Genomic DNA, 72,089 nt, shown 5'->3' with positions numbered 1-72,089 from the left:
ATTATTACTGTGGGGCTCTGTTATACACTCAGACACATTACTGGGAGTATTATGGCTGTGGAGCTCTGTTATACACTCAGACACATTACTGGGAGTATTATTGCTGTGGAGCTCTGTTATACACTCAGACACATAACTGGGAGTATTATTGCTGTGGGGCTCTGTTATACACTCAGACACATTGCTGGGAGTATTATTGCTATGGAGCTCTGTTATACACTCAGACACATTACTGGGAGTATTATTGTTGTGGAGCTCTGTTATACATTCAGACACATTACTGGGAGTATTATTACTGTGGGGCTCTGTTATACACTCAGACACATTACTGGGAGTAGTATTGCTGTGGGGCTCTGTTATACACTCAGACACATTACTGGGAGTATTATTACTGTGGGGCTCTGTTATACACTCAGACACATTACTGGGAGTAGTATTGCTGTGGGGCTCTGTTATACACTCAGACCCATTACTGGGAGTATTATGGCTGTGGAGCTCTGTTATACTCTCAGACACATTACTGGGAGTATTATGGCTGTGGAGCTCTGTTATACACTCAGACGCATTACTGGGAGTAGTATGGCTGTGGAGCTCTGTTATACACTCAGACACATTACTGGGAGTATTATTGCTGTGGGGCTCTGTTATACACTCAGACACATTACTGGGAGTATTATTGCTGTGGAGCTCTGTTACACACTCAGACACATTACTGGGAGTAGTATTACTGTGGAGCTCTGTTATACACTCAGACCCATTACTGGGAGAATTATTGCTTTGGAGCTCTGTTATACACTCAGACACATTACTGGGAGTAGTATTACTGTGGAGCTCTGTTATACACTCAGACCCATTACTGGGAGAATTATTGCTTTGGAGCTCTGTTATACACTCAGACACATTACTTCGAGTAGTATTGCTGTGGGGCTCTGTTATACACTCAGACCCATTACTGGGAGTAGTATTGCTGTGGGGCTCTGTTATACACTCAGACACATTACTGGGAGTATTATTGCTGTGGAGCTCTGTTATACACTCAGACACATTACTGGGAGTATTATGGCTGTGGAGCTCTGTTATAAACTCAGACACACCAACATTATGGAGCTCCTAGAAAAGAGGGACAAAGAGGTATGGGCTCAATATAGGGGCTGTCTCTCCTAAACAGGGACACTTGGGAGGTTTGATTTACTCTAAAGGTCTGTCAACAAGTGTTAATTTTAGCGGCAAATTTCAATTTAGTTTTAGTCATAGTCTTTTGACTAAAAAGCTATTTCAGTTTTAGTCGTATTTTAGTCATCTGAATTGTTTTAGTTTTAGTCAACTAAATCTCCAGTACATTTTGGTTGACAGAAAATCTGATAGGTTTAGTTAAAGCCTCTGTCTCTTTTGCCCCTTCTCCAGCCCCTCTGTGTCTCTTTGTGTCCTCCTTTGTGTGACTATTATTCATTTAGTGAGTGGATATTAGCCCCTCTGAAAGACATATTACACTACACATGTTTTATATCTATATATATATATATATATATATATATATATACCCTTTGTTTAAAACATTGATAACTGTGGTAATAAAACTTATTCCACAATCCCAAAAGATCGAATAACACTAGGAGGAGCAAACAATACTTATATTTTATATGCAACTGTAACCCCAATTCTAAAGAAGCCCAATCTTGACCCTAACTCCCCATCCAACTATCGTCCTATCTCGCTACTGCCTTTTGCATCCAAGATCCTTGAAAGAATTGTGTATGCGAGATTGACAGACCTCGAATCAAACTCTCTGCTAGACCCGCTTCAGTCTGGTTTCCGCGCTAAGTACTCTGTGGAAACGACACTGACCAAAGTATCCAATGATCTACTCGCTGCAAAATCTCGTGGTCTCCTTGACCTGTCTGAGGCTTTTGACACTGTTGATCATCAACAGCTTCTTCTCATCCTCAGCAATATCGGTCTACAAGACATTGCTCTCTCCTGGTGCTCCTCCTACCTCTCCCAGCGCTCTTTCAGTGTTTCTTTCTCTGGCTCTGCTTCTTCTCCCCAACTCCTCTCTGTTGGTGTCCCTCAAGGTTCAGTCCTTGGTCCCCTACTGTTCTCCATCTATACTGCCTCCCTTGGTAAACTCATTAGCTCCTTTGGCTTCCAATATCATTTCTATGCAGATGACACGCAAATCTACCTGTCCTCTCCTGATCTCTCCCCATCCCTCTTGACTAATGTCTCCGACTGCCTCTCTGCTGTTTCTAACTGGATGGCTGCCCACTTCCTTAAACTAAACTTGACCAAAACTGAAATTCTGGTCTTTCCTCCCTCAAGTGTTGTTACTCCTGTGTCTGTCTCCCTCCAAGTCAATGGTGCTACCATCAGCTCCACCACGCAGGCTCGCTGCCTAGGTGTTCTCTTTGACTCCGACCTCTCCTTCAAGCCTCATGTTCACTCTATCACCAAATCCTGTCATTTCCATCTCAAAAACATTGCGCGCATCCGCCCCTACTTAACGCCAGATGCGACTAAGGTGTTGGTCCATTCCACTGTCCTTTCTCACCTTGACTACTGTAATCCGCTTCTCAGTGGTCTTACGTGCTCCCAACTTGCGCCTTTACAGTCCATAATGAATGCGGCGGCGAGGCTCATCTTCCTATCCGCCCGCACCTTCCATGCCTCACCCTTCTGTCAGTCCCTACATTGGCTTCCTATAAAATATAGAGCTCAATTTAAAATTCTGGTTCTTGCTTTCAAATCTCTACATAATGCTGCTCCCACCTATCTATCCTCCCTTATACACAAGTATGTCCTGCCTAGGCCCTTACGATCTGCTGAAGACTTCTGTCCGTACTCCCACCTCTGATGCTCGCCTTCAAGACTTCTCGAGGGCTGCACTGTTCCTGTGGAACTCGCTTCCCTCCTCCGTTAGATGCTCACCCAGTCTCCACTCCTTCAAAAAATCGTTAAAAACCCACTTCTTCATAAAAGCGTATCAATTAAACTCCCTAATAGCTAATAGCTCCCAACTGATTCCTCTTCTGTATCTGTCACTAGTCTAATACTATCCTTACCTTTTGTGTCATTTTACCCCACTCCCTCTAGCATGTAAGCTCATTGAGCAGGGCCCTCAACCCCTCTGTTCCTGTGTGTCCAACTTGTCTGGTTACAACTACATGTCTGTTCGTCCACCCATTGTAAAGCGCTGCGGAATTTGACGGCGCTCTATAAATAATATAATAATAATAATAATATTTTGCATGATGGTGTTAGAATTCTGAAATCTCATTTTCATTCCCACTAATAAAATATAAAACATCTGCAGTCTATTCAATGGCTGGGTTAATTCAGCAACACCAAGGCCCCTCAGCCTGTATCCCCCCACTATTACCTATATACCCCCACTATAACCTATGTACCCTATTACAGCCACTACCTCACTGTTATTACCCATATTCACTCACTGCAGCCTCCATATCACCAACTAGAGCCCCTATCCCGCCCACTACAGTTACTATCATCCCCACCCCAGCAACTATCCCCCACTACTGTCACTATTTCCACTATTGTCACTATTCACCACCCAGTGTAGTCACTATCCACCATCCACTGTAACCATTATGTCCCCACTATAGCTCATATCCCCCCACTACAGCCCCTATCCCACCTATTTCCCCGCTACTATAGCTACTATCTGACATTATAGCCCCACAAACATACAACACCACTAGCTATCCCCCTCTAGCAGCCTCCATTTACATATACACACACACACGATCCCGGGACTTACATAGTTACATAGCTGAAAAGAGACTTGCGCCCATCAAGTTCAGCCTTCCTCACATATGTATTTGCTGTTGATCCAAAAGAAGGCAAAAAACCTAGTCTGAAGCTCTTCCAATTTTGCAACAAACTAGGAAAAAAAATTCCTTCTTGACCCCAAAATAGCAGTCAGATGTCTCCTTGGATCAAGCAACTATCAACCCCACTAATTAGAAATTATATCCCTGTATGTTATGTTTTTGCAAGTATTTATCCAATTGCTGTTTAAACATCTGTATGGACTCTGATAAAACCACCTCTTCAGGCAGAGAATTCCATATCCTTATTGCTCTTACTGTAAAAAAAAACCTTTTATTTTGCCTTAGATGAAATCTCCTTTCTTCCAGCCTAAATGTGTGACCTCGTGTCCTATGTACAGCCCTGTTTATGAATAGATTTCCAGATAAAGGTTTGTACGGCCATCCAACCACCTAGTTACATACACCATTCAATCAGACCCCAAACAGGATAGGGGCTAGGGCTTCATTGAGGAGACTGGCCTTGGGCCAGCAATGAGGGTAAACCCCCCCTGGATGTCTTTTGCCTTTTTGCCTTCTAACCTTAAACTATTTACATTGCATAGGTCATGTAGATTTCTGGCAAGTATAAAAAGTTCATGACATAATAAGCCAGATGTTCAGGCCAGAAGGATTCATAATTATTCTAATTGGTTTTTTATGATTGTGTTTATCGTTTAACAGCCTTAGGCATTTGTACGCATTATTAATAACTCACAGACAATAGTTAATTTAACCACTCCGCCAATGAGACATTAATGACATATTAGTGTCACGTTAGTTCTAATAGCACTGCTTTAATCATTCTCAATTAAAATGGTTCTCAGACAACTACTATATTTCTCAAGAGAGCATTATTACTATTTGGGCAGAGGAATGGTCCTATTACTCAGATGGTACTTAGGTATCAAACTAATTAAATTAGCTCATTAACTGTGTTAACCTTTCCATAATAATTAATTTGTTAAATTAGCAATCAATTAAATATTTATTTGGCTATGTAGAGCTAAGTAAACGATGATCGCACAAGAAGGGTTATATGATTCTTCTTAAAGAAATGCATTGCCTGAAACTCCTTAGCCACATAAAAAAGTAAATTATTCACAAAACAAAAATCAACAAACATTTTTAAATTTAATTGAAAAAAATAGGCTTCATTAAATGTAATAAACTTTTTTTTTTTTTTTAAATGAACATGTAATGCCAGTTGTCCGTTGAAGGAACGCTCCATAAAAAAGTATTTAATAAAAATGTTGTAGATACACCATCAAACAAAATATGCATGTATTTAGTTTTGCACATTCAATACCTTTCCTATTTCAGACTGAGCTGTTTTCCAGCTCAATGAGAAGTCTTTGCAAGGCAGGGGCTCTGAGCAATTGCTGCCTCTTGGGTTTCACTCAGCTGAGCTAAACAACCAGGAAGTAACTGGAGCAGTTGTATGATTGACAGCCAGTGGGGAGGGGGTGTATTTATAAAAGGTCCAATTTCTATTGAAATTTAACATTAACACACTAGTTAATAAATTCCAAATTACTCCATCTGAGTCTGTTAACATGCACTTTAATAGTGGAATAGCCAGTAAAATTGCTGTTCAACAGTTTACTTGTCAAGCAAGAACAACTAAACTGAGTGACGTGAACTAAAGTGAGATTATGGTAAATAGCTGGGATCAAGGTAATCTAAAACAATAACATAATGTGTTTCAAACATTGTGTTACAGAATGTGGCCACCTTTACTTTTTAAACTACATGTAGACTTAATAGACTAGTTTTAATTTATGCTATTTTCTTTCTAAGAAGGATGCCGTGAATATTTGCTTGCTGGGGCATTGTGAAATTGCACCCCTTGCACACAACTAATTGCCCCTTCCGAGAAGATCCATGGGGTTTCTTCACTAAAAGAGAAATTGTGGACAATTAAAAGGAGAATTTGACATTTTAAAATTTTAATCTTCACAACATTTTAATTCTTCAAAATTATCAATTGACAGAAATACTATATATAGAAGGGTTATATGATTCTTCTTAAAGAAATACATTGCCTGAAATTCAGTGGTGTATTTTGCATCTGTGCTGCCCTAGGCATGATGGAACTCGGGCACCCCATAATTTAAAGTTGCCCCGTCCCTTCCAGTCAAGACCACACCTCTTCCTGTTAAAGACTAACACACACTTTGACTGACAGATACACACGGACACAGACACTCACTGACAGTCACACACTCTTAGATATACTGACAAACACACACTCACTGATTTGACACAATCTGACACACACACAATTATTCACTCACAGACACACGGACAGACACACACACACACTCACTGACATATACACTCACTGACAGACATGCACATACTCACTCACATACACACATAATCACTCAGACTCACAGACACACACACACACACATTCACTGACAGACACTCACTCACAGACACTGACAGACATACACACATTTACTGACAGACACATATGTTCACTCAAAGACACACGCTGACAGACATACACAGTCTCTCACAGACACACACTCACTCATTCACAGACATACACTCACTCACAGACACACTGACTCACAGACACACACACTGTCACAGTCTGACAGACACGCACACACTCACCTACAGACACACTGACAGCTATACATACACACATTCACTGACAGACACACACTCACTGACAGACACACACACACACTCACTTACAGACACACTGTCACAGACTGACAGAGACACACACACTCACTCACAGTGTAAACACACAGACACTGACAGACATACAAACACACTGACAGACATACACACTCCCTGACAGACAGACACACACACACTGACAGACATACACACTCACTGACAGACAGACAGACAGACACACACACACACACACACATTCACTGACAGACAGAAACACACACACACACTGTTATTTTTTTTATTTTTTTTATTTAAATCCATCCAGCCTCCCTACCTTTGGGAGAGCTGGGTGGATATTTTTCACATGTGGTCCAGTGGGGCTGCAGGGCTAGTTGATGGGCATGCAGACGTCCAGTTCTGTCCCAGGCAGTTGGGCGTGCAAAGCAGGCAGTGAGGGTACTGAGCTCTTCCTGCTCAGCTCCCTTGCTCGCCGAGTAATGCAAGGAGCCTGAGTGACGTCATATTCTGGCTCCCAGCATTACTCTGCGGCACGCAAGAGAGCTGGGCAGGAAGAGCTCAGCACCCTCACTGCCTGCTTTGTGTGCCCAACAGCCTGGGACAGAACTGGCCACCTGCCTCAGTGCTGGGTTTTGGCTTTGCCTCCTCTGATGTCACTTGACGAGAAGCTGCATTAGGCCTCCCCATAGGAAAGCATTGAATCAAGTCTTTCCAATGGGGAAATTCTGACCGTGGTTGTCCTGATGTAGAGATCCAGGAAGCAGTGGTGTTCACATGACCCATGGGGCCCCGGTACGAAAATTGATCCGTGGGCCCCCCCCTCACTTACTCTGTGCGGGTCGGGGCAGGGTTGCGACAGCAGTATGTACGCCAGTGCATGTAGATACACATACACTTAAAGGACCACTACAGACACGCAGATCACATCCGCTCAATTAAGTGGTCTGGGTGCCAGGTCCCTCTAGTGGACCTGGCACCCAGTGGAGTTTCCGCGATTCTCACTGTAAAAATCACAGTGAGAAGACGCTGGACGTCCATAGGAAAGCATTGAACAATGCTTTCCTATGGGTGGTTTGAATGCGGGCGCGGCTCTTGCCGTGCATGCGCATTCGGAGCTGCGAGGCGGATCGGGGTGGAGGGATCCCCAGCGCCAAGGGAGTCCGGAGCTGGAGAAAGGTAAGTGCTGAAGGGGTTTTAAACACACACTCTCACGAACAGACTCATACACACTAGCTAACAGACACACACATTTACTGACATTTACTCCCCTGAACGCTCTCTGCCCAGCTCCTTCGCGCACTGCAGTGATGTCGGAGCTGGAATATGACGTCATATTCCAGCTCCGGCATCACTGCGGTGCGCGAGGGAGCTGGGCAGAGAGCGCTCAGGGTAGAGTGCTCCCTTTTGTGCCCGCCAGCCAGCCAGCCCGGTGACACCAGGGCAAGCCTCGGGGGGCCCTGAGGTGGCCAGCTCATGGGCCCCCCAGGAGAAAAGGCTTGCCACACTGGTGTACATACCCGGTCGCAGGACGGCCGGGCCCCCTGGTGGGCTGGGCCCGGTCGCAGCCGCGACCCCTGCGACCACGGTATGTACGCCGCTGCACTGGAGGCAGACTTAGTGTTGCAATGTAAACATTTTAGATTCTCTGGAACTGCAATGCTTTACATTGCAACACTAAGTGCATTAGGCACAGTGCATCCAGAACACTTCAATGAGCTAAAGTGGTCTGGATGTCAATAGTGCCCTTTAAAGAATAAACCTAAATGTGTATACCACTAATTCCTAAATACTGCTAATATACCAGACATATAATGGAATTAACCTCACTATTGTCTAAATCAGGGGTAAGCAACCTTCAGCACTCCAGATGCTGTGGACTACATCTCCCACAATGCTTCTACAGACATACTGCTAGCAAAGCATCATGGGAGATGTAGTCCAAAATGTCTGGAGTACAGAAGGTTGCTTACCACTGGTCTAAATACTGCAGGACAGCAGAGCTGGATTATAGCCTTCATGAAACTAAACATTACCCTGGGTATAAATATTCCTGATGATCTCCTGTAGTAGTGGATCTGCAGTCAAAAAATGGTCTTGCCACTGCAAAAAAGGCAGCGTATATATATATATATAAAATACCAGTGTGGGGGGGCGGGGCCGGGCCGCCGAGCTGGTCGGTCGCAGGCCAGCAGAGCTCCTGCTACACCACTTAATTAATCGATTTAAAAACATGCCTATATACCGAAAAGCCGACCGACGGCTACGAAGCCTGAAGCAGGGGGACCGCTGGATCCAGGGAGAGGCTGGCTCTCCGAGCTACAGTCCCCTGGAGGGGAAATCCTCACGGACTTGCCTGAGGCCTACTCCGGTGGTGAGTGGGGCGGACGGCCGCTGCCCCACTGGCCTGCCACACAGCACCCAACCTGGAGCACAACGCTGGGCGGACTCGGCCTCGTTCCCCCCCCTATGGACCGGGGGGGTGATCCCGGTCCTCACCCCAAGGCCTTGATCGGGAAACCACGGCTGAAGCTGAGAGGTCTAACCGCTAGGCCCAAGATGGCGGGCGCCATGTGCGCAAGCGACGAAGTACAGACTAACACCTAACACTGGCGCCCGAGACTGACAAGGTGGCCCCAGCTCTCAGATGGGGCTGAGCCGAGAAGCGAGTCCACTTACCCCCGCAGTCACTTCACTCAACAAATGCAATGGCGGCATAGGAGGTAACTCGCAAACAGACGGAAAGTGCCTCTGACACGGAGACAAGCCGACCATCCGCCCCACTCCAAGCCTGTAACAGACTCACCCAGGGACCGAAAACCGGGCTCCCCTTCACGGCAGACGCCGACAATTTGATTATCGGAGAGACGAGCACACTCCCGCACAGCTACAGCCCTATGGGAACCAACGAACACTCCACAATGCAGCATGGGGGGACTGCGTCCTGATACCTGCCATGATGGACACTCACTTCTCGGCATGATCACAAGGCAGAGCGGATTTTTCAAGCTCATGGGACTCTCGCTGAGCGTGGGGTCTCTGGACCGCCAGGAAGACTGCCACCAGCAGAGGCAACAATGGTGGTCCCGGTCGGCGGGGGTGATATAAGCAATGAAGCGACTCACTTACTCATAATTATAATTTAATTTACTTACAAAGCGTTGACTGTTCTGCAAGATGTTTATACTGTACCAGCATTAGCTAACTTACTTATAGCTACTTATATATGTCTAAAGCTAAGTGTATGCTAACTTACTTATAACTACTTATATATGTTTAGAGCTAAGTGTATGTTAACTTACTTATAACTACTTATATGTGTCTAAAGCTAAGTGTTTAAGTCTGTTAAAAAAAATAAATTGTGCCTGTCATTCTTGTGCCCCACATGTCAAGCGTGGGAAAGGCCAAAGGACTGCTTTTGGGGCACCTCTCGCCACTCTGTACAATTTGCGTGCACAGCAAAAATAAAGAATTTAAAAAAAAAAAATACCAGTGTGGGGGTTTAAATCTAAACCAAAACAAGGATTACTCCCCTGTACATACATTTATTTAATGCATAATCTAAATAAACTAAAATACTCTCTTCTAACATTGCTCGGTTTATTTGCTTCTGCAGAAAAGTCAATCAAGAGAAATATCTTCTGTTTAGCGGTGAGTGAAAATAACTTGTAAATCCCACACTAACAGGGGTTTTGGGGAATGCATAGTCCAGAACAGTGGCTCCCAAATTAGTCCTCATGCCCTACCAACAGTCCAGGATGTATCTATTTCCCTGTTTTATTCCAATGGAGATACTGACAAAACATGGACTGCTGGTGGGCCTTGAGGACTGGTTTGTGAACCACTGGTCTAGAACATAACAGCAATCCTCTTACACATTAACAGTTCCATTCATATTTGGACAGCAATGAATGATAGGCAGAGTGCCAGTCCAATCACTAATCAGTGCCAGCTAAGTCAGTGCCAGCCAAGCATGAAATCAATATTCCTAAAGTGGAAATTCTGCAATTAGCAAAGGATGAGTAGTTGGTTAGACTGTGGATGCTTTGGGGAGCTATGAGTTTTGTCAAATGGCTTGAAAGGAATGACTTGTAAATGGAGGATTGCTCTTGCAGCTTAGCAGCACCATAACCACAACAACATACAGAGGATATGGTACTTAGACTACCCCTTTAACTGTATAGCTCACTAATATTTTGGCATGTGATCATGTAGTTTTTTTTAGGGTACTGTTGTGATTGGCTGAAAAAACAATAGTTACCAACCCCACTCTCTATGGAATTTAAAGGTGATTAAACTTACCTTTTCTCCCATGCCAGTTGCCAAGCCGGTCTTCATGATCTCAGCCAATCCAATGCTTTCCCACAGGAAAGTATTGTGAGGCTATTGAGCATATGTGGCAAAACACTGCACTGCACCAAACAGCATCTCCACATAGAGATGCCTTTAATCAGTGCATCTTTATAGGTAGCATTCAGCACTGCCCCAGTAAGCACCTCTAGTGGCTGCCTGAGTGACATCACCTAGAGGTGTCCCTAGGCCTTTTCTCTACAAAGGTAGCATTTACATTAAAAAGCCTGCAGGTACAGGCTATGGAAATCAGAACTACATTAAGCTGTAGTGGTTATGGTGACTATTGTGTCCCTTTAAATTTACTGGAGAACCTTTATTTAAAAAAAAAAAAATCACAAAATGCTACAAATAAAGTATGGCATATACGTACATTAGATATTTCGATTCATTATAATGGATTATACTGCTTCAAATGTTTTCCTGTGTCTTGTTGTTATAAATAGAGGGCTGCAATGGGATTTCTGTATACAATAGTGGCTAGTTCAATGCAACTCGAATCCTGCATATAATCACATATAATCACTTCCCATAATTCCATAATAGTTTAGGTTGAAAAAGGACTAAGTCCATCGGGTTCAACCCTGAAGCCCATTCTTTTATGCTGACGATCCAAAAGAAGGCAAAATAAATTGTAGCCATTTCCAATTAAGCAACAAAAAGGGGGGATCTTCTTTACTCCGTAATGGCACTCAAATTTCTCCTTGGATCAACAACCAGTTCACAAACATTAATATTTAATATTCTGTTTATGCAAAAAGCACCCAAGACTTTTTTAGATTTAGCTATAGAATCTGATCAGACGACCTCTTTAGGCAGAGAATTCCACATCTTTATTGTTCTTACTGTAAAGACCCTTTCCAATGCTGTAAGTGAAAATGCCTTTCTTCCAGTCTAAATGAATGACCTCTTGTCGGTTGTACATTCCTGCTGATTAACAGGTTAGCACATAGCAGTTCGGACTGACCCTCTATATATTTGTATAGTGCATCAGAGAGCTTGTCTGTAGTCATTTTGTGTTTGTCAGAGAGCTTGTTTGCTGTGTGCCAGTGAGTCTGTGTTACTTATTCATGTGGAACATGTCTGTATATACGTATATTTGCCACACTAATGCCAATATACTGATGTGTGGGCATGGAGGATTGCTCTCTGCAGGGCCAATCACAAAAGAAACCTACAGGGGATGGACTGAAGGGTGGGTGTTACAGCACTGTAACACCCATGGATTGTCTGGAGCGAGAGGCTGCATATAACATAATGTAAATAAAATGTTTAGGAGTTGACACAACAATCCAGTTAAGCCAAAGCACAATCAAGGCACAAACATAACTGGAAAAGTGTTAGAAACATTGACCCTAAATGGATCCTCAAATTATCTGGATCAGTTAAGCTTACTGAAATGCTTTTTATGTGAAGCATGTGTCCTCTTTTTTTTTTAAACAAAAAGTGCAGATTTCAATAGAAATTGGTGCTTTTATAAATTAACCATGCTACACCACCCGGCTATCAATCAAACAAACAGTCTTGTTACTTCCTGGTTGTTTAGTTCAGTGGAGCTAAACCCAGAATTGCCGAGGGCAAATTATGATTGGACAGCCACAGAAAGTCTGGGCGGAGTTAGCAAGGTAAGGCTTGAAAATGTGTCAAACAAGAGATCTACAGATTTTGCAGACTATTTTTAGATATAGCCCCAATTAAAAAAAAATGCATAATTAAATGCATATATGTCTTCATTGGGGGTATATTTGGAAAATAGTGCTTTTTTATTTTATTTTTTGGGGGGACAATGTAGTGTCTATTTAATTATCCTCATCAACATGAGGATATTTGATGGAAGTCTCTATGCTAATTGACTTGATCAAAGAATGTCTTTGAAAATCAGAAAAGCTATAAGGTAAAACACTTATAACAATGGCTGACACGGAGCCAAGATGGAGGCTCCCAATTCCAGGATATATTAATAGAGCAATATGGGTTTCTACACTTAATTTACGTTTTCAGATTTCACAATCACTTATTTGTGTATCCAATGTCCATGATCACGTCTGCTTTTAGCAGTGATCATGGTGGTTGGAATTTGTATGTGCAGAATACAGAGCAATCAGAACTTTATTGCCGTAACTAGTTAAACACTTGATTTAGGCAGCAAGGAACTCTGCCTAATGTTAATTCTGTGCAAAAATGACTTCTGTCATCAGATGTAATGAGCTTCCACCCCTGTGGGCAGCACAGGGAATATGTCTGCAAAGAGAAGCTTGAATGTCCCCTCCCTACCCGCCTCTCTGCATTTTCTGCATTCGGCCATTTTTTTTATTTTTTATATGTAAAGACTTCCCTTGTGTGCCCCCACTCCCTCCATACCCCCTGTCTCCCGCTCAGAGCATCCTCATGCACTCTTAGTCCGGGTAATTGGTTCAATCAAATGTTCTCTAGCAGGAGAATTTGGCTGGCCCTCGTAGTGACATGGGGCACAGCCAAGACACATAGCATGTCTATGAGCAATTTCACTTGTTATCACAAAATACATACTATAAATAAAATTAAACAGAGAACATACTTTAATAGCTGGTAAATACACAGTCATAGCTCTGATTAAAACAGATACCAAAATCAAAACAAATTAAAAGGTATTACAGGACCCATAATGATTTATCCACAGCATCACCATTATATAATTAATTAACCTGGCACACAGTTGAGGTGATACATTATTTGGTATAATTAATTCTAATTGATTAGATGCTCACAATGTTTATCTCATATTTTTTATTTCCTGTTTTGCTTTGCACCAGGAGAGAGCAATATCTCGTATTATGAGATATTACGAAGGATGAGAAGAAGCTGTTGATGATCAACAGTATCAAAAGCATCGGAATAGTTAAGGATAATTAGATTACTTAGTTATTCTTTACTTTCTTCCTGTGTCCCTTTCATGACCCAAACCCCTCTCTATACCATATACATGTCCCATTGGCTTCCTTTCTACTACACTATTATTTGGACTTTCTGTGAGTGGTATTGTCTCTGTTGAGTCTTCTCTTGTATCCTCTGTATATTATCTCAGGTGGCTAGCAGCATAAACATATTATGATAATCTTCTTGCCTACAGAGCGTCAGTCCCAATAACTATTTATCTACCACATCTTCCAAATGTCACAGTGACATCCACTTATAAAAAATGTCACCACGTATCCCGCTGCTCCTCCATTGTAAGTGCCACCACAGCACACAGGCACAAAACCTGCTCCGTGTATGGCTAATAGACTAATGCATTCAGTTTGATGTGTCAGAAGTTTGGGTTATTGACGATGGATCATCATATGCAAAATCATGGAAGAAGAAAAATGGACAGTGAATGAGCCATTTAATGTATTTCATTAATAGAGTTCCATCCGTGTGTCATGTCCTAACCTGCCGGCATATCCGCTACCCTAAGACTTCCGGGTAGACGGAGCTTGGCCACGCCCCCTTCTCTGACGCGGTCTCCCCACGCTACATAGGGAGACCGCGCCAGATTCAAAACGCTGGATTAATGAAAGCCTACCCGCGAACCTTGAAACCGGCAAGACAATATTCTTCTACCTCCTCTGTGTACCGGAACCGGACTGGAAAAACGTTGACCTACCTTCTCCTCACCTCGACCACGGATTGTACCAAGGACCTACTCTTACCTGCCAAGACCTTCATTCTCTCTGAGTGAGCAAGCCTGGACTTCCACCACTACAAAGCTAAGTAGTACTCTTCATCCAGAATTGGATTCTTACTGCTCTGCAATTCTGATTACGCTCTATTGCTATAATCTATCTAATGTCTCCTGCAACCTACTGAACTAATTCTGCTTTGGAAAGTCTCTCTCTGCCATGGACTAACTATTGCCTTCTCCTAATCTAATTGCAAATTCTGCTGCTGCTTGTTCTGTTTATCATCTACCAATTATTTAAAGATACAGTACCTGTACTAAATCAAATCATTATCCCCACTCATATTCATTAAATAAAAGAATCAGTTATCTGCAGTTGTGTTCCATATAGTTACCAAGTAAGCATTACACCGTGGTACCAAAAAAAAAAAAAATTATTGATGGAAAAGTTCATGTAGGTAGGCAGAGAGGGCTCTTGGAAGGGAGGGGACAATTTTTTAATGGCGATTAAATTGCATGAAGGGAGGCAGGGAGGCCTCACAGGAGGGCACAAACTGCGTGCTAACGACATATGCAATTTGAGCACAGAATTTACATTAGACATCCCTGACAGAGTTCTGGGCTGCCTACGTTACGTGTGCCAACAATGTAATTAGTCTCTGGCACAAAACTGATGATTGCTCTGTATGTGCTGCTCTTCAAGCTGAAACATTGCACATGTAGATTGCTACCCACCATAATAACTTCTAGAAGCAGAAGTGGTCATTGTAATTAGAGTATTCCTTTGTGAGAGGTGACCATTAATGTGAAAACAAGGAAGAGCATTAAAAAAAAAATGATATTTATAAAAATATATATTTAAAGGGACACTATAGGCACCCAGACCACCTTATCTAATTGAAGTAGTCTGGGTGCAGTGCCCATGTCCCCTTAACCCTGTAATATAAGGCATTTTTCAATGTTTCCAATGCAGGGTTAAGACAGCCTCTAGTGACTCTATTCGAGACAGCCACTTGAGGCGCTTCCTTGATTCACACAGGGTTTAACTACGAGAAATGACATTGGACATCCTCACACTTTGCATGATGATGTCCAGTGTCTTGAAATTCCAATAAGAAAGCATTAATTCCATGCTTTCCATGGGGAAGTTCTACCATTCCACCATTTTCATGATGTCGCTGGAGGAGGAGACAGATCCAATGCTGAGGGACCTTGGCACTGGAATCAGGTAAGAGGAAGTTCATGATCTGGGTGTGGGAAGGGGGGGGGGGCAGAGGGACGTTTTGTATTCCTAACACTATAGTGTTCCTTTAATATATATATATATATATATTATATAATTATCAATTTTTCGTACCTCTCCTCCGTTTTTTTTCTCTATTTGTTTTATCTACTCATTTAATCTGTGAACCAAATGACGTCAATATCAGTGTAAAATGTTTTCAGTGCACAGATTGGCCAATTTTCGCACCATTTTGGTTCATCCAGATTGTTCTTCCCCAAAACAACCACATGGACAAAATTTGACCGAAACGTCACATTGACAAACTCAAATCGCCCAAAAGCAATATTTTTATTTTTGTCAGATGAACCAAATGTTCCCATCATGTACAAGTCTAACAGCTGATAACACTTAAAAACTGGCAGTACCTTCACTGGCAAAATAGTAATCAACCTTGTGAAATGTCGTACAGCTGGCCATCGTAGGTCTTCCATATATACATTGTCTGCAGATAGAAACTATGGTCAAGGTCTAATAGCCTAAACTTTTTTCAAGTGCATTGAACCTATTTGGTGATGTATAACATTCCAGAGTTGCTTTTGTTACCCCTTTGGATACAATAGGGTATTTGAGAGCTCAGTTGAAATGTTCTAGTCTTTAATAATTTATATATTTCAGGATGACACATAACATTATTATCCATTGCAACAAGGACCAGAACAGATATACACTCCACACTAAACTTAAACAGTTTTATTTGTCATTAAAAAAAACTAATTTCCAAGAAGGGAATTAAAGTACACGACTCAAGCTAAACAACCACATGAAAATAACCGATGATATAAAGAAGTGGTTCGATGAGGGTTGATGGACGAGAGAAGTTCGGCAAAGTCAAAAGACAATCAGAATAAAACTGTAATGAATGGAAACATGGAAGACACAAGTTCTTTGAGCGAAGTAAAATCAAAATGGAAAGCGAATGAAAAAAATGTCATAAAATCTAGAAAATTCAATTTAAATATAAAACATTTACAAATACATGAAGACAATGGTGCATGGTAGGACAAACAAAGCATAACGCACACAAACATGGCATGAATGCACACAACAGCATGGCAAATTGTAAAAGTTAACAGGCAAGTTGAAGGCAGTGGAGGAGTTTAGCTTAATTAGCTTGTGGCATAAATGGTTCCCTGCTTTAGTCTTAGCCAGACATATTCTTCGAAGATTTTCAGCAGCACTCAAGAATGAATTAATTAGCACCGTTGCCGGCCTGGAATTGTAAAAAAAAAAAAGTAAATTATTATATTTTTAAAGTTGTACGTTTTACATGAGGACAAGATTGCCAATACAATCTGAGCTTTCTAAGTAATGAAATCTGGTTGAGAGTTTATTAAACATTTTAATAAGATTACTAAGTTTTGAAACTCACCAAGCAAACTGGCAGCTAGAAATGAGCTAAGTTGGAAGAGACAATCACATTCAGTCAAAAGGACATCGACAGGAAACACAACACAGACAGGATTTACCAAAAAGACAACTCTCTAGGGCCCAATGGGATCTCAGTCCTTCTCTGACGCAATCTGTGTGTTTACTATCACCTTACGAAAATAAGTCAATGTTTGGTTTATGGCGCAAATACAGGGCCGGACAAAATTCAGAGTAGGGTTTGAGGAGTCAATAACTTTTTTTGTATTAATGAACCAATTTCAATGATATTACATACAATGGATGCTTAACATATGGAGATTTGTTGGACCAGGTACAAAACATGACATCTTTTGAATAAGCTCCTTTAGCTGCCTCAAAACATCGATTACTTTCGATTGCGTTGTTCATAACATTAGTTAATATTTGGGGCTCCAGTACTCGAATTTCTGCACGGATATTTTCTTTGATCTGCTCGAATGCAGGTGTTTTGTGTACGCAAAACGTTGCATTCGTTTCTGAATCATAGTCACTGCATACATTGAAGTTGTGGCGGTAAACTCTTCGCACCAAAATAAAGAATATGCCTGCCATTATTTTTACTCGCAGTTCCTTTGTGAAATTACCTGTGATAAATCTCCCAAGACTCATTAACTACTAACAAATTAGTTATTTATCTGTCAAATCCTACTCTGTATTTTTGCCCACCCTGTATTTACTAACACATTGTTTTGGGAGTTTATTGAAGCCCGACAGTTTCAAATTAATTTAATAAAATATCTGTGACCGTCTTAGCTGTGAATTTTCCCACATAATTATATTTTAAACACTTGGCCTCTATAACTGGTTGATAAATTTTATAACAGTGCATTTTAATGGGTCTCTGGGGTCTATGTGCCCAATTATTTTTTATTATTTTTTTGTTGTTTATTAAAAATAGAAAATAATGAGATTGGCACATAGATTCTGTGTGTATTCCCATTAGGATACTGTTAGATGATTTAAAAAAAGGATAAAATATGATTACTAATATAAAAAGGTTTATACATCCTGCACAAGCAATTAGGGAAGGGGGTGAGATCACCATCATCACCAGCATTATATTGTGTAATTACTTCAGAGTTTGTGTCCCCCCCCTCCCCCCCCATCCATGTTAGTACAAAGGTTATTAAGACTGTTATAATTGTGACTGTATTTTATGTTCCTTTTTAGTATTACAGCTATCTTGATGGGTTATTGCACACACCATAACCACTACAGATTATTCTGCTTGGACAGAAGGTTAAGAGTGGTACAGTGCGGCTAAATCCCGATTTCCTATTCTTAATGAATAATGAGAAAGTGAAACATCTTTAGTGTATCTGGAGTGGGGCGGTGGGGTGCCAGGAATCCTCAGAATTTTACAAAACCGTGGACTGCACCCTTGCATCATAATCACAATAATAAATGGTATTGGTTAAAGGAACACTATAGTCACCTAAATTACTTTAGCTAAATAAAGCAGTTTTAGTGTATAGATCATTCCCCTGCAATTTCACTGCTCAATTCACGGTCATTTAGGAGTTAAATCACTTTGTTTCTGTTTATGCAGCCCTAGCCACACCTCCCCTGGCTATGATTGACAGAGCCTGCATGAAAGAAAAACTGGTTTCACTTTCAAACTGATGTAATTTACCTTAAATAATTGTATCTCAATCTCTAAATTGAACTTTAATCACATACAGGAGGCTCTTGCAGGGTCTAGCAAGCTATTAACATAGCAGGGGATAAGAAAATCTTAATTAAACAGAACTTGCAATAAAGAGCCTAAATAGGGCTCTCTTTACAGGAAGTGTTTATGGAAGGCTGTGCAAGTCACATGCAGGGAGGTGTGACTAGGGTTCATAAACAAAGGGATTTAACTCCTAAATGGCAGAGGATTGAGCAGTGAGGCTGCAGGGGCATGTTCTATACACCAAAACTGCTTCATTAAGCTAAAGTTGTTCAGGTGACTATAGTGTCCCTTTAACCCCTTAAGGACCAAACTCCTGGAATAAAAGGGAATCATGACATGTCACACATGTCATGTGTCCTTAAGGGGTTAAGGTACTCCGAGTGTCCCATTAAACAGTACATATTATTTGTTCATGCAGTCATCTTTCTTCTGTCTTTTTAATTTAGATCCAGGAAAGTAAATATACCATTTTTGGGACTTAAATTACCACTTTCCTTATATGGGACTCTGTATTTACAATGTAGAAGTATATCATTTATATAATTTATTTATATATGCTTTTGCCTTATTTTGAACTTATTTCTTTCATTTTATTCTTTTTTTCTGAGGGGATATGGTCTGGAATATGGCAGCATAAGACTGCAGCTATGCTCTCCTTTCACCCTAAATGAGCACTTAAAGATCTATTACAACAGAAGCATGGGCTGCAACAAGAAGGCTGATCCTCCCCAAACCCCAAGGAGCAAACTTCAGTCTCAAACTGGTCCGATGGATGACCATCTGCATACCTCAGTAGGTCACCACAACAAAGAACCGAGGCCCAAGATGGCGTCATCGCCCCCCTCGTTATTAGAGGACTTCGCTGAGGCATACTGAGAACAGCACAGATGTAAGAACCCTAAAGGCCACAAAAGTGGACCTAATAGACACTTTTGTTAGACAACATATATGGCATTATCCACAGTGAGATGGCATTGAAACATAGAAACATAGAATGTGATGGCAGATAAGAACCATTTGGCCCATCTAGTCTGCCCAATGTTCTAAATACTTTCATTAGTCCCTGGCCTTATCTTATAGTTAGGATAGCCTTATGCCTATCCCACACATGCTTAAACTCCTTTACTGTGGTCATAGGTCACTGCATTGGATAACCACATGCAGGATTGGGGGGCCATGGTGCATCAAGATACTCAGCAACATACAGATGCAGAGCTGGCAGCTTACAGACAGGAAGCAAAGCTATTGACAGTACGATGGCAGATGAAGGACCTACATAACCACAGGTGATGATGCTATATTAGAGTCAGAGGTATAACTGAATCCTCAAACAGTGAAGTGATAGGAGATATACTAATAGACAACAATCAGGACCAACTAGGCCAGGGGAGCAGCCCCTCTCACGAAAGGACCATCTGCTGACTGGGACTTGATTCACTTGCATAACTGAGATGGGATGGATATTCTGGACTTACGGACATCCCTGAGGTTGGCTCTAGGGGCTTTTGTTCTCAGGGCCCTGGCACCTCTGTCGAATGCGATGGTGCTGTGCCAGGCATCTTCCATACTGCTTTAACACAGAATCGAGGAGATTGGTTGGAGAGTCTGCGGATATTTTAATGAGATTGCTGCTTGAGGAGGGCTGCTGTCCCATGTTGGGTCTGATAGTTGGGTCTGATACTTAATTGCAGTGATACTCCACTGAGGGGAGAATTTTGTATATAAGTGTTATTGTGGGACCTATGGAGGTAAAGAGGGTGGGGTCATGGGGAAGGGGGAGATAGCTCAGAACCTGTGGTGAGCTAGAGATGTGTATCACATACAGTGAATAGATAAGGTTTTTTTTGTCGTTGTTTTTTTTGTGACTGCCTGGTTGGGGAAGCATTTGATACCGGGCCCATCTTCTTAATCATGGAGATACACGTGTTGTGGTTAACACTAATTGGAGGCTAGCCAATCAGACACACCCTGTGTGTATATAAGCTAAAACCTCCCTTGCCTCAGTGCCCTGTTGTGGTCTTTGGTTTACCATTGAGCGTTGCATTTGTTATTTGGATTTCCTGGTTACTGATATTTGGCTTTGTCTCTTGTTATTCCATCTCTCTGTTTCCCTTGATCTTGGCTCGTGTTTTGACTATCCCTTTTTGCATAACCCGACCATTCTAAGGATCGGTATTGCAATTCTCTCTTCTCTGTCCTGTATATGTGTTAGGTTTCCCTAGTGAACGTTACATTAGGGTTGCATGGAAGGAATTCTACCATGGAAAATGTAGCTGTTGACTCATGGTCCGTTTAAGTTGGGCTTGTCACACTGCATTTGTGGTCACAAGGGTACCTCTGTAATACCTGAGGGAGGAATTGACTAGTTACTAATCCTGTAATAGGAGGCTGTTAATTCTGTTAATGTTCTTCTTTACTCACCTACTTGGAACACACACAGGCTTCCAAGACTCTCTTGCTGTCATGATGGGGATGAGGGTACCCAACCACCAGTTAACCTTTTCTATATCTGATCTACCACTGCTTTGGACACACTTACTTGTACACAGCACACACTTGTTGATGTTGCCCAGCAGCAATAATAGAAATGTTATTCCAACCAGCTGTTCCATACATCCTTACCGTCAGCTGTACTGGACTGAATGTGCCAGAGAGAAGACATACCTTCACTACAAACATGCCAATATAGTGCTCCTCCAAGATACTAATTTCAAGGAAAAATTTGCTGCCACATTACGAGACAGAAGATATCATATTGAATACTTTGACAATATGGGCTATGAAAGTAAGAGTGGTTGTACTCCTTTTCAAACATGTGCTATTTAGGGAAACTGAAATTGTGAGGTATCCAGGGAGCAGATACCCATTTCTAAAAGGGTATATTGCAGAGTGCAAGTATACTCTGGCTCAGGGCCGGCGCTACCTGTAATGCGACCTAGGCAGCCGCCTAGGGCGCACCTTAGCAGGGGGCGCCGGATCCCTATGCCCGGAATCATCGGTGCGGCTCCTCATGCTGCCCCGCCTGAGCGCTTTAGCAAGCCCCAGGCGGCGCAGCACTGCTGTATGGAGGGCGGCCGAGTTTGATTGACCGGCAGGGTGGAAGCGCATAGCGCTCCCTCCTGCCGGTCTCTCAATGTAGCGTGGCCGGGCAGCGCAGAATGCGGGACAGGAACCTCTGTTTCCTGTATCCAGCCGCTGGCAGACTGACAGGAAGTGCTCACTGTAACGGATCGCCTGGCACCCCGACTGGGTACCTCCGTTGAAGGATGCTCCTAGCGTTTCCTGAGGACTCCAAGCCCTCTGGCAGACACCACAATCACCGAACCGAAGAAGCATATAAATCATCTCAAGCATATGAATGCTGTAGACAGTTGAATAGGAAACCATACGAATAGGTTTACACTCCTAGCAGTCAAACTGGAACAGCATACAATAAATCTTCCCCCAACAATGAGACGACACTTCACTTTTAAGGTTAAAACAGGAACTTCGTTTTAATTACACACACTCTGCTTTTATGCAATTCTCCCCTCCAAGGGAGACGCCCACATCCAATTAAACATTACCCAATCACACAATGGTTACCTCCCACAGATTCCCTCCCCTTAGCCTGAGAGGTAACCCAATTATAACATACAGTTTAAACATACATTTTTATACATTTTTATAACTTTAAAACTATACATCAAATATTAATAAAAAACACATATTAATAATCAGCATACTTTACTTACAAACATATCCAAAATTCAGCTAATTCCATCCAGGGGTTAAAGAGTTAGCTGGAAGTCCTTTACGACCGACCACAAGCACATTTCCCTGCCCAAAACAGTTCCACAGATTCAGGCTGTGTGGTCGGTCTATTTCTGCCCTGAAAAGTTACAAAGTCCCGTCCGAAGGCGCTGTTCAAAACGTCGAACTCACTTCGACTTTTGTCGAAGTGTCGAAGTGAAACCGGGGTTGTTTCCGTGGTGTTCTATTGTCTACCAGAGGTCTGTTTTACACCCAGAAATGACAAAGTCCCGTTCGAACGTTTGTTCGAATCTTCGAACGGGACTTATTCTCCAGCCGCAGTGTCGAAGGGTAGGGGAAGGTACAGCTCACCGCGTTCGACTGGATTAAAATGGCCGCCGCCACGTGTTCGACTGTAATGGCGGCCACTTCGACGACTTCGGCACTTCGACGACTTCGGCACTTCGACTGCATCCGAAGTGCCAGTTTAAAAGTTGTAATACTGCTCCACAGTATTTAAAGGGCCAGGAACATCATATAAACATCCATTGTGCCCAAATACCCTTCTTACAGGGTTAATACACCCCAGGGCCATAGTCACAGGGCAGGAGGCTAGCAACCAGGCTTCTCCAGTTCACAGTGGCGAGGTTGGTTCCGCCACACTCACTGAGTGAGCACTTCCCTTCAGTCCACCGGTGGCCGGGTACAGGAAACAGAAGTTCCTGTCCCACGTTCCGCACCACCCGGCTACACTACATAGGCAGGAAGGAGGGTAAGGACCATGAGGGGAGAGGGGAGGGGGGGTAAGGACTACTAGTGGCCGGGGGGAGTAAGGACCACTAGTGGAGGGGGGGAGTAAGGACCACTAGGGGAGGGGGTAAGAACCATTAGGGGAGGGGTAAGGACCATTAGGGGAGGAGTAAGGACCACTAGGAGAGGGGAGGGGGGTAAGAACCATTAGGGGAGGGGTAAGGACCATTGGGGAGGGGGGAGGAGTAAGGACCACTAGGGGAGGGGAGGGTGGTGTAAGCACCACTAGTGGACGGGGGGAGTAAGGTCCACTAGGGGAGGGGAGGGGGGGAGTAAGGACCACTAGTGGAGGGGGAGTAAGGAGCACTAGGGGAGGGGAGGGGGGTAAGGACCACTAGAGGAGGGGAGTAAGGACCACTAGGGGTGGGGAGGTGGGGAGTAAGGACCACTAGGGGAGGGTAGGGGGGAGTAAGGGCCACTGGGGGGGAGTAAGGACCACTAGGGGAGGGGAGGTGGGGAATAAGGACCACTAAGGGGAGGGGGGGGAGTAAGGACCACTAGGAGAGGGGAGGGGGGAGTAAGGACCACTAGGGGAGGGGAGGTGGGGAGTAAGGACCACTAGGGGAGGGTAGGGGGGGAGTAAGGACCACTAGGGGAGGGGAGGGGGGAGTAAGGACCATTGGGGGAGGGGGGAGTAAGGACCACTAAGGGGTTTAGGAGAGGGAGGACCACTAAGGGGGGGAAGGACCACCAAAGGGGGGTTAGGAGGGAGGATCACTAAGGAGAGTGGAGGAGGGTAAGGACCACTAAGGGGGGGTAGAGGGTAATGACCACTGCGGGTGGAGATTACCACTAAGGGGGGAGGAGGGGAAGGTCTACTAAGGGGTTTGGGAGAGGGAGGACCACTAAGGGGTTTGGGAGGGGGAGGACCACTAAGGGGTTTGGGAGGGGGAGGACCACTAAGGGGGAGAGGGGGGAGTGAGAAGACCACCAAGGGGGGACTGCAGAGGGACAGGGGGCCAAGGGAGAGCACTAAGGGACAGAAGGGGAGAACACGGAGGGACAGGAGGGAAGGGGAAATCAAATAATTGACAGAAGGGGAGAGCACTATGAAACTAATTTATAAAAATAAAGAGCTGCTCCCCTCTTAGTCCCTATCCTACCCCACAAACCCTCTCTTTTACACTACACACATACATAATGCATCCCCCCCCACACACACACACACAGAAACATACAATGCATTCCAACTCACACACAAACACACCCGAAACACACAATGCATCCCTTACGTTCACACAAACACTCATTCTCTTACACACATAAACAAAATGCATCTCTTACACAATGAATGCACCCCTTACAGACACACACTGCATTCAATTACATACACAGAAACACACCTTGCACCCCTTACACACACACTCACACACAGAAACATACAATGCATTCCTTACACGCAAACACACACTGCATCCCCTATAAACACACTACATCCCTTACACAAATTGGTATCCCTATACACTACATTCCATAAGAACACACACACATTGCATCCTCTACAATAACACATAAAACATCCCCTACACACATACACTCCACTTCCTGTGAGAGAACTCATGGGTGGGCCATGTAGGTATTTATGGGTGGTCATTGTAGGCATACTCACGGTCAAGCCCTGGCCTTGAGCTGTGTAAGGGGCCCTAAAAAATGGAGATGCTTCCTGTTCGTTAATTGTTGTGAGCACTGTTAAAAACAGTCTCCAGAGAGCCTCTTCTACACCAGACCTGTGGAGCCAGACTGAGCCCATCATTATCCTCTTGTCCTCATCTGGTGGTAAGTAGGCAATCCAATATATTATTAGTGGCACTAATCTCTAATTTATCTCACATTAAATGGATACTATAGTCACCAGAAGTACTACAGCATAATGTAGTGGTCCCGGTGTCTATAGCCTGTGCCTGTAGGCTTTTTAATGTAAACACAGTCTTTTCAGATAAAAGACACTTTGTAAAGACTGATGTTGGCCCATATGGCAGAGCATATGGGTGGGGCATTGTGATGTCACATGGTGTGCAGGACATATTGGGGCGGCGGCAAAATTTGTTTTGCCTAGGGCGGCAAAAATCCTTGCACCGGCCCTGCTCTGGCTTCTGTATATGCACCTACTAGGGGCCAGGCTGGATTTTTTTGGCACTCTTATAAAATTGAGCAGCTTTGTTGAAGGATCCTTGAATGTGGGTGTGGGGACTTTATTAGACCCATGGACCCCAAATTGGATTCATCCACACTATGAAGTTGCATTTTACAAAGAGAAATAAGTACAGTTAAGGTGGCTCCTCAGAGGGTGCAACTTGTGGACAGCTGGAGAGCACTCAATCCTGTTAGCAAAGATTACACACTCTACTCACCTCTTCATGGTCGCTACTCACAAATTTATAATATATATATATATATACACATACTCCAGCCTCACATACCCTTAAAGTTTGGTTCTCGGTTCCTAAAACTGCACAAATTTCCCCAACTTCAGGCCCAATGATTTAATTAACCTACAATATAAACCTGGCTGGTGGTTTAACGGCTAAAGACTTGTGATTTCTGGGACAGGGACAACCTTTTCCAATCTGTCAGATATTAACAACAGACAGCATTCATACCCTAAATGACTTGGGATGAGGGTCTACACCCACTTCCCTAGAAAAATATGTATATATGAAAATCCAACACTTTTGTCCTAGCACTCTAAACAGGTAAGAGGTGCTAGGATGGAAAGATGCATTTCAGGTCCATAACAGTCTTTGTTGATGGCTGTGGAAGAGGAACACATGCAGGAAAAACTCTAGATGCCAATGCGCTAAATCCTAATACTGCAACATAAGAGGTCCGTTAGCTCACAATATCAAGAAATAAATGATAAACTCTTATCACAGTGTTAAAGCTCTACTATAAGTGGCAGGAATACAAAGCTGTATTCCTGGCACTATAGCTCCCTCTGCCTCACCCCTCCCTCGTGCCCCCCACCTACATGTATAAAGGGTTAAAAACCCTTTATTTACTTACTTAATGCCAGTACCAATGTCCCTCAATGCTGGTCATGGCTCCACCTCCTCTGACATAAATGCACAGCAAATGATGCATGCTCATTAGGCCTCCCCACAGGAAAGCACTGAATCAATGCTTTGCTATGAGGAGACAACTGACGCTAGAAGTTCTCATGCAGAGCATGATGACATCCAGTGCCAGTTACCAGACCAAAAGTCTGTTAGCAGCCAGGGAGCACCTGCAGTAGCTGTCTACCAGTTCTCTGGAACTGCAATATTTTACATTGCAGCACTAAGTGCAATAGGGACACTGTACCCAGACCACTTTAATTAGCTGACGTGGTCTGGGTGCCTATAGTGTCCCTTTAATGCATCATGGAACTACTACACAGAATATTCCTTTTGGTTCCCTCGAATTGTTGGAAATGTGGTGAGGGGATAGAATCCATAACACATATGGTGGGAATGTCCGACTATTCAACTTTTGCAGAAAATGGTTAGGACATATCAAGGACATATTTACAAATTCCGCCACTGTTTCTTAGTATAAAAAAAATCTATTCGAAGACATTTGCTGAATGCGGCAAAGTCGCTGGTACCTGCCTTCTGGGAAAACCAGGAAGTAACTATCAAACAAAATAGTCTACGTCGGCTGGAGGAGATTAAAGCAGTAGAATACATGGTAGCCTATTTCTTCTTTTAACAATAATCTACTACATCCTGGTCTCACTTGGCTATCTTTAACTTCTTTACACTGGAAAATGAACCTAACGTGTTTTGAACAATTAATAAAGTTTGATAAAGTTTACCATTAGTGATGTCCCGAACAGTTCGCCGGGAACCGTTCACCGGTGAACATAGCGTGTTCGTGGTCGCGAACACGCGCAATGTTCGGTCCGCCCCATATTCATTATCATTGAGTAAACTTTGACCCTGTACCTCACAGTCAACAGACACATTCCAGCCAATCAGCAGCAGACCCTCCCTCCCAGACCCCCCCACCTCCATGACGAATAGGGGGCGGACCGAACATACCTCGAACACGCTATGTTCGCCGGCGAACGGTTCCTGGCAAACTGTTCGGGACATCACTATTTACCATGTATTTTAAAAAAAGAAGAAAAAAAATCACAGATTTCAATAACTGATGAAAATCATTTTGTTTCAACATTTCATATCAGTAACATTAGTAGTCACTTGGAAATCACTCCAAAATACAATAAAACTAGTTGTAGTTGTAGAAAATATTGTTTAAATATTGAAAAGAATGCATGATTTAGTATCAGATAATGTAGCTTTGAATTCTGGATAAGGTGTATTATAATGTAAGTCATAACACACATTCTGTGTTTTTAGACCTTGAGCACTCCTAGTGGCCGATCAGGCACAATACAACTTGCAATACCAAGCTAGTTTTAAAAGCAACAGCGCAGTCAAGGCCGGGCTAAGCTTATCCTTTGCTCGTACATGTGTAATTAGATTCAGAATGCAGAAAGGTAATGTTCCTGAAATCGTGTATGTACTAGTAACTTGTTCTGGCTGTGCCACTAAAAGCTGTAAAATGAGTCTTCTTTTTCTTTCTCTGTTATGCCGATTTCAGAATGTTTAGTGTTAATAAATATATCTCAGAGTTTAACCCCTTAAGGACCAAACTTCAGGGATAAAAGGGAATCATGCCATGTGTCCTTAAGGGGTTAATGGAAATAAAATGCAAAGTATTGCAAAGCTCCATAAGAAAGAAAAACAAAAAGGATTAATGCACAAATAAATTGTTTCGAATTATATTTCTAAATCCCATGTAAATACCATACTTGCACATAATATAAAGAAAAAACAGATAATCAGATTTGTGAAATTAAAGCCCGTATGGTGGGTGAACAGAAATGTCTAGAAGCCTGTTTTCTACTACATGTAAAAGAGTACAACGTTCAGTCTTGTTTAGTCATAAGACCCAGTCCCAAACCAAGTCCTCCTCGTAAATAAACAATCCCGGTTTTCTCAGAATCCTCGGACAAAAACACAACTGAGAAATGTCTAAATCCTGGATGGACTGTTGGGGTGCTCGAATTGAAAGTTGTCCGGGCAATCGAAGGGTAAATGTAAAGGCATATTTTTTTTTTTACTGAAACAGAGGCGACGTTTTGGTCCCAGTAAGAGCCTTTGTCAAACCAAGATGTAAAAAAAAAACAAAAAACACAAACATAGTGTGGACTAGCATATATCAACTTCAATGCAGACTTTCAACCATGTCCTAAAGTCGTTATAATTATTTAATATCCCACCTTCTCAGTGTCTTCTGTGGCCTCCACTGCTGGTTCTTCTTCTGCATCAGCCGCTTCTGGTTGGCCAGGCCTCGCAAGGTCTTCCTGTATAAGAATTCAATAAAAGTGATTTAAAAGGATGGCGATACTCAGAACAATAACTGCTTACCTGGTCCGCACAATTCATTATTAAGTAATTAAAATTAAGCACTGGACTTGAGCATTCGGATTCAGCTGAATCGAGATTCGGCTGAGTTTGGGCCAACTGGCTGTTGGGCTGAATTCCATATCTCTGTATAACTGAGAAAAGGACTAACGTGATGGCTGAAATGTTCATATGATTTGGCTAGAGGACAGTCAATATTTGTTGATTTTTTTTCATAGATAAAGTGAGAAGTGAGCAATAGCCAAAAAACATGAGGAGCAATACATAAATACAGGTATATATAATATGTTAACTAATTATAGAATATATAAATATATATTTATTAACTGTTCTGACTCTTTTTCCCTCTATTGATTACTTTTATCTCACTTGATCGGTGAACCAAATGATGAGATAATGTGTGCTGTGTACGGCAAACTATATACATAATATTTATACACACTGATTGGCCAATCAGCATGCTGCAAAATATACACACAATGTGATAATATGTATATGTTTTGTAGTACACCGATACAAGCAATTTGCCGCCATTTGATTCACAGATCAACTGAGAAAATGTTATTAACAGAGGGGGAAAATAAAAACAGGAAAGGTTCTCCAAGTCGGTTATGCTTCAAGTTCAGTTACATGGCCTTCATTTTGAATTCCCAACAATTCTCATTTTAGTAAATAACCCAGTTAGTGTTAATTACAAGTTGATTTTTGTCTTTTATGTTCCGATCTTGAAATGTTGCAGTTTTTCTCTGTTAACATTCCTTTCCTAGCTATCCCCATTTAAAACAATTATAGCTATGACGGACTTATTTCTCAACCTTTCCATCAGTTATTAAATTGAATGGTTACCAGATTGTCCTCGAGGCATGCCAAGGGCACATGATTTATGCATTTCCCAGTTATGTTCCACAAAAGAAACTTGGACTGTTGGCATGCCTCGAGTGCCAGCTTGGGAACCACTTATTTAATATATCATGCGATATCTGCACTTGGACCACCCGGCCTCTTTTCTTCACTCTCTCCATTTTACGATCTTTTCCTATCAAATTCTGTATCGGAATTTAGCTCCCTGTAGTAATTGTCACAGTTTAGTAAATATGCCTCCTTTTCTGTTGATGAAGAATTGTTAAAGGTATCTTGTCCTGGAGGATGGGGGGGGGGGGGGTGTTTACAGTTTCTCATACAAATACATTTCTATTCTATTTTTTTTTTATTATTTGATGTGGGTGATTTTCTGGAAGCAACAAGAACATTTAACTCCACAACAATTCCAATCCTAGCTGTTGGGGAATGTTAGTATACCTGCATATAGTTAAAATAAGCACACACGTTCGTAATGGGCCAGAGCCAACTTTCCCAGTTTACACATGTTGGGGCTTATTCGCTGAACTCCGTATTTTATAATTTAGGCTCAAATAGCCAAGCTGCCATTCCAAACCAGCACGTTTTGCCTATAGTTCGAAAATTGCTTTACAATTCACTGCACGTCGGAGTTTAGTGAAGAACCCTCTCGGGTATTTACAAAGAGGATCTAAAAATGTTCAAATGCAGCCTAATTTAAGGATTATGTTAACCCATCATGTACCATATTAAACTGCCTATCCCTCTGGTACAGTTAAAACATGTCCATAAACGTTTATTTAATCTCATAAAACATCCCATGCACATTACATCATGTGCCATTACCTTTCTTTCACTGAGAAACTACCCACCCTTAAACTGTTTTCAGTTCTCTCTTGTGTTTTAACCTTTCTTAACCCCAGTGAAAAATTAATATGGATAAGGCAGCCTTATTTTTGAATTTGGTCTTGCATTTTAACACTTGTATACATTTTTCCCATTGTGAAGACTAGTCTCTAAGTGGTTAATGGCCGCTGAGTGTTAACCGTACTAAGATTGGAATAGGAGTCTCACCATAGCTTTGCAACACTCCTTCCTAGTGGCACAATATGGGTACTGCACCCTTGATCTCATTTAATCTATAGTTTGGCACAGACACAGTATGCTATGCAGGCACCCAACGAAGCAGTACTGCACTGAATATTTCAGATCCAGTTCATGAAATAACTTTTTTTATATTTCATTTTACTTGGAGATTGTGTCACAGAGCGGTCTGTTGTGGCGATTTGACTTGAAAAATAAAGACTAAACTAGCAGATAAAAAAAAATCCAACTCTTAATATTGGACAAAAGTATGGAAATCTGTAGCCAAGTGCAAATCTATGAGAAGTACATTTTCAACATGAGTGTTATTTTTTTTTAATGGAACACCAGGATTTACTAGTTAAGCAGTAACATCGGTAAGATACGTTGTGATGTGATGACCACCATGAGGAGGTTTTTCCATTTTATTTTATTTATTTTAACCTGAGTTTTTCCCATTTAGATTCAAATTCATTACAATTCACTGTTAAGTAAAGAAATCAGTGTCTCAGTAATCATGTTTCACCTGCCCTTTTATTACTGAAAACCATAAAAAGTTTGGACGACAATTATTGGAGCGGAGGTCCAGCCGTTACCTATCCCTTCTACAATACGCATATAAAGATAATAGATCTCATTTCTACTGCGAATTATTCAGCAGTATTTTTCAAGAATATTTATCCTTATTATTAAGTACACTATTATATTATAGTTCTTCTTCAGTGTTTAAGCTCTGCAGACATTGTTTTGTCTTTACTGTTTTGTTGGTGTGTTTTTGTTTTTTGAGAGGTCAAGTTTGAGGTCACACAGGAATCACAGACTGTCTACTCGATATCTGTTTTCCTGATATATCTTTTCTGTTGCAGTTTAAAGTTTTGTGACAAAACAGGATATGTTGCTATTCTGCGCTTCAGACTTTTTTTTTTTTTTCCAAAAATAAGCCGGAACAACGTCCTCATCACACGTACCTTTTTTACAACACCAGCGGTGGTGACGACGTTCTCTGCTCCTTCAACGGTCTTGGTGGCTACTTGATTCACTCCAGTAACCACGGCTCCGCCCACCACACTGGCCTGCTCTTTCGTTTTTTCAGCCACTACAAACGTTCAATAAAAGCAAGGAAGATCATAAATATTTTAAACGTAGCTTCCTGCACTCACAGCGGCAAATTCCTTTGTAAATTATGTTTTGTCTATTATCTGTTTCCTCTATTAATGTCAAAGATATATTTGGAAACCTGATTTAATGTTAAATACCTTAAGGATTACAGGTAGAACTCTCAGCTGTGCGCCATTAGTCAATTATATATATATATGTGTGTATTCATTATGTTTATAGCTATTATATGTCAAGATGACAAGTTCATTTGTCAAAGTGTCAAAAATCTGAGAATAATCTTAAAAATCTACTCAATCCCCAAAATCCAAAGTAAACTTATAGCTGTGACAGCTTTATTATATATTATATGCGATGACGAAGGTGAGAATTGTTTCCAATCTGTATTTTGTTTCTTTTTGTTTGTTAGTATATTTTGTGTGTGTTTGTTACGCCATGATATACTCTTTTTTTTCCCCCCGAAATACTTCCTCTCCTGCAACTGTCATATTATTATGATTATCGCCATTTATATGGCGCCAACAGATTCCGTAGTGCTTTACAATATGTCATATAGTGAATACTATCCTAGCAACCTAGTTTTCTACTCCTACCCTAACCCTTTGTGTCACTATGCCCCACTCCCTCTAGCATGTAAGCTCATTGAGCAAGGCCCTCAACCCCTCTGATCCTGTAGGGTTGCAATTACGTGTTTGTTCATCCACCCATTGTACAGAGTTGCAGAATTTGTTGGCGCTTTATAAATAATTATAATAATAATACTTGTGCAAATACAATAACATTTTTGATACTGGTAAATAAATGCCACTTATTTTTCACTTTCTTAGTGACTTAATTGAGGATTATGGCCTTGATTTAATATTTCTGGATAAGTTTTTTTTAAATGATTTTATATATTTGGAAAAACTTGGATAATTGTTTTTTTTTTTTCTAAAATTTCAAAACATATCATATGTAAAAATATATATCATTGTATAAAAAAATATCAAAATATTAAATTATTATAATAAAGTATTGTAATAATCATTTGAAAAGCTTACCCTACAATATTACACAGAGTAATATGTATGGATACTGCTGCCCCACATATAAAAGTAATTAGGTCAGGATCAAGGCATATCAAAACAATGATTTTTACTGGTTTTCTAATATTATCTATATATATTTTGTATGTCAGGATTTTGTTTATTACCTGTGTTGACACTGTGTACTACTCCCTCCTTGGTTTTGGCACCTAAAGGGGAGATAAAGATGTTGCAATTGTCATTGCACAAGTTGTGAATGTCTTCATCGTATTCGTTACAACAGAATTTGCATTTAATTGGCATATAATTTAACAAACACGTTCAGAACCACACTTGGTCATTTTTAACATGATAAATGTGTTTCTTTCATCATATGACCATAATCTTACAGCATTGTTGCCACGACAAGACTTTCTACAGTATGTCTAGATCTGCAGAGAGCAGTGGTCCTTAATCACTGGCACGGGACCTAAAATTCCATCCACATACTATTTATGTGGGTCCCTAATTGCCGGAAGGCAACGGTTTATACAAACAAATAATTACACACAGACAAACATTTGGTTATAACAGTGTAGTTGTTATGGTGCCAGGAGTGAACAGTTTGACTTCTTATCTGATGTCTACTGGGCACTGCTCCCCGTCTCCACTACTAACACCGCAGAGCCGGAAGCTCCTAAGCAGGAATTTCTGTTAGCTCTCCTGATCTAAGCCCTACAGTGCAGGGCTTTGCTCATTGGCTGAGAGTGAAGGTGGGACCCCAGGTAAGAAGTCAAACCATTCAAAAATAGTTTGCCAGCTGATATATAGATTTGTAGCCACATTTAATCCCTCTTACCAACCGTGACTTGCTCCATTTCGGCCTACTTCGTATGGACTTGACCTGTCTCCTGCAAGAGCACTCTGAAATTTTGCCCAGACTCGTGGGTAAAATACTGCCATAACATTTATTCCTCCATGTGACTGCTCTAATTTCTTTTATATATTGTACCTATTTGTTTAACTTTTTTATCCTGTAAATTCCAGTATAATAAATTCAGTTTGCAGAATAATATCCTAATACATTTTTTTTTCATGCAAGAAAGGACACGTTTTTTTTAAGTTGGTGCCATGAACATGTTAGTCATGACAGGGTTAACTCCTTGACCTTTTACATTGCCCCCACCTTCCCCTCCGCATTCACATGTTTTTTTCCTTTGCGAAAGGAAGTTGACGTACACAACAATATACCTCATGTGTTCTGTGATTTTGAAAGAGAAAAAATATGTTATAGACAAGTTGAACTTTCCTCACAAATAAAGACTTTAAATGGTGGAGTCCTATTTGATTTACGGAGGCATTGAAGATGACTTGCGGTGTTCCACAGGGTTATCACATGTTCTCCATAGCCGTTTCTGTAGCTTTTAACTTAAAATAGTTACAGTCCCAAAATAATACAATATAACATTCGGCTGCAAAAACCCATCTTAGTAGCAAGCAGAAAATAAAGGCCTGCCTTCATCGTGTGACTGAGAGTTGAAACAAATTTAAATAAAAATGCAAAGAGCAAAAAAAATGAAATCCCCTCCCATTTATGTGACTACATATAAGATATAAAGTATACATGTATGTATTTTTGTTGTAAAAATGTGAACTTGTCTGTGAACTAAGACCTATTGCTGTAAACTAGACATCTTTTCCCCCTGTCATCCGGAGCACAGAATGTTAAAGAAGTATTCATTCATGAATTATGAAAAACCTGCTTATTAAGTTTTACATATTAAGGCGTTTACGGAGATGGATGAAGAATCTCAAGTTACAGCATGTTTAGCTAGATGTCGTCTATATGCTGTACCTGCCCTGTGTTATTTTCCCAGGATAATTAAGTAAGCCTGTGGGTGTGAATAGATCATTTTCTAAAGCAAAGCACAGAAACCGCACCCATGTTTCATTGTAGGACTTTCTGTCAAATGGATATTTTAACGGCGGTCTTGGCTTGTAACGTCTCGCTGGAAAATTACAGAAACCTGGAATAATACAGGTTCTGACTTTGAAAGTGCTGGAAAAATCAACAGCAAAATAGTATTTGTTTAATCTTAAAAAATGTTCTCTCTCAAAAATTACTATATATATATATATACACACTTATCAACCACAACATTAAAACAGTCTGCAGATCATTAGCGGCAGATCCTCTCTACACTCTACACTCTAATGGAAATAAGTTGCAAACATTCCCGGCTGTTTGATTGACAACCAGCGGGAGTTCCATAGTTCATTGATTTCTCATTGAAATCATCATTTTTATAAACTGGGGTTAATCTAGAATACTCTTCACCCATAAAACACTTGAGCAAATGTCATGTTTTTTCAAGTTCCTCAAACCATTACTGTACAATTGCAGTGTGGCAGGGTGCATTATCCTGCTGAAACAGGCCACTGCCATCAGGGAACCCATTGCCATGAAGGAGTGTACATGGTCTTCAGCAGTATCTAGGTAGATGGTACGTATCAAAGTAAAATGCACATGAATGCCGGGACCCAAGGCTACCCAGCAGAACATTGGAAGACAAGGGCCTGGTACAAAAAGGTTGCAATTTACTGCTTCAAGTGATACCACACACTGGTCCGTTTTTTTGTTGTTTTTTTACATTTCCTGCTCAGTTCTTTTTTGGGTGTGTAAAAATGACATTTGAAAAATTACCACCACACATTTTCTCTAATTTGTTTTGAGAAAACGGTTGCATCAAAGGCATCAAAACACTCCATCTACAATACCTTGGGGTGTCAACTTTTCAAATAGATGCACATTCATGGCAAGAAAATAAATTGGGAAATGTAAAAAGGCCCCCAAAAAGAAGATAGGCAAAAAAGATAGGACAAATATGAAAAACACATGCCAGAGGTTTGGCATTGCACCCCCAAAACAACCCAACAAAACTATGCATAGGTGGTATCACTGTAGTCAGGAGATGTTTCTGAACACATATTGGGGTGTTCTTTGTCAGTAACACACAACAGGAATGGAGAATCCATGCCTAAATTACAATGTGAGAGAAAAATAACACAAAAATGACTACCCAAAAGTTTGACAAAGCATGGTGGTAGAATTAGTGCATTGGAAGTGTTAAAATACCTCCATTTGAAATACCCTAGGGTGTCTACTTTTCAAACATATATTGTTTGATGGTGGTAAATTACATTGGCCGGCTTCAAAAATGTCCCAAATAGGACATGGGTGCATGATGACCAGCTGTTAAAATTCCAAGTTGGAAAACTGGAATGCACACCCTCCAAATAAAGTCTTTTAGCCCCCAGAGAACACGACACACCTATACATGGGTGGTATCACTGTGAGATGGTGCTGAACACATATTGGGGTGTCCTTTGGCAGTAACCCTTAAAGTTCCCAGTACATTATAATTTTTTTAAAATTTGGCATAAATTGGTGGTAAAATGGTTGCATGAAAAGAGTCAAAATACCCCAAGTTTAATACCTTAGGTTGTCTTCTTTTAAAACATATATATACACGTGAAGGGTTATTCAGGGATTCCTGTCAGATATCAGTGTTATAATGTAACATTCGTTAATTTTTGGGGGGAGGGGGAGGGAATGGTTTGGAAATAGCTACTTGTACTTATTGCCCTATAACTTGCAAAAAAAAAGCTAAGAACATGTTAAAATTGGGTATTTCTAAACTCAGGACAAAATTTAGAAGCTATTTAGCGTGTTTTTTTAGAAGGTTGTAAAAGCATAACAGATTTGGGGGTCAAAGTTAGAATAAGTGTTTTTTTTTATTATTTTATCATATTTTATAAAAAAGATTATAGTAAATTATATGATATGATGAAAATAACGGTATCTTTAGAAAGACCATTTAATGGTGAGAAAAAAGGTATATAATATGTGTGGGTACAGTAAATGAAAATTACAGCTAAACACAAACACTGCAGAAATTTTAAAGCAGCCCTGGTCCTTAACGGTAAGAAAATTGAAAAACGGTCTGGTCACTAAGGGGTTAATGTATTATTCCTGTTAGTTATATAACCTTGATAAGTAATGATGTGCAACACACCAGAAAAACTGTGATTCAGATTCCACAAGTCTTTCTGGGAACCTAAATGAAAAAAAGTATTTCCATTGCCCTGGCTTTAATAAAACAAATTAAGAATAAACTTCAGTATATTGAATCCCTTAACGTATGTATATTGGCAACCCTTCCCTTTTGTTAATGCTTTTCATCTATGCATTCCATCGGTGCGGTCCCATTGTTGATATTTTGGTTGGGAAATGATGTCAGTCATTGAGAAAATAGCAGCTAAATTCAGTGCAATGAGTATGCAGTTTTATCAGGTCTCATGCAATGCTCATTATATCCACAAGGGGAGCCGGTCTTTGGATTGACAGTTGCATACTGTAAGCATTCCTATATTAGTTTGACAGTCTGCTAGAAATTGCACAGAAACAATCAGAAAAAGGCGCATAAAACCCTACAAACAATGTGATGACATCATTTTATATTAACGATACAAGACAGAAAATCGAGGGGCTATCCACATTATATATATTAACATTGGTGTAAGCCTAAAATGATTACAAAGCACATATACAATACATAGCAAAATGAATACACATCTTACCTTATCCCAACAATGTGATTAAACAAACAAACAAACAAAAAAAAAAGCTAACAGGGTTATCTACTAAAGTGAGAATGCAAAATGAATTTTCAAATTTATTACAAAAATGTCAGATTATCAAGGTTAGTTTTTAAGTGAGTTTCACATTCAAGGCAAAAAAAAGCCAAACTGAGAACATTCTCCATGTCTGTTATGCTTCTAGTTTAGCTACCCGGGTCTGAAATTAGTTTTAATCAATATTTTTGGCATGCAGCTAAGACGGCATAGGCAGTTAAAGTATAAAATCAAGTAGACATAACTGCTGCCTATTTTATAAATAAGTGCAAGAGTATATAGCTCAGCTAACTAAAGTATGTCAGGTCACATAGAAAAAGAGAAACTACAGAGATAAAACATATAAAAACATCAAATCTATAATGTGTTCAACCTTACAGAGCTGTTTTTGTGAGCATTGTGTGTGTTTCAATGTAAACATGTTTTGTGTGGTTAAATATATTTGTGCGTACTATGGGCATTTCAATGTACTGTTGCTATTTAAGAGCATTGGTGTACTTTAGTGTTTGTGTTTGAACGTGTTTGTATGTAGAGCTATGCATATGCACATACACTGCCCTGCACATACACACTGAAACACACACAGATACACACTGACTCATACACACTGAAACACACAGTGATACACTCACATATACACATACACACACACTGACACACAGATGCGCACATACACATGTACACACACAGATACATACACACACGCTGACACAGATAACACAATTTACATAGTTTTAGCCATCCACTGCTTCAATACCTTTTTTGATGCAGGAGAGTAGCTTCCTTGGGGTTCAGTGGCATCTGTCTGAGTCTGATGGGAGTCTGGTCCAGGCTCTTTCTCCCCTCTATTGTCTTCCCCTCTCGCCCTCTCCTGTGTGACTCGTTGAAAAAGCTAGTAGGATGTGACTTGTACTCACATCATCCCAGCACCACGGCTTCACACTGAGCAGGCGGCCCAGTCAGACTGTCAAAGGACCACAGGGCTGAGCAGGACCTGATCAAAGATGGCCATCAGGTGGCCCTAAGTACATGGGTCAGCCAAAGGGCCCCCTGAGCTTTCCACCACTGCATCAAATCCCAAAGTGATTGTTGTAATCAGGGCCGCCATCAGGGGGTGACAACCGTGACGGTTGTCACGGGCCCGGCGGCCCTGGGGGGCCTGGACTTCTCTGGCAGTCCCGGGACCCACTTTCTTTCTCTGCACACATAGATAGCGGATATCGCTATCTATGTGTGCAGCCGCGGGCCCCCGGTTCCCTGTTACCGCAGAGGGGGCCTAGGCAGCACACTGTGTCTCCTCTTCTCTTCTAATAACTCTTGCGAGACCCGGTTACCATGGCAATGCTCCGCTGGTCTCGCGAGAGTTATTAGAAGAGAGGAGAAGAGGAGATGCAGTCTGCTGCCTGGGCCCCCTCTGCGGTGACAGGGAGCCTGGGGGCCTTCCATGCCACCGGACCACCAGGGAATGGAATCTCCCCCTCCCTGGACACAGGTAAGCATGGAGGGGGGAATAACATTCAATTAAATTTAATAACAAATTTATGTGAAAATGCCCCTTTCTCTTCCCCCCAGATTGCACATTTACACACACACTGCAAACACTAACACAACACACACTCTGCATACACTAACACAACACACATACTGCATACACTAATACACTAATACCATACACTCTGCATACACTTCACACTAACACACTCACTGCATCTACTATACTGACACACACTCTGCATTCGCTACACTAACACACAATCTGCATTCACTACACTGACACACTCTCTGCATTCACTACACATTAACACTCTGCATTCACTACACTGACACACACTCTGCATCCGCTACACACTAACACACTCTATGCATTCACTACACTTTAACACACTCTGCATTCACTACACTAACACACACACTCTGCATCCGCTACACACTAACACACTCTCTGCATTCACTACACATTAACACACACTCTGCATTCACTACAAATTTACACACACTCTGCATTCACTGCACTTACACACACTACATTCATTACACTGACACACTCTGCATTCATTACACACTAACACACACTCTGCATTCACTAAACTATGCACACACTCTGGATTCACTATACTGACACACACACTGCATTCACTACACTAACATACACTCTGCATTAACTGTACACACAGCATCCACTACACAAACATCCTGTATTCACAGTACACACACTACATCCACCACAAATTGAAACACTCTGCATTCACTATACACAGACACTGCGTCTAATACACACACTGCATCCACTACAGACACTGCATCCACTAAACACATTTCATCTAGTACATACAAACACTACATCCACTACACAAACACACACTACATCACTGCACACACACTTCATCCACTACTCAAACACACTCTGTGTTCACTATACACACTGCATCCGCTACACAAACACACACGCTGCATTCACTGCACAAACAGTATCTAATACACACAAACACTACATCCATTACACACATTCTAATTCACTTCCACTATACACACCACATTCAGTCCCGCATCATTGTCAGCGGACTAGGTAGGGCGTGGGCGGGCCCGAGGGGGGGGGGGGGGGAACCAGACCTTGTGCTTTGTCAGGGGCCCCAAAAGTTCTGATGGCGGCCCTGGTTGTATAAGGCCTAAGTAGCCGCAATGAAAGCCTAGCTGAGGAAAGAATATTTCCAGTTCAGTTGTTCTGACTTTAAATTTGAAATTCACCTTGAATACACCTTGAAGCCTCACTTTAGTTCACAAACCGCAGGGTGGGTACAAGGATAGATGAAAGTCAGAATGTTGCCATATCTCCTGATTAACAAAATGGCAGTCCCATAGAACCCACGGAGATAATCAGCCTATTCCATGTCTACCAAAGAGGTGCAGTCTCACGCATAGAAGGCAATGCACGTCCATCCAGACTGGTTACAACATGATCAGAAATATAAAGTAAAGGAACTCACAGAATGTTTGGCCCTGACCATTGTGCCTTGTTACCCAGGGACGTTTTAGCCGCGAGGCAAACAAGGCATTTGCCTTGGGCGGCATTTTCCAGGGGGCGGCAAAAAAAGCCAGGCAGGGGGGAAGGGTTAGGTGGGGGTGGTACGTGGGGGGGAGGGGTTGGGGGGGCACGCCTGGGTTTTGTGCTGCCCTAGGCAGCACAAAACCAGGATACACCACCGTGGTTACCCCATAATACATAGAAAGGTGGGACAAAATGAATGCCTTTTGGAGTGGATGACTGATATATTGTAAACAGTTCCTTAGAATATTAGCAGGGTTATCCACTAAAGTGAGAATTCAAAGTGGTTTTGAATTTAAGGCCAAAGTAGCTGAACTGGAAGCATGGCTGAATTAGAGAATTGACCTTAAATTTGAAATTCTATTTGAATTCATTCTCACTAGTGAATAGCCCTGTAGGCAGTGGCGTACATACCCGGTATGTACCCAGTGTGGCCAGCCTCTTTTTCCTGGGGGGACCAGGAGCCAGCCACCTCAGGGCCCCCGAGGCTGGCCCTGGTGTCACCCTGCGGACGGGCTGGCGGGCGTGCGAGGGAGCACTCTCCCCTGAGCGCTCTCTGCCCAGCTCCCTCGCGTCATATTTTGGCTCTGGCATCAGTACGCGGCACGCAAGGGAGCTGAACAGGGAGCACTCAGGGGAGAGTGCTCCCTCGAGCGCCCGCCAGCCTGCCCGCTGACCGGCCACCCAGCTATACCACTGGACCCCTGGGAATCCCCTCAGCACAGGTAGGGAGGCTGGGGTATTACATTTTTTTTTTTTAAAGTGTGTGTGTGTTAGTGTGTGTGTGTGTGTGTTAGTGTTAGAGTGTGTGTGTGTGTGTGTGTGTTAGTATTAGAGTGTGAGTTAGTGTTAGAGTGTGTGTGTTAGTGTTAGAGTGTGTGTGTGTTAGTGTTAGAGTGTGTGTTAGTGTTAGAGTGCGTGTGTGTGTATGTGTTAGTGTTAGTTTTTGTGTCAGTGTGTGTGTTAGTTTGTGTGTGTCAGTGAGTGTGTTATTGTGTGTGTTACTGAGAGTGTTAGTTTGTGTGCGTATGTTAGTGAGTCTGTTTGGTGTCTTTTAGTGAGTGTGTGTCTGCCAGTAAATGTGTGTGTCTGTTAGCTAGTGTGTATGCGTCTGTTCGTGAGAGTGTGTGTGTGTCTTCAGCACTTACCTTTCTCCAGCGCCGGACTCCCTTGGCACTGGGGATCCCTCCGCCGCCGATCCGCCTCTTAGCTCTGAATGCGCATGCGTGGCAAGAGCCACTCGAACATTCAAACCGCCAATAGGAAAGCATTAGTCAATACTTTCCTATGGACGTTCAGCGTCTTCTCACTGTGATTTTCACAGTGAGAATCGCGGAAGCTCTTCTAGCGGCTGTCAATGAGACAGCCACAAGAGGCTGGATTAACCCTCAGTGAAACCCTGTTTTCAGCTACAGGGTTATAACTAGAGGGACCTGGCACCCAGCCCACTTCATTGAACTGATGTGATCTGGGTGTCTGTAGTGGTCCTTTAAAGGACCACTATAGTGCCAGGAAAACATACTCTTTTTCCTGGCACTATAGTGCCATGAGGGTCTCATGTTAGTGAAAAGCCCTCTTAATTGTAGTGAACTGGAAATCATTTATGAAAATAATAAATATATCTCCAACTAAACTAAGTCACAGCTCAGCTATAAAGGCCTAACAAGGTTTTTAACTAAAGTGAGAATTGTCATGAATTCAAACTACATTGAAAGTGAAGTTCACATTGTAGGCCAAAGTAGTAGACTTGGATGCATAGTTGACTTTAATTTTCCAGTTAGACTATTCTGGCCTTAAATTTGAAACTTTGAATTCCCATCAGTTTAGTGAATAACTCTGTATATGTTTCAATTAACTAGAATTCAGTGTTAAGGAATCTAAGCAGCAGTCTGGATAGGTAATTATTATCTGTATTATGTCTGTATGAACCAGGGGAGCAGGATTCCTGGAATAAATGAAGGGCTTGGGTTTGGGTTGATCCCTGCCCAATTATGATGATCTATTTGCTCCATTTGGAAGGTGCCCAAAGCGAACTAATAAAACATTTTGTGGACATCCACACCTAAATGTGTAAATCACCATCAATTAACAACTCATCCCATTATCTCCCATTTTGTTTAGCTTTTTCTAAAACTAGGTCACTTTAAATTAAATGTTTAATGATATTGCTGAAGGCTAGAGCTGTGCCTTCCGTTTCAAATAAAACTCTGAAATATCAGATAGACAAATCACAAAACAAACCGGACAACGAACGAGCCTTTCCGTTTGTTTTGTGATTGAAAACGGTACCAAGGCCCGTTCTCACATTATTAAAGGGATACTCTGGGCTAACAATGACCCATTCTTTTCATTATATGTTATTCAAATAAAAGAAACATCACAACAGAATACAGTAAAGAAAAAAAAGAAAAAAGAAAAGTACATTCAAAGTTACTGAATTTGCTGCACAGCACCTGCAATGAGCGCTCACCAACCCAGCTGCCTTCTTGCACACTTTTTGGATACAGACAGGGTTTATGGGGTTGTAGACAACTTGCCAGTGTTTTACTGTAGAAATCTAACCACTGAACTACAACTTCCAGAAACCTATGCCATGACAAGTGAGGGCAACACTGATGACTGAGAGTGATGAGCAAAAAAGCTTTTTTTATTTTTTTCCTTTTTTTTTGGGACACTATAGCCACTTTTTTCTCATTATTTTTTTAATTTCTCCTATTAATATGCAGTTCGGTTTGTAATTATTCTAACTGAGCAGAAAGGCTAATTTTAAAAAAAAAATGTAAAAAATGGTCCGATCCAAAAAAAAAAAATTGAATAATCCAAAAGGAAGTAATTCGGAAAAAAAAATATTTTTTTCCAAGCCTGCTAAGTATTAAACAATAAAAAGGTGTGATCCGCTGTGATTGATTTTAGAGGGCATTTTGGCGTTGTCTGTCTAATACTCCAAGTGGAATATTTTATCTTAAATTTATAAGGAAAAAATGCTACTGCAGCCTGTGTGGCACACCCTGATTTAAACTCATTAGCCATTATTTATGGGTGGCCGCACCCAATGACACACAGAAACCTGCCTGTGTTTTCAGCAATGCGGGCAAGTTGTAATTTATCTTAAAAACACTGCATCAAAAAATTGGCTGAGAACAGGGTGTCTCTGATAGGCTAGAAACAACACTCCCTATTATACAGACTTCTGCCTATTAATGAATATACAGTACGTCCACTAGGAATTGTCCGTGGATTTAAAATGCAAGTCATTTTGCAATGTCTCGTGTTGCAGCACACAGATACTATAGGAAAATTCTGTCATTTTACAGGTAGTCTGACTTTGGAATAATCTCATTGTACAGCGCCGCTGAATATGTTGGTATCTTGCAAAAAAACAAAAAAAAACCTGATATGTATAGTTAACCTATATATCATGAAATTCACATTCTTCATTCGCCAGACTACTTGAAGATGATAATCCCTGCTTGTTACATATATGTGACATATATGAAATGTACCTGTTTTACATATTTCTATATTATGCACATCACCGGGTTGTAGGGGATACATTACATAACATGAGTGGTCTTGTTTGACTCTTTCCAGAAGTGAATGTGTTACTTTTTTTTTAAATTATTTTCTGAATGTGCTGTGCAATGCTGTAATAATCCACATATAATTAACCTTCCCGTTTTTGCCTGGAACTGCCTTTAAGCAGAGGTGGTAACGTAGAGGAGAGGGACTATTTGAGTTATAAGTTAGGCTATTATGTAAAATAAATACTTTAGATTTTCCTGTTTTTTGTCACAGCAGTACCTGGGTACAGTCATTATTTTCAAATATACATTTGGAGATCATACAGGATTTAAAGCAGGATTTAAAGAATATATAACATAAGTGAAGCAATGTATATGTCTATATACGTACACATATCCCTGTCTGAATAATTCATTTTAAAATGCCATACAATTCTAGTTATATGTGTATAGCTTGAACAATTAACTTTTTGTGTATTGACTTTTACAATAGATCTGTTTCATTTGTATACACTTTAATTACTTTCAAAATTAACCCTTAGTGAAGACCCCTTTAACATGCATGGTTTTAACATCAGCACCTCGGAGAGCTCATTATAAAACCCATTTATTGGGAGTGTCTTGATTGATCATTCCTATAAATCTTTAGGTATTCCTGTGTTGAGTAGAAATTGTTCTTATTGGGTATAACTGCAGTGATCTACCTGGAGGATAAACAGGGAGACTGACCCCTTTGAAAGGGACATACTCAATCCCACCCAAAAATCAGACACCCATAAAATGTGCCTTATTAACTTTCCCACAAGCAGTGCACCGTATTTACAGAGATCACTGCAGCTAATATGTCGGAGTATTTAACCCAACGTAGCATATACCGCTGGCACTCAGGGTTTTTATTCATGTCCAATTTGAGATTCGAGATAAACATTGCTGATCTCATACAATTCCCCAACTCAGCTCCAATCACATTCTGGCAACTTTATCCTAAACTCTGCTCTGTAGACTTCAATTCAGCACAATTCAGAGTTTAACCAGTTAATCCCAATGAAGGAAGACCCTCTAATTCTTCTTTAAAAACGTGCAAGCCACACCCATAGCCACCCTTCGATAGAAACATTGCCTAGTGTTCTTCAGGGCACTATTAACTTTGTAAAGGGCTTAATATTGCACTCTACCACAATTATTGTTTTGTTTTTTTGTTTGTTTTTAACACAATGCTAAGAGAATAACATCCCCTCTCTTTTTCTGTTCTTTAAGGGGTCAGTTCGAGGTATTCACACCCTTTTCAAGTCACCTTAGTCGAGGTGAGCATTTTGTCTCTACGTTCCTTGTAGGAAGTTTCATTCACATGATACATTTTGGGCTAGGCAAGTCTAGGCAGGATCAGACAAGGAAGGTGTTTAGTGTAGGAAGGCGAAACCTTGATAGCATGCCCTGCACACAATGCAATATCTATCCACCTAAACACTTCTACTCACCTACATACATCACCCCTTCCTTGGTCTTTTCTGCCGCCTCAGTCACACCCTGCTTGGTTTTCTCGGCAGCAGCCACCACACCTTCCTTAGCTATGGAGAAACCTTTCTTAAAGACATCCATTCTGTCTAGGATGTAGCAAAGGTCGAGGGGGATTCTGCCTTATGTGTATTGCTTCTCACTTGAGCAGATGCAATGGTCCTCCGTAGGGTGGAGACAGTATGACTGCTCTCGGAGTTCTAGCCAGCTTCTTATTAAATTGGTGCACTGCAGTCTGGCCAATGACCACGAGCATCTGGCTTTAAAATATTAATGATATGGATTAAAGTGGTACGGCTAGGTGGGATGGGGGGCTGGAGAAGTAGGAGGAGGTTTGAGGATGGGATGGTTAAGACGGGAGAGGGGATGAACATGCAAAGAACAATTGGAAATGATCCAGCTACATCAAGAGCTTTCTCTGCCTGTGCTGCAGTGTGTATAACATCCAGTCAAGGACAAGCTGCAGACCTAGTGAGATGCTGTACAAGCAGAACCTGTCAGCCTTAAGATCTAATCAGTGGAAATGCTATGCAGTTTGTGCTTTAACTATTTGCGGCAAATGAGGCCTGCAACCTATTGCAGAAAAATAGATGGAGTCCCCGCAAATGGTCCTAGGTTTCGTTAATGATCAGTGTCAGACACTCGTTTCAATGCGTGATAAAAATCTCTACTAATCAACCAAAACAATATTATAAAACATACTAAATTCTTGCTAGAAGTCTGCAGATAAGGGTCTGGTGCATATAAGGCCTTCAGACAACACTTGTGCAAGAAGTAATATGAAAGATCAGGTAGAAAGTAAATGGAATAAACAGTGACATAGCCATATTTAATCAGAAAATGATCTGCTGCCTTAAGAGGTACGTGCATACGTAAACGGAGATGGTCAGCATACCTCCATGTGATTTTTTTTTATTAGCTTTCCAAACTACTATTGGAATCTGTATCTCACTCTCTTCATCGATGCACGTTTCACTCTTTGATTGCCAAATAAATTACGGTAATTGCAATGAACACCCCCATCTCAGCATTTACGGGGCTCTATACATCGTGTAGGAGCATTTATTGGGTTTTAGTACAAACATCACTTTGATTTTTAAATCAGTATTTATTTATTTTTTTAACATAAACTGCTGAGATAAGGTAAAGAAATGATACTTTTCCAAAAGTGTAGTGGATGCATGGAGTAACCACTGCGAAGAAATAACAAAGTAACAATCATTAATCATGCGAATAATGGACAGGACATGTGAGTCAGCTCCAATTTATCTGCCATCATAATCGATGCCGTCACACGTGCCTTGCTGGCTCAGTCTGTCACATAAAGCTGACATAGGATTTTTTATGTAAAAGCCCAAAATAAGATGATAAGGTTTGCTTTTCAGTGCTAAATGTTCATAGAAAAATCTGCCTTTTATCTTTCACTGGAAGTGACGCAATGCCGCAGTATGGATTTTTTTAATTCATAGAGAGACATGGTCACTTTATTTTGGAGAGAATAGTTGAAATATCTGTTGGTATTGGTGTCCCATCACTTGATCCTATGTTCAGGATGAAATCTAAATACCGTACAAGTCTAGTGTTACTGGCGTATCTCAAATTTCTAAAATCAAATAGTACGTCCATTTTTATTTCCCAGTGTATTGCTATACCGTAATAGTAGAGATCATTTCACATGAAATCTTCTAACATTGAAATGATGTAATTTAGGACATAGGGCCATTAATTGTGAGAAGGCCATAGAAGCCCGTATTCTATTACTGACATACGTAATGCTAGCCAGCTGAGCCTGCATATGATCAGAACACTGCAAACCCTCTCAAACGTGCGTGGACGTACTAAGTGTTCTAACCCCAAAGCCTTGAATCATTCTGGGACTCAGATCTCAAATTGCAGATGGGCTCCAGATCAGACACTATTGCTAGAAGTGTAAAACATATAATGTATAATGCATAAAAGATATACATTCTAAGCTTAACTTTGGAGTAACGTTAAATTGTGTCATTCCCACTAATAATAAAAAAGGGCTATGTGTATTCATTCACAAAAAGTGTTCAATGTTGGCAATATATAGTGAGTATTTGTTTACGTAATATGGCATATTACCTTGTGTTTGCTCTAGATCAGGGGTTGGCAACCTTCTAGATATTGTGGACTACATCTCCACTGATACCTTGCCAGCACAATAGCTGTAAGAGCATTATGGGAGATGTAGTCTACAATATCTGGAATGTCAAAGGTTGCCTACACTCGCTCTAGATCAGTGTTCCCCAACCCAGTCCTCATGGACCACCAACAGTCCAGGTTTTGTCAGCATCTACATTGGAATGAAAAAAGGAAATACATCAATCCTGGACCGCTGGTGGTCCACGAGGAGTGGGTTGGGGACCACTGCTCTAGATCATCAACATCAGCTCAGATTGTGCATGGGCTGCAAAGTTGCCATAGCGAATGTTTGAACAAGGAACAGTGCCTCATGTTGGTGCAACAAGCTCTGGCACCCTATTATTATTATTGCGATTTATATAGCGTCAACAGATTCCGTAGCGCTTTACAATATTATTAGAGGGGGGATTTGACTATAAATAGGACAATTTCAAGAAAACTTACAGGAACGAAGGGTTGAAGAGGGCCTACTTATATACCTACCTAACAACTAAAAGGAAATCCGTCCGTCCACATGTCCCAAGCTGATGTTACTGTAGGTACATGTCCAAATATTTATGTCTAGATCTAAACTTGTTGTTAATCAAACCCTGCGTGCAACCGCAATAGAAACACATTAGCTTCTGAGTTGTTTTCCCAGCACTAAGAGTCACTGTTAAGAGGATTTGCTATTAAACACATGGTAACATTACCCCCAAACTGGCTAAAAATGCATTTATCTGATTCCCTTCAAAAAGAGAGATTTTGGTGGACGTTGATGCAATAAATACTTTCTGGATGAAAGCAAAGTCTTCCCCTGGGTCCTTTGGTCACTCACTCCAAATGATATAGGCAATAAAAGCATTCTGAGATACATTAACCAATCCAAGCAGGCTTGGGTTAAACCCACGTTCCACTTACATCACCCTATGTCCTTGTCTAAGTGCATCCAATCATTAACCCCTTCCTGGCAAAGGAGCCGAGCTTCTTCAGTGATTATATTGCTCGTCTGGCAAAGAAATGAAATGTAATAACCAGAATATTGCATCTATTATTTAGAATCATTTGCTAAATCCGTACAAACGCTGCACAAGCAGAATTGATGTAAATGTGCCTGATCATTGTTTCAGAGTCGATTTTGCAGGTCATTTGAAGAGGAGAAGGAATGTTGTATATTCATTAAAGTATCATACTGCGGATATCTATGACATATCTCACAATGACATAATGCTACGATCTGCATTTTCCTCGTTATGTTTTTTTGGATGAATTCTAAATTGTACAATAGGTGAATCCTGAACTGTGGCCAGAATACGGGTGTAAGCTTCCCCCGATCACCGGTCACTTCCTTATTTGTGACCTCCTGCTGTCATGTGATATAATTATCTCTTCCATGACAGATGGCATGCAAGGGCTCTCCTGATATAAAGGGGTTGCAATATACATGTATTAGTCATGACAGTCTTGTAGTCAGCATATCCATTTAAACAGATTAACTTAGCTGGTATTTCATGATGGTTCCATATTAACTCATTAATTAAACAAGCAAGGCCTCATATCATAAAGTGTAAAGCATGATGGGAATTGAAGTCCAAAGCAGCTGCTGTCCCAAAGGATGCATTTCTCTAACACTTGTATTCATTACATATATATTTTGTGCGACGTCATATACCATCTCCTCCCCATGTCCCATGTTTGATGATGGCCTTTTAACTGGCTTGTCTTGGAGCCACCATGCACTTTGTTACTCCCTAATGGAACCAAATGGAGGCATGTACCCTGAGTGGGTTGACTCGCTTTGTCAAGGTTCCGTGTGATTTCACTCTTCTGATCTGATCCATTGTACATTGACTAACCTGATTGCATCCGGTGTTCCAGTGTGCCTGTGTTTAGATGTTAGTAATTCACCTCTTTGGAGGTATTCATGTTAACAAGGATCACCTCTAAGGATTGGTCATGCACCCTTCTACTTTTAATGCAAATTGCTCCAATGAAAGTTTTTAGGGTCGTACTGTACTGCCAGCCTAAGGGTGGCATTGTGAAGGTTTTGTGGGGTCAAGTCAACCATGTTCCCAACCTGAGGCTCCTATTGATTCATTCTCCTTCTTAAAGAGTCACAGAGACTACTTTGTTGTCTGTTTGTTATTTCCTCCTTTCCTTGACTTTCCTTGACTTTCCTTGACTTTCCTTGACTTTCCTTGACTGCAGGGAATTGGCTCTATGTATGGCGGATCTCACGCAGTATTCTCGCACATGCTGTATTGTCAATGCTGTATTCTCAAGCAGTGCGAGAGTACAGCATAGACGTCGGCTGAAGAGAATCCGTCTGAGGAAGTTGGTGATGCCCATGAGGGACAGGTTCAGGTAAGTAAATCTTACCTATACCTGTTCCCTGACCACCAAACCCCAAGCGGTGAATTCGGCAAAGTCCCCAGACGGTGACAGGCTGCTTTAAAAAGACATTGTACAATAATTAGCCGTCTCAGATTCAATGAGAACCTGCAAGGACCAGTCAATATTAGATCCATGTTTGATTGAAGAGCTACAGTGTAATTCAATTTACATTTCTTTTAAATTGCAGGCTATATTTTAACATCTAGTTCCAGAATGGAACCAGTTGGAAAACATTCTGACAAATCCAATTGACTTCATTTAACAGGGAAGCCTGTCTTTATTAGATTTCCCCATTAAGCAAAGGTTATTTTTGCATAAATGTACTTGACAAATAACGAAGGTGCCTTTGCAGATGAATGGTTCAGGCATAGGAACAATATTGACAGAAAGGTATGCTACCCACCGCATATACATCAGCTCGACCTTTGATATTTATTAGGTCAACCATGGTGGTATGGTTATGGAATTTATTGAGCTCTTAAAAATGAAAGTGCTTGTATAATTTCTCTTATTAGGTCCACTTTTAAAATCCAAACTCCAATGACCTAGCACACAAATACATTGCCTAATATCATAGTGTCTTGACCATGTAGAAGACATGGATTAACCTAAAATGTGACTCTTTAAGGACCAATTGTATTTCATAATATTCTCACTCATAAGTCCCAAGTGTCCCAATTTAGGAGGGACAGTCCCTGTTTTGGGCCCAAATTCCTCTGTCACTCTTTTCCATCCTAATGCCCCTATTATCTAGGAGCTCCATATTGTTGGTGTGTCTGAGTGTATGACAGAGCTTTACAGCAATAATACTCCCAGTAATGTGTCTTTAAACTACAATAAATGTCATTAGAAATCAATCTGTGTGAATAAGATACAGTGTTCTGGTTCTATCTTGAGTAAGATGCAGTGATTATGGTCCCTGGACTGTCCCTTTAAAAGCTGACTTGTTATGATACAGTTTTTCCATTTTTGTTCCAGGGACTTATCATCTAATATTTATGGAATCCATAAGGACTCACGTTGCTTTATAATATGAATTCTTAGAATTAGCATGCCCTGTAACTCACTAACTAGTTTCAGTTAAAGCTAGGGTAGCGTAGCATGTTTTAATGTTTCTCCCACATTCTCCAAAACTAGAAGCCAAATTTATCAACACATAATTAAAGCTAAATCAAAGTAAAAGGCTGATCAGTGGCAAAGTGTTACAAATTCAATTTAAAAATCTTGCGTATTTCTCATCAATTGGTACTTTCCTCTAAAATAGCATTTTTCCATGATATAATTGGCCCTATATATTCCCAAAAGTTTATATTATGGATTTTTCTCAAACCTCTGTTTTTTATAGAATTCTAGTTTGCCTGTCAGACCTGTCAATTAAGGATGCAGTAGACATGTATCATCTGTTGTGCAAATATCACAATAGTTCCTGCGAAAGGATTTAATCTATATCAAAAGACATACAAGCAGTAAAGAGATGGAACGTGTAACACATGCAGCTGTGACCGAAAAGAATTGGCTTCAGCTAAGAGCATCAATTAGCAAAGTAATGCCCTTCTCAAGGTCAAAACAATAGAGCTTTAACATAATCCCAGTAAAACCGGCATTGCCTGATGTTCTTGCAGTATTGATTACCTACTGATTAAGCAAGAGGCAAACATAGATTTCTTTCTTCTTTTATGACCCTTATAAGGCACTGGAAGCCATATCTGTGATTGGATACACAAATAAATTAATTGAGTTCTTTCAAAGCCTGTTCACAGCTTAATTGGTCTGTATTTCAAGATGTGCAAGAGGCAGGTTCCATACTAGATGGGAAATGCTGGAAATGAGATGATCTGACTGGACAACAGATCGGCTATTTAAACGTTTCGATATATCACTTTCCGAATGTCCAATACTGAATGACTGCCGAATGCTCCTGCTCACTGAAGGTTAGAGGGTTACATGCAGTTCAGCTGTGCATGATTTGAAAGAGCAATGATACATTAGAACAGGGATAGGCAGCCTTTGGCACTCCAGATGTTGAGGCCCTGGGGAGATAGCGCAGCTAAGCGGACAAGGGCACATGTAGGAGTGTGGGGATAGATGCGTTGGGAAAGAGTGTGTGGGTGGGATTATGTTCTGTGTAAGTTAGTGTGGGGGAGGTCTTACTTCAGTGCTACTTGGGATTCGGGCCAGCAAGCAGCTTCCTGTCCTCCTGCTCCTGTTTGCCTGGGCATGCAGATTTAAACAGCTTGAGGGATGGAGGTTCAGGCTTTCTGGCTTCCCTCAGAGCTGCTGCAGTGTGGCTGGTGGCCGGCGACTCCTGATTCAGGTGCTCTCCTCTCCTGGATTCTCTCCCCTGGGTGGCTGCTGGTGTGGGTGCTCCCCCCCCATGGCCTCTCTCCATCTGGGGCCTTCCCTGTGGCCCCTGCTCCCCTCTCCCCTGGGTGGCTGCCAGTGTGGGTGCTCCCCCCCCCAGCGGCCTGTGTCCCTCTGGGGCCTTCCCTGTGGCCCCTGCTCCCCTCTCCCATGGTGGCTGCCGGTGTGGGTGCTCCCCCCGCGGCCTGCGTTCCTTCTGGGGCCTTCCCAGTGGCCCCTTCCCCCTCAACCTTGGCTGGCTGCCGGTGTGGGTTCCCCCCCCCCCCACCCCCGTGGCCTGTCTTCATCCATCTGGGGCCTTTCCTGTGCCCCCTGCTCCTGGGGGCCGCGATGGTGCCGGCCAGCATTCCCGCCCGCCGGCTCCGCTACCCCCCCGATGCTGCTCCTCAGCCCGGTTGAGGAGGTGGAGCCCGCGCCCGAGTCTTCACCCGGCCGCGTGTCTGATGCCTGGACTTCTACGCTTGTTATGCCGCGGGTGGTGCACCGGGCATTGGCTGGTGTGTACGTTGTCCCTTCTTGCATCCGATCGGGTCTCTTTAGAGCTGCAGGGGCTATTAGTGCGCAAAAAGAAATAAAAAAATTATAGATAAAAATGTCAAAATTTCAAAAAACAATGTGGAATGTGAGATAAAAAAAAATGATTCAGTAAAAATTTGGAAATTAAAAAAAAAAGAGAGAAAAAAAGAAGTCCTGAATGAATACCTGAATTGAATGAGAAATAGAAGAGTAAAAAAAAAAAAAAAAGACAGAGGAAAACGGTAAATGGACGCCGCTTACCAGGGAGTCCACTACGGTTATTTAACCCCCCCCCCCTTTTTATCAGTATTTATCATATGTTATAGTACAGTTTCCTGCAGCATCCTGTGCAGCTAATAGCGCTGGCATTGCCTCCCAAGAGGCAGGTGGTTACGGTGGCTCTCAACGCATCTGCGGGGCGCTAGTATGGCCTGCTTGACTTGCGCATGTTGCGTTATACTAGGGAGCAGTGGTGAGGGTTTTTTTCTTAGTGATATGTTCCCTCATGCCGTGTGGGGCCCCGTGATTGGGTGCAGGTGTGTGGGGGAAAAATACCATAATTGGTTGCGCCCCATGGCGCGCAAGGAGTGTGTCAGGGCATTGTATGTAATGGATAGCAGTGTCAGGGAGAGGGCTCCCCGGGTATGCTCCACGTTGTTCTGCTGTCAGGACACTCTCTGGGACGCGTGTTGTTCCTAGGGTGGGCTGGGTTGGTGCGAATTTGCAGACGGAAAATGAGGTCCTCGTGCTATTCCGGTCGCAGGGGGGCCCATCCCGTCCTCCGCGGTTTTCATGAGGGCGATCTGTCGGGATAGGGGACGTGGGTGCTCTCCGAGCATAACCTTTCGGCCCATATGAGACTTCCTTCGGGTGGTGCGGGAGCGGCTTACCAATGTTAGGGTGCTCCCGAATTCCGCTCCGCGAAATCCCCCCACCCCCCCGGGACATGGTGCCTGTAGAGGGGCAGGGTCAATATCGCATGATTTCTTATTTACTCGTTCCGTCTGTTTTCCGGGCCGTATTTCTGACAGTCAATGTTCTGTGGCTATGTGCCCCCGCACGGGTGGCTCTTAATGTCGCCCTCCTGAGTAAGCTGGGCTTTGCCTGTCGATGTTGCCCTTCGGGCGGTATGGGGTTTTCCTTTTTGGCCTCCATTAACGGTGGCTTGTGCAATCAGGCCCCCTAAGTCCCTTCCACTGACTTTCACCTGTTGCCGCTGCAGCGGGTTTGGTTTTTTGGGGGGCCTAATTGTTTTTTTTCCATGGTGTGCTGACTCTTGCTCAGTAAGCTGGCAAGCATCGGGGCTCTTGCAGACTGGCTGTCTTGGAGCTTCCCCATTCTGGTGGCATGGTCGGCGTAGGGTACCCAACTCCCGGACAGGTGGGTAGTTCTTCCATTGTGACGATCGTGGTGCAGGCTGTCTATATCATGTGGCAGTACACTCTACCCCGGTGGTACCATGGTTGTGACGCCTAGCTCGGTGCTGCTTGAGTCTGGAAGTGTCTGGTCAGGCGGGGTTTTTCCCGGGGGTTCTATCTTGTTCACGGTAGGACGTACTTCAGGCTCCGTGGGGCCAAATTATAAGGCAGTGGAGACGTGGTCGCTTGGTCTAGCGGACTGATGAAGCGGGTCCATGGGTCCAACTCTGAGGCGGCGTGGGGCCCGCTACAGTAAAGTGTGACCGATCAGGCCAGATGAGAGCATTTCCTTGGCGGCTTCTCATTCATGTTACGGTCATCTGCAGGTGGAAAGGGGTTTTGGTGGATCGAGTAAGCATCGGAATGGACTTCCTACAGGCTTTCGCCGCTCGACGGCTGTTGTATTTGGGAAAGGTAAGTTGGTAGCGGTTGGCTGATTCATCAATAGAATCTGTTCCGTTCTTGGATGTTGCGGGGTTGACATAACCGGGCCCTTTCTGCTTTCTCTTGAGGTAGATGGAATGCACAGGGTAATGGTTAGGCTCCTAACAGGATGTGCTAGGTTCCCAGGATAGTTGGATATATACTGTTCCAATTGGGGGGAGCGCCGGGTTCCCACATGTGTCCTGTTTTCCTTCGGTGAGGGCTATTCCACCCCTGGGTTGTTCGGCCTCCTCTCCCCATGTTTGGTTCTCAAAGCCGGGTTTTTTCGCTTGCATCCATGTCGTTGGGGTGCTCCAATTGGGGCTTGAATTCCTGGGTAAGGATGGTGGAGAGTTCAGGGGGGCATTCAGTCCGATTAGGGGGCGGCGTCTGTAGCTGGGCATGCTTCTGCCACTGGTTCACAGGGCTTGAATGGTGGGGGTCAGGGTGGTAAGTTCCTTGGGTTAACCCTGCCAGTCTCCAAATGGATTTCTCTCCGCGGTTACTGTCTCTCCCTCCCCCCCCCCGAAATAAGGAGGGTGGGATGCTCATATGTCATTTGGGACAAGAGGCGGGGGGCGAGTGGTTGGATCTTACGCCTTCGGGAGTGGAGGTTCGGTGGTCTGGCGCCAGATACATGAGGGAGGTGTGGCTCCTCCTCGTCCTGGATCAGCTGTCCCACCTCCTACGGGGGACCGGGTTTTTTTGTCATCTGTCTGGGTGGAATGACCTGGGTTCGGTGGCTGTTTGGGATTTGGGTGCTCTTAAATCTGGACATGTTATGCATTCTGTTTCTTACCAGAGGTTCTCAGGGGCCGGGCTGAGGCTATCGCCCGTTCCTGTTGGCAGTGTGCTCAGCAATGTGAGTGCCCTGGTGCGCTGCCGTCTGGAATCGGACATGATGGGTTTCTATTTTTGTCTTGGGGGCTTGGGGGATTCCAGTTCACCTTGGGGTTTGGCCGGATGTGGCCTAGTTATCTCGAGGGGATGGGTGCGCTTGCTGGAGGTCGGATGAGGTCTATGTTAATGGTGCACTGAGGAAGACTCCGGCTGAAGTTGAAACACGGTTGCTGCTAGACCAAAGTATTGTATCTGGGACTTTTTCTTATTTACTCTGCGGTGTTTTATTTAGGCTTTGTGCCTAATATATTTTACTATTTATACATTGCGTATTGTCCCTGTTTTAATTGTTTATTTGTTTGATACATTTTGGATTCTGCACTTTGTATCCTGTGCTGCTCTCCTCAAGGATATCGTTTGCACCCTCCTGCATATTATATAGAGCCTGGGACGGCTTTAAATCCTGTGAGTTTTACTCTACATAAGGGGTCTATCATTATATATATATATATACACTTTGCACTATGTTATGTTATTTGTGTTTTTTGGATTGGTCCCGAATTGTCATTTCATTTACTGGTGCAGTATTTATTCTATGTTAATCTAGCACTGCAAGAAGTGGTGGAACAGGCCATGGCTGGTTGTGGTGGGGTCCCCCGTTGATTTTAGTTGTAAAACAGCGGGGTTGTGGCGGGGGTATGTCCTTGCCAATTGAGTTTGAGGGGTTACGTTTAAGTATATGGAATGAGATGAACAAGTTTTTTAAGGTCTCAACCTCCCCTGCTTCAAAAGGTTAACATTAGGTTGCCTGAGGTCTCGTGCCCATTTAGCGTGGATAAGGTTGGCTGATGGCGGGCATTGGAAAGATATGATTTTTATGATGAGGGGGGAGGTGAGAGGAAGTGGTGATTAGGAACCACTGTATGTTTATTGGCAAGGACGGTTGGGTCACTGTATAACACTATGTGTGGAGTTATATATGTTAATTTATGCTTATTTATGTCTAACGTTTTTGGTTACAGAAAAAGAAGAGATTTAATAAATAAAGTTATGGATGTGTTATGCAGTAATTTAGTTTGTGATAATAAATGCTGTGGCCTGTTTCATCCATACTAAGTGGTCTGTCGTTATTGGGGGGTTGAATGGGGTTAGTTTTTGTTCTAGGCTGCATCGCGATTCCCCACTACGTACATACATGGACTACATCTCCCTTGATGCTTTGCACGCATTATAGCTGTCAAAGCATTGTGGGAGATGTAGTCCACAATAGCAATGATATTAGAGACTGTCATAGAGTGTAGCAATTGTAGTAGAGACTGCCATAGAGAGTAGCAAGGAAAGAAGAGACTGTCATAGAGAGTAGCAATGGTAGTAGAGACTGTCATAGATTGTAGCAATTGTAGTAGAGACTGTCATGGAGAGAAGCAAGGCTAGTAAAGGCTGTCATAGAGAGTAGCAAGGACAGTAGAGACTGTCATAGAGAGTTGCAATGGTAGTAGAGACTGTCATAGAGAGTAGCAATGAAAGTAGAGACTGCCATAGAGAGTAGCAATTGTAGTAGAGACTGCCATAGAGAGTAGCAATGGTAGTAGAGACTGCCATAGAGAGTAGCAATGGTAGTAGAGACTGTCATAGAGAGTGCAATGGTAGTAGAGACGGTCATAGAGAGTAGCAAGGTTAGTAGAGACTGTCATAGAGAGTAGCAATGGTAGTAGAGACTGTCATAGAGAGTAGCAAGGCTAGTAGAGACTGTCATAGAGAGTAGCAAGGCTAGTAGAGATTGTCAGAGGGTAGCAAGGATTGTAGAGACTGGCAAAGAGGCTAGAATGGATAGTAGAGACTGGCATAGAGGGTAGCAAGGCTAGTAGAGACTGTCAGAGGGTAGCAAGGATTGTAGAGACTGGCATAGAGAATAGCAAGGTTAGTAGAGACTGTCATAGAGAGTAGCAAGGCTAGTAGAGATTGTCAGAGGGTAGCAAGGATTGTAGAGACTGGCAAAGAGGCTAGAATGGATAGTAGAGACTGGCATAGAGGGTAGCAAGGCTAGTAGAGACTGTCAGAGGGTAGCAAGGATTGTAGAGACTGGCATAGAGGCTAGAATGGATAGTAGAGACTGGCATAGAGGGTAGCAAAGGTAAAATAGACTGTCGTAGAGGATAGCAAGGCTAGTAGAGATTCACATAGAGGGCAGAAAGTATAGTAGAGACTGTCATAGAGAGTAGTAATGGATAGTAGAGACTGGCATAAGCAGTAGCAAGGCTAGTATTGAGTCACATAGAGGGCAGAAAGTATAGTAGAGACTGGCATAGAGAGTAGGGATGAAAAGATGCAGCCCAGTAACATGTGAGAATTTGCCACCCCAGCACAGTTAAATTGTGAGTTTAAATTCCTACTCCTATCATTCACTTTCCTGAATCACAGCATGGCCATAAGGCAGAGACAGGATATTTGAAAAAAAAAACATAGGTTGAGGCAGAAAAGATGGAGGTGTAACCATAGGTACTAGCAAGATCAGAGGTATACAATGCGTGTCGTGCTAAGCTAGTGTCTCTGGCCTGTAGGACTTGAATGCAGTGACCCCAATGAGAACATGTGGAAGGGGAATTCCAAAATGTTACACTTTTGACAGAGCTGTTCACTAAAGTGAGAATTTAAAGTGAATTAAAACAATCATATTTAAAGGGACACTACAGGCATTAAAACAAATTTAGCTAAATGAAGCGGTTTTGGTGTATATATAATGCCCCTGCAGTCTCACTGCTTAATATTCTGCCATTTAGGAGTTAAATCACTTTGTTTATGTAGCCCTAGTCACACCTCCCTGCACTTACTTACACAACCTTCATAAACACTTCCTGTATTGCACAGTCTGTTTAATTTAGAATGTATTATCTCCTGCACTGTTAATAGCTACTAGACACTGCAGGAGCCCCCTGGTTATGATTAAAGTTCCATTAACAGAGCAGGGGATATACACTTCTAAAACACGTTAACATCTTATTGAAAATTAAACCATTTTGTTTTCAGGCTGTGTCAGTAGCGGGGGAGGTGTGTTTAGGGCGGCATAAACAGAAACAAACGTGATTTAGCTCCTAAGTGGTCGAGAATTGAGCAGTGATATTGCAGAGGCATTATCTATACACAAAACCTGCTTCATTAAGCTAAAGTTGTTTTGGTGCCTACAGTGTTCCTTTAAGGTAAAAATAGTCAGTTACGTTTAGACTTTTTGACCTTAAATGTGATTTCACACTTTGTTGAATAACCTTGTCACTGTGTGTGTCTGCTGTGATGGTGATTAACCTATGTACATTCTGTCTGGGTATATTTACACTCATGCTGACAGACAGATGATGGAAATAGTAAGTCCGTTGACAGGCAGTGAGAGGACTGGTCAATTCTTCCTGTCTTTGCTCGCTCTTGCTGAGAAGATGAGGTTTAGCATGGATAGAGCTGGGATATGAATGATTTAACGAGCCAGTCTATCGCTCTAAAAGGCCGCGCACAGCACACGTGAGGAGCTTAATGCTTCATTCCTGCATCTCTCCACTGTGCTGCTACCAAAAAACACAAGGTTTGCAAGCTTGAATAATTACAGAAACATTAATTTAACAGGTTCCACAGAAATAAAACTCAGACACCCTTCACATTGCCACAGAGCACTGTAACTACCGTGAATTGAATTATTGTGAACCTTGGCAAACCACGTGAGTTTTATTCCCATGGAGTCCTGAGTGATCTAGCCTTACACAGAATACACGTTTTGTATATTTATTTACTGCAGTGCTTTACGGTAAAGTCATGTACACCACGCATCTCAGTGAATTACAGTGTATAATGCAACACACTGCAATATTCACATACACGACACATTACTGTATGCAGACTGCGAAATATGGAATAGTATTATCAGTAGAGAAAAGACAGAGTTAAAATGAAAGAAACAAGAAAATTTGGGAGACGCTGGAGAGAGAAAGGATGGATAAAGTCAGATACAAGTAAAATGAGTTAGACAAATAAGGTGCAAAGACAGACACAGAAATACAGTGGGAACAAGCATGACAGACAAACAATATCTACGTTCCTTTATATCTCTCTCTGGGTCTGTCTTCCTGTAGCCCCATGTAGCTAGAGCGCAGCTAAGCGGAAAAAGGCCTTGACAGGGGTTAGGAGGCGGGCTTAGGAGGAAGTAAGCAAGGGTTGGATTATGGGTAAGTAGGATGGGCTATTTAAATGAGCAGCCATCTTAGGTGAGTCATTCTAACTTTCTACCCGGTTGAGTTTGTGTTCACCTCGGTGTGCGCGGACTTTGCTCGGTTGGATTTTTCTTTGTCTCCTCTGCAGGACCAATGGACGACGTGGAGCGATTGCTGGAGGGGATCAGGTCGGCAGCACGGCATCAGGGTGTGGACTGGCTACGGGCACAGCTCGGCCCTGCCCTGGCGGAGGCGGCGGATCGGGACGGCGATGGCGGGAGACCGGTCAGGGCCCGGAGGCCCCCGAGGAGGCTGAGCCCGGGCACGGGGCCCGGTGAAGTTGTCCCCGGTAGCAGTGGGGTTCCGGTTGCGTCCGGCAGCAGGCCCGGGAGCCGCGTGGTCGAGGCCTTGCCTCCCCGCGTGCGGACGGAGCCTCGGACGAGCACTCGGAGGCAGAAGGATGTCGTGGACGGGGGCGCTGCTGCTGTCGGGTCGGACGTGGCCGGGCGGCCCCCTGGCGTTGCAAGATCCACGGAGGGGAGGTCGGGGCGGGCTTCCCCCCCATCGGAGTGTACCGAGGATGACGAGGCCAGATCCGGGAGACCGCATGGCCGGCCTGGGAGGCAGCAGGCAAGTGCAGGGGGCTCCGGCCGGGGCCCTCTTGGCGGGAAGGTTGTTAAGGGGAGCTCTGCCACGGAGAGAGGCGGGAGTAGGCCAGTGGGGGGTGCCCAGGCCTTAGTCCTAAGGGGGGAGGGTCCCGGGGCCCCTAAGCGTAAGCGTAGATCGAAAGGGGTGAGTTCCAGGGGCAGTGGGGGGTCTCGAGAGGTGGCCAGGTCGGAAAGCGGGTCCCCCGTAGGGGTGGTGGGTAGGTCCGGGCTGTCGGGGTCTAGTCAGAAGGGGGGTAAGGGTAAAGGGGCGGTAGGGATAGGCGCAGGAAAAGGGGTTACGGAAGCGGTCAGTCGGAAGAATGCAGGAGGTCGGGGATCGGGATCCTCGGTAGTGGTCGGGCGGCGGGGGGGCCCGGATTCTGAGAGTGGTAGCGATAGTCCATCACCCGTTAGGTCGCAGGGGTCCCGGGAGGCGCGGGGGAGGTCGGGTCGGCACTGCTCCCCCTCGGACAGCTCGGCAGGGGAATGTGCGGCAGCCCCTAGGTATGGTCGGCAGGGGCGGCCGGCTAGTAGAGACGGGAGGAGTCGTAGCCCCAGGGGTCCCAGGGCGCCACGTGGTGGTAGAGGTCAGCGGGAGGCTTCGGTACAGAGCAGGCGCTCCCGGGGTCGTGAAGGGAGGGGTATTGATGTCCGTTACACCCTACCCAGGACTTCTTCTCCTTGTCCTAGGTCTCGGAGCCGTTCCGCCTCCTCGCAGGCTGATCACCGGGTGGGCTCCCCGGTCGGCGTGACGGCAGCGGAAGTTCCTCTTCCTGGATGTCGGGCGATCCGCACTGCAGCCCCCGCCGTCCCGGTTTCGGGGGGCTTGGCCGGTGAGTCCAGTGGGTCATTACACTCTAACGCATTAATTACCACACTTCAGGCACTACTCCACTCATTGGGGGCGGGGGGTGACACTAGCGGCATTGGTCAGGTGTGGGCCCCGGGCGTTGGGGCTACGGGCTCGCGGGTTGGGAACTCCACAGGGCCTAGTTCAGGCGGGGATATGGTGTTGCCGCAGGAGGTAGGGGAGATTGGGAGCGAGAGGGCTGAGTTGTCAGGGGGCATTCCCGACGCGGCTAGACAGCACGCGTATGTGTCGTTTGCGGGCCCGTTGGGGGTCCATTTGAAGCAGGAAGTGAAGGATAAAATATGGAAGGGGGAGTTTTGTGAGATCTTCTCCCTCCTCCCCTTGGAGGACTTTATAGACCTCAAGGAGGAGGATAAGAAGGACGAGAAGAAGGAGGAAGAGGAGAAAAGGAAGCGGTATCGCAAGATTCCGAAATCCTTCGGGAATTGGCTGAGGGCCTTTTGCGTGCTGGCTAGCGTGCTCGGCGAGAAATCGCCGGGGTTATGCTCCTCGCTGTTTTGTTATTTGGATGGCATTTGGGAAGCGTATCGGACTTACGGTGGGTTGGCGTGGTGGCGGTACGATGAGCAGTTTAGGCAGCGGCTGGCGGCTAACCCGGGGATGCGGTGGGACCAAATGGACCTGCCGCTCTGGATGAAGTTAATGATGGCGCAAAAGGCGCAGCCCTTTCAGAGCTCGGCCGGCGCTAGGGGGCAGTCCGCCTCGTCGGCCGCCTTACCAAAGGGCTTATGTTGGCTCTATAATGAGGGCCAATGCAAATGGGGGACCGCCTGTCGCTTCAAGCACGAGTGCTCCGGCTGCGGAGGCGCTCATGGGCTCAACCGCTGCTTCAAGAAAGGGAAGTCCGGTGGCGCCGGTGCTGCGGCCGCGGCCGGTGGAGGGGGAGCATCCGCTTCCCCTGGGCTTAACCCCAGTGAGGCTAAGCGCGATGGAGCCGTGGCTAAGCCGCTACGTTAACAGGGCGGATGCCGCTGTTCTCCGGGCGGGTTTTGAGAAAGGGTTTTTCATTCCGTTTCAGGAGCGGGAGGGGGGATCGGGAAGGCTGCGCAACCTGAAGTCTGTGGCTGACTTCCCGGACGTGGTTAGGGAGAAGCTGGGCAAGGAAGTCGGGCTCGGCCGCATGGCGGGCCCGTTCACAGTGCCTCCACTGGGAGGCCTGCGGATTTCCCCACTCGGGGTGGTTCCCAAGAAGGAGCCGGGTAAATTTAGGCTCATTCATCATCTCTCGTACCCGAAGGGTGAGTCGGTGAATGACGGTATTCATAAGGACTTGTGCTCGGTGTCTTATGCGTCTTTCGATCGGGCGGTCGATTTGGTCCGGCGGGCCGGGCGTGGGGCTCTGATGGCGAAGGTGGATATTGAGGCCGCGTTTCGACTGCTGCCGGTCCACCGGGACTGTCATCACCTGCTGGGGTGTTTCTTCGAAGGGGACTACTTCGTGGACTTGTGCCTGCCCATGGGTTGTTCCATCTCGTGCTCCTATTTTGAGAAATTTAGCACTTTTCTCGAATGGGTGGTACGGGTGGAAGCAGGGAATCGTTTTATTGTACATTATTTAGATGATTTTCTGTGCGTGGGGCCGGCTGATTCCTTGGAATGCCTGCGCCTACTGCGAACGGTTGAGTGGGTGGCGGGCCACTTCGGGGTTCCGCTGGCGGCGGATAAAACTGAAGGCCCGACCACGTGTCTGAGTTTCCTGGGTCTGGAGATTGACTCTGGGTTGGGTGAATGCAGGCTGCCTGGGGATAAGCTGGACAGGCTTCGAGGGGCGGTGGCCGCTGTAGCGGGGGCGCGCAAGGTTACTCTGCGGCAGCTCCAGTCTTTGATTGGGCTGCTCAATTTTGCGTGTCGGGTAATTCCGATGGGTCGGGTTTTCAGTCGCAGCCTGTCGGCTGCTACTGCGGGGGTTCGGTCTCCGCACCACTTCATCAGGGTGTCGGCGGCCATGAAGGAGGATTTGGGCATTTGGGATGCCTTCTTGCGGGATTTTAATGGGACAGTGTTGTTCAGGCAGGAGGGCCAGTCATCGGCCGAGCTTGAGCTTTTCACGGATGCTTCGGGCAGTGTGGGTTTTGGGGCATACTTTGGGGGCTGTTGGTGTGCGGAGAGGTGGCCGGACTCTTGGGGTTCGAGCCCTCTTATGCGCAACTTGGCTTTCCTTGAGTTATTCCCGTTAGTGGTTGCGATGGCACTATGGGGCGACAGGCTGCGTAATCGGAAAGTGGTCTTTTTCTCGGACAACATGGCGGTGGTTCACGCGGTGAATCGTCAGTCTGCGGCCTCGAGGCCGGTGGTTAGGCTGCTTAGGCGCTTGGTGTTGCTGTGTATGTCTCGGAATGTTGTTTTTCGCGCGCGGCATGTTCCCGGTTACTTGAATGAGGTGGCTGACGCTCTGTCTCGTTTTCAGTGGTCCCGATTCTGGCTGGTGGCGCCGGGGGCTTCGAAGGACGGGCAGGCTTGCCCGGACGAGATTTGGCAGCTGGGAACATCCTGCTTGGAGGACTTGTGAAGGCTTCTCTGGCACGGCCACTTGGGCCTCGTACAGTAAGGTTTGGGGCCTGTGGGAGCGGTCGCTGGACGGGCTGGCCATGGACAGCGGGGAGGCCCTGCGGGATGCTTTCCTGTGGTACACTTGTCAGTTGCTGGCAAAGAGGGCGTTGCCTGCCGTGGTGGACAGGTCCATGGCGGCGATGGCGTTTTGGTTCAGATGGCATGGGAAGGAGGACTTTACTAAGACCTTCATTATCAGGCAGGCCCTGAAGGGCTATCGCAAGGGACGCAGGTCGCCGGATACCAGGCGCCCGGTGTCGGTTCGACTACTGGGGGATTTGGTGGGTTTGTTGCCCAAAATCTGTTTCGATGGGTTCGAGGCTTCTCTGTTCAAGGTGGCGTTTATTTTGGCGTTTTTTGGGGCATTCCGAATTGGGGAATTGGTGAGCGCTAATAAGATGGTGCAAGGGGGTTTGCAATTTTCGGGGGTTCGTGTCTTGAATGGGAAGGTGGTGGTGCACCTTGGCAGCTCCAAAACGGATGTCCGCGGCATGGGCCGGGACGTGGCACTGGGGGCCTTGCCGGGCTCGGCTTTGTGCCCGTTGGCTGCTACGGCAGAATACCTGGCACGGAGGCCAGTGATGGGGGGTTCCTTGTTGGTGCATGCCGACGGATCCTCCCTCTCTCGGTTTCAGTTCACGAAAGTTTTTCGGTTGGGCTTGGGCAAGTTAGGGTTTCATGCTGAACGATTTGGAACGCACTCGTTCCGTATTGGGGCTGCCACGGAGGCGGCTCGGTTGGGATTGGGGGACGAGGTGGTGAAACGGATCGGGAGGTGGGAATCAGTAAGATTCCGTTCCTATGTCCGATTGGGTCTGTTGGAATAATGAGTTTGGGGACCGTTTTATGCAAAAAAAAAAAAAAAAAACTGTATATAAGTTGGGGATGAGTGACTTGTAACTGGCTGTACTGTAACGGTTCTCTGTGTTATTTGGGCTGGGGTGGGGGTCTCTGTCGGACTTCCCTCATCATTTGTTTTTCCCCCCAGGGCGTGAGGCATGGATCGTGGGCCATTCGTTTGTCTTCTGGGCCGAGAGGAGGGCCGCAGCTCGAGCGCAAGGCCAGCAGCTGGGTTTTCCGAGGGGCCAGTTGGCTGTTCGCTGGTTTGGGTATCGGGGTTTCTGCTGGGGGGATGTTTGTGGGAAACTGTTTGGGATGCTGGCGGCGGGATACGCGCCAGACTTACTGGTCCTGCATATTGGGGGTAATGACCTGGGCCTTACGCCGCAACGACGGCTGGTGAAGTGGATGAAGCAGGACATTAATAAGTTGAGGGGCCTGCTTCCGGGGGTCATGTTGGTGTGGTCGGAGATTGTCCCGAGGCGCCGGTGGCGGCACGCTCGGGATCCGTTAGCTATGGATAGGTGCCAGAAGAAGGTGAATAGCTTGATGGCAAGCTTTGTGCGGAAGGTTGGGGGTGTGGTAGTACGGCACCTTGAGCTGGAGGAAGGGTTGCCAGGATACTACCGCTCGGATGGTGTTCACCTCTCGGAGGTTGGTTTGGACCTGCTCAACTTGGGTTGGCAGGATGGTATCCGGATGGCCCTGTTTCTTCGGGGTGGCGGAGCTCAGACAGCTTAAGGGGTCAAGGTCTGAGCTTGTGGCGGGACGGGGAGCCGAAGGAGAGAAAATAGGCTCCCCTGGATGAACGTGAGGTGGAATAACAGATTGTGGTCATCGGTGGTTGAGAGGTTTCGAGTCCTGGAGGTGACTCAGAACCTGGTGGGGCAGGGGTATCCGGGTATACCCCTGCCGTGGTTAATGGTTGGTTGGCACTTTGGAATGTTGGTGTATGTTATAAATATGTTATAAATATGTATAGGTGTTATTATATGGGGGTCATTGCCTTTTGTATGGTAGCCGAAGGAACAGGATGCCAGGGGGCGGAGTATGGGGGGCAATGACCCATGTTTAATATGTTAATTTATTATTGTTATTATTATTATTATTATTATTATAATTATTGGTTAATAAAGCTGTGGACAAATTTCCCCATAATACTTAGTGTCCGTGTGTTATTGGGTTAGGTTATGGGGGTGGTTTGTCCTGGATTCCGACTGCCCAAATGGCGACTATACACCTGTCATGTAGCCCCATGTAGCTAGAGCGCAGCTAAGCGGAAAAAGGCCTTGACAGGGGTTAGGAGGCGGGCTTAGGAGGAAGTAAGCAAGGGTTGGATTATGGGTAAGTAGGATGGGCTATTTAAATGAGCAGCCATCTTAGGTGAGTCATTCTAACTTTCTACCCGGTTGAGTTTGTCCCACCCACCCTCCCTTTGTTTGTTATGTGTTTATTTAACCCGTTTCTTTCACAGCGGCGGGACGGGGAGCCGAAGGAGAGAAAATAGGCTCCCCTGGATGAACGTGAGGTGGAATAACAGATTGTGGTCATCGGTGGTTGAGAGGTTTCGAGTCCTGGAGGTGACTCAGAACCTGGTGGGGCAGGGGTATCCGGGTATACCCCTGCCGTGGTTAATGGTTGGTTGGCACTTTGGAATGTTGGTGTATGTTATAAATATGTTATAAATATGTATAGGTGTTATTATATGGGGGTCATTGCCTTTTGTATGGTAGCCGAAGGAACAGGATGCCAGGGGGCGGAGTATGGGGGGCAATGACCCATGTTTAATATGTTAATTTATTATTGTTATTATTATTATTATTATTATTATTATTATTATTATTATTATTATTATAATTATTGGTTAATAAAGCTGTGGACAAATTTCCCCATAATACTTAGTGTCCGTGTGTTATTGGGTTAGGTTATGGGGGTGGTTTGTCCTGGATTCCGACTGCCCAAATGGCGACTATACACCTGTCAAGCGTTTGATCCATCTCACATCTGTCTCTCGCAGACAGTTCACTCAGTTAGACCTACATCTTTGGGCAGAGCTTCACTTAATTTCTGAGATCTGAAACTGTCCAAGAATGCACTCTGAGGTACCTTATCATGTTTTATGAATACACACTCTCCTTATAGGTAGCAGTCTTGATCGGATAAGCTGTGAGGACTAAAAGATGGCTGCCCCCTTACAGCAAGGATAATACGTGAGAATAATTATTAACGTTTGTGTACACATACATAGCGGCTCTAATGTAATGTTTTATTTTAAATAATAATAAAAAATATATTTTTTTTTATGTTATAGCACAGGACATGCAGATTATTACATTAGAGAACTTTTTTTTAAAAATTATTGTATATGCAGAATCAGTATAATTATTTTATTGCGTTGTAATTCACTGAATACCATTTCATAAAATGTCACATTCCAGCTTATTTTATCTGACAGGACAGTGTGTGGTACTTGGCATGGAGTCTAGGAGTCAATGTCTCATTGCGGTGTGCGTTTCCTGAACACTGTGCAATCAATTCACTGTGTGGAGACACTGTCACTTCACCCAAAGCCACATCTCAATGTTTCTGGAGGCGAGAGTCTTGTTCCAGCAGCAAACAGATGGATACAATTAAAAAGCCAAACTAGATCAGCCATGTTGAGACTCCATATTAATGGGGTTAGAGAAAACTAACATTAGTTTATTTTAATACAAACCTAAAAGTTTTGTTAGGAAACAGATGCTTCAGGCCTCCATGTTAATACATTATTATTATTATTATTATTATTTTATTATTTAAATAGCGCCAACAAATTCCGCAGCGCTGTACAGTGCAAACATATAATTGTAACCAGACACGTTGGACACATAGGAACAGAGGGGTTGAGGGCCCTACTCAATGAGCTTACATGCTAGAGGGAGTGGGGTAAAGTGACACAAAAGGTAAGGATAGTATTAGACTAATGACAGTTGCAAGAGAGGAATCAGTCGGGAGCTATTAACAGTTTAATTGATACGCTTTTAGGAAGAAGTGGGTTTTTAATGATTTTTTTTTTAAGGAGTGGAGACTGGGAGGAGGGAAGCGAGTTCCACAGGAACGGTGCAGCCCTCGAGAAGTCTTGAAGGCGAGCAGCAGAGGTGGGAGTACGGACAGTAGACGTAGGTCTTCAGCAGAGCGTAAGGGCCTAGACGGGACATACTTGTGTATTAGGGAGGATAGATAGCTGGGAGCAGCATTATGTAGTGATCTGAAAGCAAGAACCAGAATTTTAAATTGAGCCCTATATCTTACAGGAAGCCAATGTAGGGACTGACAGAAGGGTGAGGCGTGGGAGGTGCAGGCAGACAGGATGATGAGCCTCGCCGCCGCATTCATTATGGACTGTAACGGCGCAAGTTGGGAGCACATAAGACCACTGAGAAGCAGATTACAGTAGTGAAGGTAGGAAAGGACAGTAGAATGGACCAGCACCTTAGTCGCATCTGGCGTTAAGTAGGGTCGGATGCGCGCAATGTTTTTGAGATGGAAGCAGCAGGATTTGGCGATAGACTGTACATGGGGGCGTGAAGGAGAGGTCGGAGTCAAAGAGAACACCTAGGCAGCGAGCATGCGTGGTGATGGTAGCACCGTTGAGTGAGGGAGACAGACACAGGAGTAGCAACACTTGAGGTAGGAAAGACCAGAATTTTAGTTTTGGTCAAGTTTAGTTTAAGGAAGTGGGCAGCCATCCAGTTAGAAATAGCAGAGAGGCAGTCAGTCAGAGACACTAGTCAAGGGGGACGGGGAGAGATCAGGAAAAGACAGATAGATTTGCGTATCATTCGCATAGAAATGATTTTGGAAGCCAAAGGAGCTAAGGAGTTTACCAAGGGAGGCAGTATAGATGGAGAACAGTAGGGGACCAATGACTGTACCTTGGGGGACACCAACAGAGAGGAGTTGCGGAGAAGAAGCAGAGCCAGAGAATGAAACACTGAAAGAGCGCTGGGAGAGCTAAGAGGAGATCAAGGAGAGAGCAATATCTTGTAGACCGATATTGCGGAGGATGAGAATAAGCTGTTGATGATCAACAGCGTGAAAAGCCGCAGAAAGGTCAAGGAGAATTAGGAAAGAGTATTAACCACAAGATTTTGCAGTGAGTAGATCATTGGATACTTTGGTCAGTGCCATTTCCACAGAGTGCTTAGCGCGGAAACCAGACTGAAGCGGGTCTAGCAGAGAGTTTGATTCGAGGAAGTCTGTCAATCTCGCATACACAATTCTTTCAAGGATCTTGGATGCAAAAGGCAGTAGCGAGATAGGACGGTAGTTGGACGGGGAGCTAGGGTCAAGGTCGGGCTTCTTTAGAATTGAGGTTTCAGTTGCATGTTTGAAGGGTGATGGAAATATGCCAGAGGAGAGAGAGCGATTGAGAATTTTAGTGAGAGGTAGAGAAAGAGAAGAAGACAGAGTATGGATGAGATGCGAGGGAATTGGATCTAGGGAGCAGGTGGTGGGGTGGGAGGACTGGAGCAGAGCAGAAACCTCTTCCGCTGTAGCGGGTGCGAATGAACATAGAACAGAACAGGGAGTGAGGTTAGGGGAAGTATTGTACAGGGAAGAAGAAAGATGAGAGATCTCTTCGCTGATTGTAGAGATCTTGTCAGTGAAGTGAGTTGCAAAGGCTGATGAGGTCAAGTTAGTAGGCGGAGGAGGAACAATAGGGCAAAGAAGAGAGTTAAATGTGTGAAATAGTCGATTGGGTTCGCAGGACTGTGGTTATGAGGGTATTGAAGTACGCTTGCTGCGTTTAAATGTAGGAGGTGCCATGATGTCTAGTTGAGCAGAGAGGGTGGAATTGTAGAAGGAGGTTGCAGACCCAGGACAGGTGAGGTTAGAGACAGGTAAAAGGAGAGTTTGGATATTAAATGGAGACATGCTCTAGGTCAGGACATTGGAGGTTTCTGTGAGATTGATGTTCAGACAGTGGTGTCAATTGGGTCTTAGGTATGCCGATGTCAAAAGTCAGCAGATGGTGGTCAGATAGAGGAAAAGGAATATTGGAGAGATTAGAGGCGGTACAGAGATTGGTGAAGGGGAGATCAAGAGTGTTTCCTGCTGTATGGGTTGCTAAATTCGACCATTGCGTAAGGCCAAAGGAGGAGGTTACAGAGAGCAGACGAGAGGCATCAGCGCAGTTGGAGTTGTTGATTGGGATATTGAAATCCCCAAGTATAAGGGAAGGAGTGCTAGATGAGAGGAAGTGGGGAAGCCAGCAAGAAAAGTGCTCAATGAATACTAGGATGACCTGGGGGTGGTGGTAGCTGATCGCAATTCTTAAAGAAGTGGGTTTAAATAGGCGGACAGTGGGAACTTCAAAAGAAGAAAAGGATAAGGCAGGGGGAGTTATGATTGGTTGAAAGGTACATTGAGGGGAGAAAGGTATGCCTACACCACCTCATTAAAGTTAAATCTGGGAGTGTGAGAGAATTGTAGCCCACCAAAACATAAAGAGGCAGGAGTAGCTATCAGATGCGGACAGCCAGGTCTCTGTAAGTGCAAGTATTGTGAGTGAGTTTGAGATGATAAAGTCGTGTATGGTTGTTGATTTTAAATTACTGCAGATGGAGCGGGCATTCCAGAGTGCACAATGAATGTTGGTAAGTGAGGGTAAAGGGCAGGGTATTGTGATGAGGTTTGTGGGGTTTCTGGTTTTCTTAGTGTGTGTAGAGAAGGTGAAGGGCCCTGGATTGGGAGAGACATCACCAGCTGCTAGAAGTAGGAGGAGAGAAAGTGACAGGAGGTGTGAATGGGTTTTGTATGCATGGGGTCTAGGATGAGATTGTTTGTGGGTCGGAGTGAGAGAGTAGAAAAATGAGTGCAAGGCATGAGATGAGAGAAGGGGGGAGTGTAGCAGAGAGGGGCATACATAAATGTGGATGGGGGAATGAGTGAAGTGGGTGTAAGGAGAGATTTTTATACTGAGGGAGAAGGAGGAAATAAAGAGGAGGAGAAAACAGATCATTGCTAAACTGTGAAAAAGTAAATTGGAAATAATTGTGATGTGGAATTATTAAAAATTACTATTGTACTTGTATTGAATTATTGTACTAACTCCATTTTAACCTTATACTGTGACTTCCTCCTCCATTTTGTCCCCCTAACCTGACTTCTTCAATCCTCCATTTTGTCCTCATGACTTAACTTGTTCATTTTAAAACTACATTACGTGACTGAACTTCTCAACCCAATTAGTACAGTAGACAAAGACTGTGTTTTCCTACAAGGACAAATACCAGGAGGTGCTGGTTACTCCTTAAGACTTGCCGGCTACTCCTTAGAATTTGTAAGATAGTATAGTTTGAAGGCCACAGAACACAGTAGTAATGAAATGTTCTATTCATAAGAGACCTTGCACCTGGACATGAAGCCTGATATCATTGACCGTGTAAAATGACGCTTAGGACCCCCTTATCCCCACCCGTGTCCAGAATAATCCCACCTCTGATGGGTGGGCACGGGACTAACCTTTCTTATTTTTGAACCAATAGGTAAGACACTAACACCGACACTTAACAATTAATCCAATTGATGGTGTTTATTTGCTGATATTCTAATAATCAATGATGACGCAAAATGCCTCTTAAAAGGGCCTGCGCGCCCGCTTTTTCTTCACTTGCCAATAAACTTTCTCGAAGTTATTTTAACCTGAACCTTGTGTGTCAGACTTAATTACTTCAGCGTATATACGCAATTTAATTTTATTGATTTGGACAGGAACAGATAGACATTTGAACATTTTGGTTTACTTTCAAAAAGTACCATAACAACTTGGCGCCCAACGTGGGGCATCGGGCTATGTCCGGCCGGTGAGCCGTCCTAAGGAAGACAAGGGTGGACGGAGGAATCCGGGGGGAAGGAAAGGAGATTGATCACCTCCAGGTACACGGTAGAGACTTCTGCAGAGCCACCGGTATGTTCCGGCCCCTTTGATTGACCCGTCCACGTGTCTGTGACTGCTTCCCGGGAGGACATCAAAGACAGGTAATATCTTGCCCGGTGCCTCGTTACTCACTTGTTTACCTGCATTTCAGTCTATCTGTTGCCTGGGTGTGTTTGAATTGTTTGCCTGTTTCCCCATTTTGAGATAAAGGGGGGGTGGACCTGCAGGGGATTTGCCTGGGGTTCTGTCTTGCTTGTTTTCCCCTTTTTGGGATAAAGGGGGGTGGACCTGAGGGGACTTGCCTGGGTCTTCGGTTTGTCTGTTTATCTGTTTGTATTTTACCTCTTTTGGGATAAAGGGGGGTGGACCTGA

The 72,089-nt window shown here is 43.7% G+C and overlaps 1 protein-coding gene across 1 annotated transcript; it reads right to left on the bottom strand.

Annotated features, from left to right (window-relative positions):
• Positions 1 to 16,426: 16,426 nt before the first annotated feature.
• On the bottom strand, positions 16,427 to 45,908 carry SNCG (synuclein gamma). The gene is made up of 5 exons (XM_063433612.1): positions 45,561 to 45,908; positions 33,012 to 33,053; positions 31,672 to 31,799; positions 28,639 to 28,722; positions 16,427 to 16,961 (listed from the first exon to the last, which is right to left on the bottom strand). Exons 1-5 carry the CDS (start codon positions 45,679 to 45,681, stop codon positions 16,941 to 16,943), a joined length of 396 nt encoding a protein of 131 aa, XP_063289682.1. The 5' UTR covers positions 45,682 to 45,908; the 3' UTR covers positions 16,427 to 16,940.
• Positions 45,909 to 72,089: the final 26,181 nt, after the last annotated feature.

Source organism: Pelobates fuscus, chromosome 10, assembly GCF_036172605.1.
Source record: "Pelobates fuscus isolate aPelFus1 chromosome 10, aPelFus1.pri, whole genome shotgun sequence".
Classification (NCBI taxonomy): domain Eukaryota; kingdom Metazoa; phylum Chordata; class Amphibia; order Anura; family Pelobatidae; genus Pelobates; species Pelobates fuscus.
Note: the sequence above shows the minus strand (reverse complement) of the source record. Positions and strands in the feature narration are given on the sequence as shown.

Coding starts and splice junctions, on each gene's coding strand:
- SNCG (XM_063433612.1), bottom strand. CDS start 45,681: ATGGATGTCTTTAAGAAAGGTTTCTCCATAGCTAAGGAAGGTGTGGTG. Junction 28,723..31,671: donor CCGCTGGTGTTGTAAAAAAG/GTACGTGTGATG, acceptor ATTCTTATACAG/GAAGACCTTGCGAGGCCTGG. Junction 16,962..28,638: donor CCACAGAAGACACTGAGAAG/GTGGGATATTAA, acceptor TTACAATTCCAG/GCCGGCAACGGTGCTAATTA.